The sequence below is a fragment of the Oncorhynchus kisutch genome, unplaced genomic scaffold (assembly GCF_002021735.2).
Source record: "Oncorhynchus kisutch isolate 150728-3 unplaced genomic scaffold, Okis_V2 scaffold4018, whole genome shotgun sequence".
NCBI lineage: Eukaryota > Metazoa > Chordata > Actinopteri > Salmoniformes > Salmonidae > Oncorhynchus > Oncorhynchus kisutch.
This window is the reverse complement of record NW_022265963.1, coordinates 72,283-144,213: the sequence shown is the minus strand read 5'-3', so window position 1 is coordinate 144,213 and position 71,931 is coordinate 72,283. Positions and strand designations below refer to the sequence as shown.

The window sequence follows — 71,931 nt, the reverse complement described above, 5'->3', positions numbered from 1 at the left end:
CATTAGTATTCAGACCCTTATTTCCGTCAGTATTCAGACCCTTATTTCCGTCAGTATTCAGACCCTTATTTCCATTAGTATTCAGACCCTTATTTCCATTAGTATTCAGACCCTTATTTCCATTAGTATTCAGACCCTTATTTCCGTCAGTATTCAGACCCTTATTTCCATTAGTATTCAGACCCTTATTTCCATTAGTATTCAGACCCTTATTTCCATTAGTATTCAGACCCTTATTTCCGTCAGTATTCAGACCCTTATTTCCGTCAGTATGCAGACCCTTATTTCCATTAGTATTCAGACCCTTATTTCCATTAGTATTCAGACCCTTATTTCCGTCAGTATTCAGACCCTTATTTCCGTCAGTATTCAGACCCTTATTGCCATTAGTATTCAGACCCTTATTTCCATTAGTATTCAGACCCTTATTTCCGTAAGTATTCAGACCCTTATTTCCGTCAGTATTCAGACCCTTATTTCCATTAGTATTCAGACCCTTATTTCCATTAGTATTCAGACCCTTATTTCCATTAGTATTCAGACCCTTATTTCCATTAGTATTCAGACCCTTATTTCCATTAGTATTCAGACCCTTATTTCCATTAGTATTCAGACCCTTATTTCCATTAGTATTCAGACCCTTATTTCCATTAGTATTCAGACCCTTATTTCCATTAGTATTCAGACCCTTATTTCCGTAAGTATTCAGACCCTTATTTCCGTCAGTATTCAGACCCTTATTTCCATTAGTATTCAGACCCTTATTTCCATTAGTATTCAGACCCTTATTTCCATTAGTATTCAGACCCTTATTTCCGTAAGTATTCAGACCCTTATTTCCGTCAGTATTCAGACCCTTATTTCCATTAGTATTCAGACCCTTATTTCCGTAAGTATTCAGACCCTTATTTCCGTCAGTATTCAGACCCTTATTTCCATTAGTATTCAGACCCTTATTTCCGTCAGTATTCAGACCCTTATTTCCATTAGTATTCAGACCCTTATTTCCATCAGTATTCAGACCCTTATTTCCATTAGTATTCAGACCCTTATTTCCGTCAGTATTCAGACCCTTATTTCCATTAGTATTCAGACCCTTATTTCCGTAAGTATTCAGACCCTTATTTCCGTCAGTATTCAGACCCTTATTTCCGTCAGTATTCAGACCCTTATTTCCGTAAGTATTCAGACCCTTATTTCCGTAAGTATTCAGACCCTTATTTCCGTAAGTATTCAGACCCTTATTTCCGTAAGTATTCAGACCCTTATTTCCGTAAGTATTCAGACCCTTATTTCCGTAAGTATTCAGACCCTTATTTCCGTCAGTATTCAGACCCTTATTTCCGTCAGTATTCAGACCCTTATTTCCGTCAGTATTCAGACCCTTATTTCCGTCAGTATTCAGACCCTTATTTCCGTCAGTATTCAGACCCTTATTTCCGTAAGTATTCAGACCCTTATTTCCATTAGTATTCAGACCCTTATTTCCATTAGTATTCAGTACCTTATTTCCGTAAGTATTCAGACCCTTATTTCCGTCAGTATTCAGACCCTTATTTCCATTAGTATTCAGACCCTTATTTCCGTAAGTATTCAGACCCTTATTTCCGTCAGTATTCAGACCCTTATTTCCGTCAGTATTCAGACCCTTATTTCCGTAAGTATTCAGACCCTTATTTCCGTAAGTATTCAGACCCTTATTTCCGTAAGTATTCAGACCCTTATTTCCGTAAGTATTCAGACCCTTATTTCCGTAAGTATTCAGACCTTTATTTCCGTCAGTATTCAGACCCTTATTTCCGTCAGTATTCAGACCCTTATTTCCGTCAGTATTCAGACCCTTATTTCCGTCAGTATTCAGACCCTTATTTCCGTCAGTATTCAGACCCTTATTTCCGTCAGTATTCAGACCCTTATTTCCGTCAGTATTCAGACCCTTATTTCCGTAAGTATTCAGACCCTTATTTCCGTCAGTATTCAGACCCTTATTTCCGTCAGTATTCAGACCCTTATTTCCGTCAGTATTCAGACCCTTATTTCCGTCAGTATTCAGACCCTTATTTCCGTAAGTATTCAGACCCTTATTTCCGTCAGTATTCAGACCCTTATTTCCGTCAGTATTCAGACCCTTATTTCCGTCAGTATTCAGACCCTTATTTCCGTCAGTATTCAGACCCTTATTTCCGTCAGTATTCAGACCCTTATTTCCGTCAGTATTCAGACCCTTATTTCCGTCAGTATTCAGACCCTTATTTCCATTAGTATTCAGACCCTTATTTCCGTAAGTATTCAGACCCTTATTTCCGTAAGTATTCAGACCCTTATTTACATAAGTATTCAGACCCTTATTTACATTAGTATTCAGACCCTTATTTCCATTAGTATTCAGACCCTTATTTCCGTAAGTATTCAGACCCTTATTTCCGTAAGTATTCAGACCCTTATTTACATAAGTATTCAGACCCTTATTTCCATTAGTATTCAGACCCTTATTTCCGTCAGTATTCAGACCCTTATTTCCGTCAGTATTCAGACCCTTATTTCCATTAGTATTCAGACCCTTATTTCCGTCAGTATTCAGACCCTTATTTCCGTAAGTATTCAGACCCTTATTTCCGTAAGTATTCAGACCCTTATTTACATAAGTATTCAGACCCTTATTTCCATTAGTATTCAGACCCTTATTTCCGTCAGTATTCAGACCCTTATTTCCGTCAGTATTCAGACCCTTATTTCCATTAGTATTCAGACCCTTATTTCCGTCAGTATTCAGACCCTTATTTCCGTAAGTATTCAGACCCTTATTTCCGTAAGTATTCAGACCCTTATTTCCGTAAGTATTCAGACCCTTTGCTGTGAGACTCAAAATTGAGCTCAGGTGCATCCTATTTCCGTTGGTCATCCTTGAGATGTTTCGACAACTTGATTGGCGGAAACCTGGCACCATCCCTACGGTTACAGATGGTGGTGGCAGGATCAAGGGAAATATGAACGGAGCAAAGTACAGAGAGATCCTTGATGAAAACCTGCTCCAGAGTGCTCAGGACCTCAGACTGAGGTGAAGGTTCACCTTTCAACAGGACAATGACCTTAAGCACACAGCCAAGCCAACACAGGAGTGGCTTTGGGACAAGTCTCGAAATGTCCTTTAGTGGCCCAGCCAGAGCCCGGACTTGAATCAGATCAAGTGACCTGAAAATAGCTGTGCAGCAACACTCCCCATCCAAACTGACAGAGCTTGAGAGGATCTGCAGAGAAGAAAGGGGGAAACTCCCCAAATCCAGGTGTACCAAGCTTGTAGCGTCATACCCAAGACGACTTGAGGCTGTATTCGCTGCTTCAACAAAGTACTGAGTAAAGGGTCTGAATACTTATGTAAATGTGATGTTACCATTTTTTTTCTTCTAAAAACTCATTTCTGCTTTGTCATTATGGGGTATTGTGTGTAGATTGGAAAAAGTCAAGGGGTCTGAAACTTTCCGAATGCAATGTGTATATATAGTGTATATGGACACCCCTTCAAATGAGTGAATTTGGCTATTTCAGCCACACCCGTTGCTGACAGGTGTATAAAATCGAGCACACAGTCCTGCGATCCCCATAGACAGACATTGGCAGTAGAATGTCCTTACTGAAGAGCTCAGTCACTTTCAATGTGGCACTGTCATATGATGCCACCTTTCCAACATGTCCGTTCGTCAAATTTCTGCCCTTTTGGAGCTGCCCCGGTCAACTGTAAGGGAAGTGGAAACGTCCAGGAGCAACGGCTCAGCCACAAACTGGTAGGCCACACAAGCTCACAGAACGGGGCCACCGAGTGCTGAAGCACTTAACGAGTAAAAAATCACCTGTCCTCGGTTGCAACACTCACTACTGAATTCCAAACCGCCTCTGGAAGCAAAGTCAGCACAATAACTGTTCGTCAGGGAACTTCATGAAATGGTTTTTGCCGCCATTGGACTCTGGAGCAGTGGAAACGCATGAATAATATGCCCCTGTGAACAAAGCGAGATCCATACAGAAATGGTTTGTCGAGGTCGGTGTGGAAGAACTTAACTGACATGCACAGAGCCCTGACCTCAACCCCATCGAACACCTTTGGGATGAATTGGAACGCCGACTGCGAACCAGGCCTAATCGCCCAACATCAGTTACCGACCTCACCAATGCTCTTATGGTTGAATGGAAGCAAATCCCAGCAGCAATGTTCCAACATCTAGTGGGAAGCCTTCCCAGAAGAGTGGAGGCTGATATAGCAGCAGAGGACAGACCAACTCCATATTAATGCCCATGATTTTGGAATGAGGTGTTCGACGAGCAGGCGTCCACATACTTTTTGTCATGTAGTGTATGTCCTACGCAAATATGGCAAATATTCACTAGCTAGCGAACCAACAACTGTAACTGAAGGTATCAACTCTCCATTTGGGCTGATCTGTGATCTGCTAGCACCTCCCCCGGTCAGAGGGGAATGTGGCAATCTCGCAGAGTTTATAAAGTGAAAAATCGGAGTTGCAGCATTATTCTGTCACCGTGGAATTTCCCCATATACACAAACAACAGACAGGGAATAAACGTGGGAAGGATTTGGTTCTGTAATACAGGAGATAAACAGTCATGAATAGGCTGTACACAATTAGCATTACATGAGCAAGCATCCAATGCAGTAGCAATGCAAGAGCAATGATACCATTTGTAAGGACTGTAGAAATATAAATGGCTGCATTAAGACTGTATAGATCAAGGCTAGATAAGATAACAATTATCAGTAACTGCTACCAGCAGTAAATTGTAAACGGACACAAGTTACAAAAACAATATTAACTCACTTTTGTACGCACTCCATCTCAGAAGTCCACTCAGAGGAGGAGTGAGGAGACAGAGGCCTGCACAGTCAGAGGGGCTGCCCTGCCCCCTAACAACGTGACTAGCAACCAATCAGGGGCAGGTCACACGGGTCAGAGAAAGTTTGAGTGACCAGTTCATGGTACTTCATTCAACCCCTCAAATTCTGGACCTCAAAACCAGTTTCACTGCATTATCACGCTGAAAAAATAGGTGATGGTGTCGGATGAATGGCACGTCAATTGCCATCACTTTGTTTTTTGTCCGTAGATTATGCCTGCTCATACCATAACCCCACCACTTCCATGGGGCACTCTGTTCACAACGTTGACATCAGCAAAACAAGCATGCCAATTGCACACTCCCTCAAAACTTGAGACATCTGTGGTGTTGTGTTGTGGGACAAAACTGCACATTCTAGAGTGGCCTTAAATTGTCCCCAGCACAAGGTGCACCTATGTAATGATCATCCTGTTTAATCAGCTTCTTGATATGCCACACCTGTCAGGTGGATGGATTATCTTGTCAAAGGATAAATGCTCACTAACAGGTATGTAAACAAATTTGTGGACAATATTTGAGAGAAATAAGCTTTTGTGCATGTGTAACATTTCTGGGATCTTTTATTTCAGCTCATGAAACATGGGACCAACACTTTACATGTTGTGTTTATATTTTTGTTAAGTGTATGTTTTTAAGAAACATTTGGAGAGGAAATATATTAAACCAAAGCTGTCTGTTTTGCCCCAAGTTGCGCACGCCTTGCATCGGTTTGCTGCAACAACAAAAAACACCCGTCTATATAGCCAATTATCTATTATCTATGTAGGCCTACTGTTTGAGGCTTGTTGTGAGTTGTCATCGCTGAGGCCAGAAAGAGCTAGCTGCATGTTGTGCTCATTCCCTCAACTACTACAGTAAACATTAGAATACCCTACTGCTACAGTAAATGCATCGTAAACATCAGATTACCCTACTGCCATTCCCCTTTACCTCCCGCTTTCCTCCTTTTTGGAAGTGGGGAAACCTCTCACCTCATCCGTAAACAGGGAGGAGTGAAGTGAACGACCCCGTGCCGCCGGGGGGCATTCGGGATATGGACACACTTGTCAGAGAGAATTCACACCTCTACTTCACTGTGTGGGTATTAGGTTGGAGATGGGCGAATGGGATTAGAACTAACATTTTTCTAAAGTGGAAAGGGTGGAGGGGATGGAAGAGGTTGGACAGGGTGGAGGGGTGGAAGGGGTTGGACAGGGTGGAGGGGTGGAAGGGGTGGAAGGGGTTGGACAGGGTGGAGGGGTGGAGGGGATGGAAGGGGTTGGACAGGGTGGAAGGGATGAAGGGGTTGGACAGGGTGGAAGGGATGAAGGGGTTGGACAGGGTGGAAGGGATGAAGGGGTTGGGCAGGGTGGAAGGGATGAAGAGGTTGGACAGGGTGGAGGGGTGGAGGGGATGGAGGGGATGGAAGGGGTTGGACAGGGTGGAGGGGTGGAAGGGGTTGGACAGGGTGGAGGGGTGGAAGGGGGTGAAGGGGATGGACAGGGTGGAGGGGATGAAGGGGTTGGACAGGGTGGAGGGGTGGAAGGGGGTGGAGGGCTGGAAGGGGTTGGACAGGGTGGAGGGGTGGAAGGGGGTGGAGGGGATGGAAGGGGTTGGACAGGGTGGAAGGGATGAAGGGGTTGGACAGGGTGGAAGGGGTTGGACAGGGTGGAGGGGTGAAAGGGGTGGAGGGGTGGAAGGGGTTGGACAGGGTGGAGGGGTGGAAGGGGGTGAAGGGGATGGAAGGGGTTGGACAGGGTGGAGGGGTGGAAGGGGGTGGACGGGGTTGGACAGGGTGGAGGGGTGGAAGGGGATGGAAGGGGTTGGACAGGGTGGAAGGGATGAAGGGTTCAGCACTCGGAGCTCAGTGATCCTGCCGATTTTTATACGGCCGCTTAGCAAAATAAAGGTACACACACACAGACACACACATACATACAGGCCCTCTATAGAGGGGACTGGAGCTACTGGATACTGGGGTTAAAGGGAGTTAGAGACCTGCGTCACTATGATGTCACGCAATCTGGTGATGTATGACATAACACCCTGAATGGAGTTTTTGTGGCTTTTATGTTGTTGAATTGGGTTAGGGTTTATTATTATGTTGCTAATTTGATTGTTGTGAGTAAAGAAAAGCTACAGTTTGTTAAATACTCACACTTAACAAAACCTCCTCCGTTGATGTTGGTTAGTATGAAGTTATTCTCGCAGTCTACCTCTATGTTGTGTGTGGATCATGTGAATTGAACCATGTTTGTAAGTTGCTGGAATCGGCCTGTACCACAATGACTTAAATACATCCTCCAATGATTTTTGAACTTTTCCTGTTGAAAAGCAATATCTCAAGTATAAATGCATTAAAGGACACACACTTAAGGGTAAGACAACTGCAATCTCCAAGGAGGCCATTGCAAAGAGTTGATCTGTGAGGGACAATTCCTTGAGCCAGCGAGGCAGGGGGTTAGGGTGTCTCTAGAAGTGCTACTTGGCCTCAGAGGTGCTGTCGCCTCCGAAGCTGACAGCTCTCAGAGGCCATCAGTGGAAGTTCACACAATCACCCAGAGTATTTAGACACACACACACACACTTCCCCAACGTCAGCCCCCCCCTGAGCCAATACACAACTGACCGATCAGTGCATCCCCTCTAACAACATGTCACCTACTGTCCCCTCCTCCCTCCCTCTCTTCCATCCCTCCCTCCAGTTATCTTAAAAGACCAGGGAGAGTCGTTAGTGTGTATCTCGCATGGCCTAATTGCTTAAGTCACAGTAAGGGGTGTAAAGGAGCTGGGGGGGTGGGGGGGGGTTAAGTTAAGATTAAACTAGGAGGAGGAAAGAGGGCGGGGACTTCAGATAATCCTGAACTGCAGTTCCTTTGGTTATCTAGCATTCTGAGCCAAGTAGAGTTTTAATTGTAATTTATATTTTTGATTTAACTTTTATTTAAATTTAAATTTAAATTTTATTTAAATTTTATTTAAATCAAAACAAGTCAGTTAAGAACAAATTCTTATTTACAATGACGGCCTACCCAGAGTTTAATCTTATTGAGCTATTTTGCAGCTATATTTCTGATCTTTCCCTAGCAATGTTGATCAATGTTGATCAAATGAACCTAGGCTACTTTTCCATTTTGAGTATGTTTTCATCAAGAAATTGGCTAGTGGCCATTCTTGTTTTGTTGTTGTTTTTCCACCTTTTGTCTTCGTCTATCTACACCACCTTGCTGTCTGCGATGTGTGTCATCTAATAATTGACAGAGTTCCCTATTGGGCACAGCAGGGTTGGGATGAGGCCGATCAGGAATGAGCACTGTTCCCGTGGCAACCTGCTGCTTCCAAATAGGGATTTCGAGCCGGTTCCCACGTTGATTCCTCCATACATCCCACTCAAACCCTTCACAACAGCCCCAAGCCAAATTATCCAGAAGCAGGCTGTTATTCAGGGTTTAGGAGCACCACATTCAGGTAGCGGTTGAGCAAGCCCCCTATGGTCTCGCGTAGCTCAGTTGGTAGAGAATGGCACCAGGGTTGTGGGTTCGATTCGCACGGGTATGAAATAATATTTAAATGTATGCTCTCACTATTGTAAGTCACTCTGGATAAGAGCATCTGGTTAATGACTAAAATGTGGTTCTCATACCTGGGTCTTGGAGGGAGAGTTGGTTGTAGGCTGGTTGCCTGGCTGGTTGCCTGGCTGTGTGGACCTCTTCTGGGATTCCTTGCAGGGCATGGGCATGGGGGGATCCATTCCTTAGCTTCTAGCCCCGATCCCATCCAAATGCACCTGCAAGCTGGGTAGAGTGAGAGGGGTTTAGTCAGTCAATACTGGGTATAAGTGGGTCCCTAGTGGGCACCTGCAGTCAGTTAGCTCATTAGTCCAGCCGCACTGTTTCTACTCCTAATATGGCTGAAATTACAGTGTGAGGGGCACTTCCTGGTCCCACTGCCCAGATGCCACACTACTGGTATGCTGATTATAATTTAATGTTATTTGTCTTTGTATAATCAATACGTCAAATAATGTGCATGTTGTTCAACTCTAGTCTAAAATATCAGGGAAGCTAGCTAGGTATACAAGTAGCCAATCAATTTAGGCTTGGACAGCTCTGCCCTGAAGAGAAACCTGATACTGTCTTTCTTTTTTCAGAATACTGCAGATAATTCCCAGAATGCTCTTCAGCATAGCTTGTTACCATGGGAATTTCCAAGGGTCCCAGGAGTTAATGAGGACCATATGTTGACATGTCATGTCAAACAGCACTATGGGAACGGTATCCATGCCAATCACTGGGGACAAGATGGTCATGTGAAATGGAGGGATGGACGCCCCCTACTGGCCGAACAAGTTAATGAAAGCCTTCAGTCCATCAAAGTGAAATGCCTGAGCTGTGGTTTATAATCTACGAAATGGTGAAACAATCGTGAAACCGTTTAGATTCCCAGGCTGTGGTTTCTGCATGGTTTCCTAGCGTAATATTCATTATATCAAGCAATCCACTATCCAAGATGTTCCTTCCCACTATGCATGTCAACATAGTGGACTTGTGATTCTATTAAACAGTTATATTCACCAATACTTTCAACTCAGACCTACTGTTTCCAGATGACCATAAATAACAATAACAATGACCTGACAAATGTTTGTGTGTTCGAGGTCGATTGAGGTAATAGAGTCATGTTATGTTTTTGTTTCTGAGAGATTTTCCTGGAAAAACTGTTTCTTTTGAAAAAGTTCATTCCAAAAAGCTATATTTATAGTTATCCATCCAATTTCACACAGGAAATGTAAAAATAGACATTTCCCCACGGCTGTCGGACAAATTTCCCATTTAGATCCTTGAAATTCAAGAATCTGTACCTCAAATACAACATTATTGTTTGATGTGAATGGAAAATATTTAGTTTTATTGTCTGATGGTATTCCCAACCCTCCTGACATGCACATGAGGGAGACTACGGGTTCAACCAAATAGACTGAAAACAGAGACAGATTTAGTCACTGTCAGGGTATTGCTCCAATGGCTGTGCTGTGTATAATAGTAATAATAATATTAATAATAATTAGGGGTGCTTATATAGTCCTGTTTCACTATATGTACAAGTTGGTAACCTGTACAGGTGTGAAGTGTGAAATGGAAATGTGTTTTTGCATATCTCACTCCCCCTGAGATACCTTCGGAGAGTGGGATCACGGCCAGGGGATCAGCCACTAATGACGATGACCCTTGAGAAAGTAGGGCTAAGTGGCTTGCTCAAGAACAGAACGCCAGATCTTTTGAGTCTCTCTATAGCAGGGATCATCAACTAGATTCAGCCGCGGGCCGATTTTTTTCTTGTGCCGATGGTCAGGGGGCCGGGAACATAATTACAAGAAATGTGTAGACTGCAAATTGACCTCTAGACCCAAACAGATATAATATTTGACAAAAAAAATTCAGACCTACCTCACATTTGCATACGATCACATATATTTGGTATTGTATTAGGATCCCCATTAGCTGTTGTGAACTCTTCCTGGGGTCCACACATCATGAAATATGAAATACTACAGAACATTCATTGACAAGAACAGCTCAATGACAGAACTACATACATGTAAAACTTCACACGTACGGTACATACACACAAAATATCTAGGTCAAATATCTCTTTAATACGGGTGGGAATACTTTGGAACACATTTACAAAAATTAATATCACTAAGAGCTGATTTGCTGGTGTTTTTACAATCTTTTATGTTCAACAATTAAATAATTAAAAAATTACATTTTAAAGGGCCAAATAAAATCCTCTGCAGGCCAAATTCAGCCCGCGGGCCGGCAGGTGGGGATTCCTGCTCTACAGTATCTGTGAGTGTAAATCTCAACCGACTAGAGAGAGGGAAACAGTGTGTCCCTGTGCTGCAGTAGTCAGACAGCTGGCCCTGGACATCTGTCCGTGCCTCAACACTAATTCAACATCTCCTCACGGCAGCCCTGTGTAGCCTACATGGTCCCCATACCGACCAAACAACAACCTAATTCAACATTACCATCCAGGTGATCAGGGGAGGGAGGCTGCGCGAACACACACACACACACACACACACACACACACACACACACACACACACACACACACACACACACACACACCACTAACAAACACACACACACACACCAACACACACACGCCAACAACTGTCCCTACAGCAGGCAGTCCTAAACCCACCACTGTCACACCCATCACCACAGTTGTTTTTCAATTGCTAACATACATTAGTCAAAACTGAAGTCACTTTGTCAAAACTCTTCACACAGTCAGCAAAACAGAAGTGTATGTGGACCAAACTGGGAATCATTTTTCATTGCTTTCACACAAAATGCATCAATGACCACATTCTCCGAAATCCATGATGATAACTCCGATAAGTGGACCTCAGCTCTTTTGAGGAACCTTCAAATATTGAGAAACCTTTCCAATGTTCCCAGCTCAGACAGAGACACAATAGAGACCCTCTCTGTTTGAGCGAGAACAATGATTGGGCTAGTGTTGCTCATCACGTTGGTCCGTCTGGAATGTTTGCCGCAACAGCCTGCAACAGAGCTGCTGGCCGGTTACAGCAGATGTCTTATAGCTTGTATAGCCTGGTGTGTGTGTATGTGTGTCTGTGTCAATATTGGTGTGTGTGTGTGTGTATGTGTGTGTGTGTCGGGTTGTGTGTGTGTGTGTGTGTGTGTGTCCGTGTTGGTGTGTGTGTGTGTGTGTGTGTGTGTGTGTGTGTGTGTCGGGTTGTGTGTGTGTGTGTGTATGTATGTATGTGTGTGTGTGTGTGTGTGTGTGTGTGTGTGTGTGTGTGTGTGTGTGTGTGTGTGTGTGTGTGTGTGTGTGTGTGTGTCGGGTTGTGTGTGTGTGTATGTATGTGTGTGTGTGTCGGGTTGTGTGTGTGTGTGTGTGTGTGTGTGTGTGTGTGTGTGAGTGTCGGGTTGTGTGTGTGTGTCCGTGTTGGTGTGTGTGTGTGTGTGTGTGTGTGTGTGTGTGTGTGTGTGTGTGTGTGTGTGTGTGTGTGTGTGTGTGTGTGTGTGTGTGTGTGTGTGTGTGTCCGTGTTGGTGTGTGTGTGTGTGTGTGTGTGTGTTTGTCCGTGTTGGTGTGTGTGTGTGTGTGTGTGTGTCAGTGTTGGTGTGTGTGTGTGTATGTCGGGTTGTGTGTGTGTGTGTGTGTGTGTGTGCGAGCATTAGCGGTGTAACAGACCGTAGTTGATCTGCGATCCCCACGGTTCGACACGCATGTGAACCGCGGATCAATTGCAAAGTTTAATCATAGTGTGAAATGCCGTTCTACTGCCACATTTACTTTTAAAAGTAACAATTCCCTAAATCTGGATGCAGAGTTGCAGTGAAAAGATAAAGACAAACAAATGTCAGCAGTTGTGTGTACTGTTCACGTGAACGGGGCATGTTGAATCCCAACGAATCAATCCAGGATGCTCGCGTAGCAAAAAGCAAAGAAGACTAAAGAGCAGTGACAGACATGGAGCTAGCAGAGGAGCTGAAGAACTGGAAAAGCCTCCCTCTTCATTTAAGTCTCTTGTATGGGAGCATGTTGGCTTCCCTGTCAAATATGATGATGGAAGAAGGGTGGTGGACAACAGTATTACGGTGTGTAGGGTATGATCATGGAAATACATCGAACATGGCCACACATTTAAAGCCTCATCACCCTGGTGTGTCAGTGACGGGAGCCAACTCAGCCAAGAGACAACTTCTCACCACTGCATTTAAGCCCTTTGCTGCAGAATCAGACTGGGCTAAAGCCATCACCAAATCTATTGGGATGTTTATCACTGCAGACATGAGGTCGTACTCTGTTGTGGAAAACAAAGGGTTAAAAATATGGTGAAATTGCTTGAGCCACGCTACGAAATCCCCTCGCGCACCCACTTCAGTATGGGGTGAAAACAAGGATTCAAGGATTCTACAATCCATGGCCCCAAGTGAGGAAGACAGCACCATCACTAGAGATGTCAAGGCCGCCATTAGAGAGGACCTGAACCCCCAGATACCACCCTAATGCACAGGACTACCTTCATAGATCTACTGCACTGGATCCAAGGTTCAAGTCCCTGTCTCACCTAGACCTTTTCGAGCAAGGACACAGGCAAGCCGTTTGCCAACACCATCAAAGAGGAGGTGTCATCCTACAAGGCAGCAAGCGGCGTTCCAGTGGATGGCGATCCACTGGCATGGTGGAAAAACAATGAGTGTAAATACCCTCACATTGCCATGATGACAAGACGCTACCTGGCTGTGCCTGGCACCTCAGTTCCAAGCGAGAGGGTGTTCTCCACGGCAGGAGACATAGTGACTGCAAAGAGGTCGACCCTCTCCCCAGACAATGTAGACATCGTCATCTTTTTGAAGTTTCAAGCTCAGGTCTGCTTTGCTTTCTTTTCTTTACGTTTGATGACGTTGGACACAGGCTATTTTTTCATTCACTATTGTTCAAAGGAAGAAGGTATCACGCCGCATATTGCACTTTAATTTAACAATTGAGTATTGAATATTTTATTTAAAGATGTTATTTAAACATTGAAAGTTCCTTGCTTTACGTGTTCTTTACGTAATAAATGGAAGGCAAAGTTATATTTGTCTCTTTTTTGTTTTGCTGATCTGAAAAATGATCCAATCCGTGACTCAAAACCGTGATCCGAACCGTGAGTTTGTGATCCGTTGCACCACTAGGGAGTGAGTGTGTGACAGCTGAGGCAGTCTTACCAGATAGCACTGACATGAAATCATCCCGTCACCTGATACAGGCCTGGCCCAGCATGACACACACGACACACGCTCCAAGGCATGTTGTTTTCACCAGTCAACAACCCCCCCCGAACTGACTGCTGAACCAACATGGGCCACGGCACTTAACCCTGTCAGGCAGAAGCAAGCAGGGCACAACTGGAAGGTTTCACTTGGCCCCCTATTGGAATCATCTTGGAGACTAGAGGATAGATATGAGCTATCAGATCAGCCTTCTGCTAGCCTTGTTAAACCAGATGATCTAGTTTAAGGCTAGGATTAATCAGGACAGGAGATAGACGTGTACAGTGTTAAAGGTACAATCTGGAATTCTGATAATGTCCCTGATTGTAGCTTTAAGTAATTAAGGTCACATGCCACTTTAGGAGGTGAAGAAGTATGTTGGTTGGTCATTCAGTGTGTGTAGCTACAGGAAGCTGAGTGTTGATGTCAAAAGCCCTCTCCAAACCCCAGCGCTGATGGTGGTGTGACCTTGGATGTGACCTTGCTCCTGCTGCCCACGCTGGCTACATGTTGTGAGAAAAGTAGTTGATGATCAATTTCAGGTGTGTGTGCACCGCAGGGGAGAATGGTATGTGGTTAGGCATGATTTAGGCACTTACACACACTCACTCATGCAACCTCCCCCTCCCCTCATTTATCCTCAAACACACAAATGATCATTTACATACAGTACCAGTCAAACATTTTAGAACACCAACTCATTCAAGGGTTTTTCTTCATTTGAACTATTTTCTACATTGTAGAATAATAGTGAAGACATCAAAACTATGAAATAACACACATGTCAGTGCAAATCTGTCATCAAGGCAAAGGGTGGCTATTTGAAGAATCTCAATTATAAAATACATTTTGATTTATTTAACACTTTTGGTTACTACATGATTCCATATATGTTATTTCATAGTTTGATGTCTTCACTATTATTCTACAATGTAGAAAATAGTAAAAATTAATAAAAACCCTTGAAAATTATGATGATTTGTGTTCGCAGACATTCATAATATAGCAATGCCTAATACACTGACTTTAACCACACAACATGAATATGTGACATGAGAAGTCTCAAAATGAACATACATGTTGATTGTTTACTTCCTGACTCAGTGAATGCATCTGAGAGCTCAAAACACAGAACGAGATTGTGGGCAAAGAGGGAACGTTTTAGCCTAATGTCTTTATGCCAAGGGAGGCAAGGGCATGTGATGTGAACGCTGTCACTGCCTGGCTTAACGAACAAATCACCCATCTAATGTTGGGCTTTTTTACGAGAGAGAGAGAGAGATCGACCGGGGAGAGAGAGAGAGAGAGACAGAGACAGAGACAGAGATAGTTGGAGAGAGAGACAGAGGGAGAAAGAGAGAGAGAGAGAGAGAGATCGACCGGGGAGAGAGAGCGAGACCAACCGAGAGAGAGAGAGAGAGACAGATCTCCAACATAAGGATATTTTATTCAGTGAGACATGGCCTAAGTGATTTCATGTGTAAATGTGATGGGCCTGGACCTGCCACACTCCCCTGGGGTCTAGCAGCACCCGTCTCATTAGAAGCTCTAATTGGCAGAGTCCTGAGAAAGGCAAAGCACTGAATGGGGCCATTAAACCCACCATCAAAGAGGTGTGGCTCTCATCCATCATTTTTTTCTCTCCTTCTTTTATTTTTTGTTTTGTTTAATGCTCAACAAAATGTACCTGGGGTTCGTATTAAGAAGGGGGAAATTCTATGAAATATGGTGTAACACTCAAATATTACTTGTGTTGTAATGTGTTGACAGTTATTCTTTTAGGAATTACATTTTAGTAGCCATATGTCTGAGTTCGGTCTTTGCTGAGTCATGTGTTACTGGTTTTGTGGTAACAGATAGGTCCCAATTAAAATGTGAATTGTATTTGTTGCTAATAACAGCTTGGATTGACTTGGAACAGACTTTCCATTTCTAATGGCAACATTTCTACTTTCGCCAAATGTCCACCTGAAGTGAGTTTGTGTTTATACTGTGTGAAACAATATGTCCTCTATATGAAATGAATTACTGTGGGAAGTTCATTACAATGAACTTGAATGCTTCCGCTCAGTGTTTGAGATCAATTGACACCCTTTACCATGGCACTATGAGATTTATTTTAAACTGCAAAACTCTTACGCACCACTGCACTTGGTCTACCAGGGTTGGCTGGCCTTCTCTAGTCACTCGTAGGCTCAGGCACTGGTATACTTTTATTTACAAAGCCATTTTTATTGTTCAGAAATGTGGTGGGTACTCTCTTCATTCGCTGGACTTTATCCTGCTAACTGTTCCAAATGTCCCAACTAAATTTGGTAAAAGGGCTTTTATGTCCTCTGCGCCATCGTCTTGGAACGCTTTACAAAATATTATTAAACTGGAAGAACTTGTCCCGATTGGTGTTTTTAAATCACTGATGAATGATCTTGAGACTGATTCCCTGACATGTCGATGTTTTTAAATCACTGATGAATGATCCTGAGACTGATTCCCTGACATGTCGGTGTTTTTAAATCACTGATGAATGATCCTGAGACTGATTCCCTGACATGTCGATGTTTTTAAATCACTGATGAATGATCTTGAGACTGATTCCCTGACATGTCGATGTTTTTAAATCACTGATGAATGATCCTGAGACTGATTCCCTGACATGTCGATGTTTTTAAATCACTGATGAATGATCTTGAGACTGATTCCCTGACATGTCGATGTTTTTAAATCACTGATGAATGATCTTGAGACTGATTCCCTGACATGTCGATGTTTTTAAATCACTGATGAATGATCTTGAGACTGATTCCCTGACATGTCGATGTTTTTAAATCACTGATGAATGATCTTGAGACTGATTCCCTGACATGTCGGTGTTTTTAAATCACTGATGAATGATCTTGAGACTGATTCCCTGACATGTCGATGTTTTTAAATCACTGATGAATGATCTTGAGACTGATTCCCTGACATGTCGATGTTTTTAAATCACTGATGAATGATCTTGAGACTGATTCCCTGACATGTCGATGTTTTTAAATCACTGATGAATGATCTTGAGACTGATTCCCTGACATGTCGGTGTTTTTAAATCACTGATGAATGATCTTGAGACTGATTCCCTGACATGTCGATGTTTTTAAATCACTGATGAATGATCCTGAGACTGATTCCCTGACATGTCGATGTTTTTAAATCACTGATGAATGATCTTGAGACTGATTCCCTGACATGTCGATGTTTTTAAATCACTGATGAATGATCCTGAGACTGATTCCCTGACATGTCGATGTTTTTAAATCACTGATGAATGATCCTGAGACTGATTCCCTGACATGTCGATGTTTTTAAATCACTGATGAAGGATCCTGAGACTGATTCCCTGACATGTCGATGTTTTTAAATCACTGATGAATGATCCTGAGACTGATTCCCTGACATGTCGATGTTTTTAAATCACTGATGAATGATCTTGAGACTGATTCCCTGACATGTCGATGTTTTTAAATCACTGATGAATGATCCTGAGACTGATTCCCTGACATGTCGATGTTTTTAAATCACTGATGAATGATCCTGAGACTGATTCCCTGACATGTCGATGTTTTTAAATCACTGATGAATGATCCTGAGACTGATTCCCTGACATGTCGATGTTTTTAAATCACTGATGAAGGATCCTGAGACTGATTCCCTGACATGTCGATGTTTTTAAATCACTGATGAAGGATCCTGAGACTGATTCCCTGACATGTCGATGTTTTTAAATCACTGATGAAGGATCCTGAGACTGATTCCCTGACATGTCGATGTTTTTAAATCACTGATGAATGATCCTGAGACTGATTCCCTGACATGTCGATGTTTTTAAATCACTGATGAAGGATCCTGAGACTGATTCCCTGACATGTCGATGTTTTTAAATCACTGATGAATGATCCTGAGACTGATTCCCTGACATGTCGATGTTTTTAAATCACTGATGAATGATCCTGAGACTGATTCCCTGACATGTCGATGTTTTTAAATCACTGATGAAGGATCCTGAGACTGATTCCCTGACATGTCGATGTTTTTAAATCACTGATGAATGATCTTGAGACTGATTCCCTGACATGTCGATGTTTTTAAATCACTGATGAATGATCTTGAGACTGATTCCCTGACATGTCGATGTTTTTAAATCACTGATGAATGATCTTGAGACTGATTCCCTGACATGTCGATGTTTTTAAATCACTGATGAATGATCCTGAGACTGATTCCCTGACATGTCGATGTTTTTAAATCACTGATGAATGATCCTGAGACTGATTCCCTGACATGTCGATGTTTTTAATTTGCTGTTTTTGATTTTGTTATAGTCTTGTGAATTTTATTAGATTACTTGTAGTTTTTCATGTTGTTTGTCTGTAATGTTTGTAACGACTTGGTGCTGCCCATCTTGGCCAGGATGTTTGTAATGACTTGGTGCTGCCCATCTTGGCCAGGATGTTTGTAATGACTTGGTGCTGCCCATCTTGGCCAGGATGTTTGTAACGACTTGGTGCTGCCCATCTTGGCCAGGATGTTTGTAATGACTTGGTGCTGCCCATCTTGGCCAGGATGTTTGTAACGACTTGGTGCTGCCCATCTTGGCCAGGATGTTTGTAATGACTTGGTGCTGCCCATCTTGGCCAGGATGTTTGTAATGACTTGGTGCTGCCCATCTTGGCCAGGATGTTTGTAATGACTTGGTGCTGCCCATCTTGGCCAGGATGTTTGTAATGACTTGGTGCTGCCTCTCTTGGCCAGGATGTTTGTAACGACTTGGTGCTGCCCATCTTGGCCAGGATGTTTGTAATGACTTGGTGCTGCCCATCTTGGCCAGGATGTTTGTAATGACTTGGTGCTGCCTCTCTTGGCCAGGATGTTTGTAATGACTTGGTGCTGCCTATCTTGGCCAGGATGTTTGTAATGACTTGGTGCTGCCTATCTTGGCCAGGATGTTTGTAATGACTTGGTGCTGCCTATCTTGGCCAGGATGTTTGTAATGACTTGGTGCTGCCTATCTTGGCCAGGATGTTTGTAATGACTTGGTGCTGCCTATCTTGGCCAGGATGTCTGTAACGACTTGGTGCTGCCTATCTTGGCCAGGATGTTTGTAACGACTTGGTGCTGCCCATCTTGGCCAGGATGTTTGTAATGACTTGGTGCTGCCTATCTTGGCCAGGATGTTTGTAATGACTTGGTGCTGCCTATCTTGGCCAGGATGTTTGTAATGACTTGGTGCTGCCTATCTTGGCCAGGATGTTTGTAATGACTTGGTGCTGCCTATCTTGGCCAGGATGCTCTTGAAAAAGAGATTTTAAATCTCAATGAAATAAAAACAATACTGTATAGTGTAAGGATTATATCATGTACATTATTACATGTCTTATTAATTTGCCACAATACACAAGTCGCCACCGGGAATGTATCACATTAGAGTAGACCCTTTATTTTATATCTACAAAATCAGTAGCAATTTAGAAGAAATTGATCTCATACTTGTAAGTAGTAACACTGGTATTACACTAGTAACAACATGCTGTATGTAGTAACACTGGTATTACACTAGTAACAACATGCTGTATGTAGTAACACTGGTATTACATTAGTAACACCATGCTGTATGTAGTAACACTGGTATTACACTAGTAACAACATGCTGTATGTAGTAACACTGGTATTACACTAGTAACAACATGCTGTATGTAGTAACACTGGTATTACACTAGTAACAACATGCTGTATGTAGTAACACTGGTATTACACTAGTAACACCATGCTGTATGTAGTAACACTGGTATTACACTAGTAACAACATGCTGTATATAGTAACACTGGTATTACACTAGTAACAACATGCTGCATTGTATGAGTCAATTGCATTTCCATTAGTTGGGAATAGAGTTGAGTGCTTTTTGCAGTTACACAAGGAATAGGAACTGCTCCCTAATCCTGTTGTGTAGGAATTAGTAATGTGTCAAAACGCCACCAGAGGGCAATGTGTCCAATGTATTCAACCTGATGTCACGTACCGAGAGGCTTTTTAAGGGTCGTCCATGAAACTCAACCACGCAGGAAAAATGTGTGCGTGTGTGTTCCTTAATAGCGTATTACATCTCCATTACAGTGTTCAAATCCAATATCCAGCCTCATATCCACCGTCATCTAATAGTCTGTTCCTGTAGTTTCATAAGCAGCCCAGAACCACTAATACACAACCACCAGGTCCTTCTCTCCATGTCCAAAGGAGAGTATAATGACAGGGTGTCCTAATGTCTTATACTGTATCTCTAGGACCTTCTCTCCATGTCCAAAGGAGAGTATAATGACAGGGTGTCCTAATGTCTTATACTGTATCTCTAGGACCTTCTCTCCATGTCCAAAGGAGAGTATAATGGTTTAACTATTCACTTCTTCATTTCAACATTGAAGAAGTTTAGCATCCATTTACCCTCACATAGAGGAGAGAGCTTACCTCCTCGTCTCGCTCTCTCTATCTACACTGAACAAAAATATAAACGCAACATGTAAAGTGTTGGTCCCATGTTTCATGAGATGATATAAAATATCGAATACATTTTCCATATGCACAAAAATAGCGTATTTATCTCAAGTGATGTGCACAAATATGCTTAAATCCCTGTTAGTGAGCATGACTCCCTTGCCAGGACAACTCATCCACCTGACATGTGTGGTATATCAAGAAGCTGACTAAACAGCATGATCATGACAAAGGTGCACCTTGTGCTGGGAAAAATACAATAAAAGGTGATTCTAAAATGTGCAGTTTTGTCCCACAACACAATGCCACAGATGTCTCAAGTTTTGAGGGGGTGTGCAATATGCATGCATGCAATATGCTGCATGAATGTCCATGAGAGCTATTGCCAGATAATTTAATTTTAATTTCTCTACCATAAGCTGTTTTAGAGAATTTGTCAGTACGTCCAACCGGCCTCACAACCACAGACCACATGTAACCACAGCCCCAGGACCTCCACATCCGGCTTCTTCACCTGCGGGATCATCTGAGACCAGCCACTCGGACAGCTGATGAAACTGTGGGTTTGCACAACCAAATCATTTCTGCACAAAACAAACTGTCAGAAAAGTCTCAGGGAAGCTCATCTGCGTTTTTGTCGTCCTCACCAGGGTCTTCACCTGACTGCAGTTCGGCGTTGTAACCGACTTCAGTTGGTAAATGCTCACCTTCGATGGCCACTGGCACGCTGTGTGCTCTTCACGGATGAATCCCGGTTTCAACTGTACCTGACAGATGTCAGACAGCGTGTATGGTCTCGTGTGGGCAAGTGGTTTTCTGATGTCAATGTTGTGAACAGTGCCCAATGGTTGCGGTGGGGTTATGGTATGGACAAGCTTAAGCTATGGACAATGAACATAATTGCATCTCATTGATGGTAATTTGAATGCACAGAGATACTGTGACGAGATCCTGAGGCCCATTGTAGTGCCATACATCCGCTGCCATCACCTCATGTTTCAGCATGATAATGCATGGCCCCATGTCGCAAGGATCTGTACACAAAGCTGAAAATGTCCCAGTTCTTCCATGGCCTGCATACTCACCCATTGAGCATGTTTGGGATGCTCTTGATCGACGTACGACAGTGTATTCCAGTTCCCACCAAAATATCCGGCAACTTCGCACAGCCGCTGAAGGGGAGTGAGACAACATTCCACGGGCCACAATCAACAGCCTGATCAACTCTATGTGAAGGAGATGTGTCGTGCTGCATGAGGCTAATGGTGGTCACACCTGATACTGACTGGTGATCCACGCCCCTTCCTTTTCTTAAAGGTATCTGTGACCATCAAACGCATATCTGTATTCCCAGTCATCTGAAATCCGTAGATTAGGGCCTCATTTTTTTATTTCAATTGACTGATTTCCTTACATGAATTGTAACTCAGAAAAACCTTTCAAATTGTTGTGTGTTGCTTTTATATTCTTGTTCAGTATATTTCTCTCTCTGTTTCCCTTCCCCCTTCTCCCCCCCCCCCCCCTCACTCTCCCCCTATCCTATCCCTCCTGTAGGATCATGGGAATTGTGCGCTCTGCCCGCGGCGCTCCGGTAGGAGGCGTGTGGTAATGATCTGCTCCTCGCTTGCCAGCATAGCCCCTCACAATTAATTCCCAGTTCGCCTCGCACCTCTCTCGGCACTCTCCAAAGAGGGGAAAGGGAGGCCCTCTCATTAGAGAACTGTGACATGCGGCAGTGTGCGTGAGCAGCAAGCAAGTCTCTCCTCCATTTTGCCCATGTTTGTTTTATGGGCTGCCGACATTTCTGCTTCAGAGATGCTTCATCCATCCATGAGTTTTAGGGGAGAACTGTGTGTGCATGTACTATGACAGGCTGGTGTGTGTGTGTGTGTATCATCAACTCTCACCAATGCAGATGGACTGACTGACACCTCAGAGCCAGAGGTGCAGTTTCCACCCAGCTGGCCTAGTTGAGATGTTTCTACTTAGCTTGTGTTTTTGAACTTTTTGATGCGTGGAGATGATTACTTATTCACTGTTGATAGCTACCTGTTTGATGTTGTTCTTTACTGCTAGCCCCAGGCCAAAACCCCCAATACACACACCCACACACACACTGGTGTTTTTACAATTAGACTAGGCTTCTACACTTTTGCTACAAACTCCATCCAACAATTAGTGCAAAAAAAACTGATAAGAAATTGTTCTCTTTTAAATAATTTTGACGCTGTCCTCTCTAGTTCTACATGGGATTCTCCATCAACCACAAACCATGAGGAAATGATGTTTGGCTGTACTCTGGTGTGGAGGCCTACCTGCATTCACTTCCTAAGTAAAAAATGGGACAATATCACAAAGTCTCCAACCTCAAACTCCCAGATGCATCTGAATCCAAATAAAACGGAAGCTGACAACGTGCAGAGATAAACTGCATCTCAGAGAACACTGCTGCTCAGACATGCTATGGAGGTTACAGCGGTGGCAGTAAACTGCATCTCAGAGAACACTGCTGCTCAGACATGCTATGGAGGTTACAGCGGTGGCAGTAAACTGCATCTCAGAGAACACTGCTGCTCAGACATGCTATGGAGGTTACAGCGGTGGCAGTAAACTGCATCTCAGAGAACACTGCTGCTCAGACATGTTATGGAGGTTACAGCGGTGGCAGTAAACTGCATCTCAGAGAACACTGCTGCTCAGACATGCTATGGAGGTTACAGCGGTGGCAGTAAACTGCATCTCAGAGAACACTGCTGCTCAGACATGCTATGGAGGTTACAGCGGTGGCAGTAAACTGCATCTCAGAGAACACTGCTGCTCAGACATGCTATGGAGGTTACAGCGGTGGCAGTAAACTGCATCTCAGAGAACACTGCTGCTCAGACATGCTATGGAGGTTACAGCGGTGGCAGTAAACTGCATCTCAGAGAACACTGCTGCTCAGACATGTTATGGAGGTTACAGCGGTGGCAGTAAACTGCATCTCAGAGAACACTGCTGCTCAGACATGCTATGGAGGTTACAGCGGTGGCAGTAAACTGCATCTCAGAGAACACTGCTGCTCAGACATGTTATGGAGGTTACAGCGGTGGCAGTAAACTGCATCTCAGAGAACACTGCTGCTCAGACATGCTATGGAGGTTACAGCGGTGGCAGTAAACTGCATCTCAGAGAACACTGCTGCTCAGACATGCTATGGAGGTTACAGCGGTGGCAGTAAACTGCGTCTCACGGAGTCCACTCTTTGTAGGAGCAGTGCTTTTAGACTGTTTTCCTCTATTACATCGATTTTCTTTTCTCTCGCCATTGTGCTCGGTACCGATTTATACTGAGTCTGCCATTGTCGACTCTGTCTGTCCGAGTCTTCAATGCCGGGATCCAGTCAGATAAATAGAAGCTAGTTATGGTTGAACGTTCTGACGGAGAGGAATCAAAAGTTGTGTTCATGTTGCTTGATGTTGATGTAAGATGAGGATTCATTGTATTTGTGTGTGTGTGTGTGTGTGTGTGTGTGTGTGTGTGTGTGTGTGTGTGTGTGTGTGTGTGTGTGTGTGTGTGTGTGTGTGTGTGTGTGTGTGTGTGTTTGGGCGTGCAGGTATGCACGTGTCTGTGAAAGTGTGTGTGTGTGTGTGTGTGTGTGTGTGTGTGTGTGTGTGTGTGTGTGTGTGTGTGTGTGTGTGTGTGTTTGGGCGTGCAGGTATGCACGTGTCTGTGAAAGTGTGTGTGTTCGTGTGCTACATTTTTCAACTGATCCAGAATGTTTGTGGCTCAGCTCCTGCAGCCCGTAGAGCACTCATGACGTTTTATGTGTACATTTCCAACCTTCTCTTTGAACCTCTTCCTGATCTAGCTGGCAGGCTTTTTATGATGATCTGTTTTCTCCATTTTATGGAGGACACCGTTGACCCTCCGTCTAGTGGGGGACAGCATGATGGAATATTGCTAGCCTGTCCATCTCTATGACATAAAAGGAGGCACAGACACAGATGTACATCAAATGTGTTGACAGTACTGTCTTTTTACCTATGATCAGGTTCAAAACATTGCCAGGTTTTGGACAGAATGAGATGACCTGCTCTTTTCACTGAACATGTATTTCCCTTTACAGATAGGCCAGTGTTTAGGTAGTGCCTTTCCTGTCTTAAACTACCTATAGCAGACCTTCAGGTTAAATCATCAGATATTACACTACACCACAGCCTCTCCATCACTCCACATCTCTGACAGAGCACAGAAAGCCGGTTCTGTACGGATGTGAAACATAACATAGTGGTGGATAGTAAGAAAATACCTTCTAAGAGCAAAAGCACTGTGTGTAAAGACTTCCTGCGAGCAGAAGGTGTGTAAAATATACACGTTTGAAGCTTTGTCCTCCTGAGCCACATTCTGAGTGTGACTGGTTGGCTTAGCATCGCGTCTCCAATGTCTTTGTATTTGCCAAGGCTGCTTTCTCACCTGCTTCCTCAGATGAGCACGACGCCTCAGTGTTTGCTGATATTGGCACGGAGGCAAAGCGAGAGCACTCTCCCATTCTCCTGTGGTGTGTTCACTAGGAACCAAACAGAACCAAATGGAACGAAACGGGGAGGGACCTAGATGAATTTGTCAAATAGAAACTCTCATTTCCATTGCAAAATGTTTCTGACTAATGATTACGCCATTACACGTGGCAGTCACTTATTTAATGGTCCGTGCTAGCCGGGATCCTTGGGAGGTCCCTACCCCATTGAAGTTGAAATGTAAAATGGTACGGTAAGGGTTATGTTTAGGGTAAGGGTAAGGAGGTCCCAAAGAACCCAGATAGCACTGATCCTTGTTTAATGAAGTCAGACGTTGTTGTTTGAGAGAGCGTCTTGGTTTGAGGTGGATGTCTATACAACGCCAAATGCCAACAGCTGGCACTTGGAAGGAAATGATTAGGTAAAATGATAACTCAACTCCAAGAATGATGACATTTTAGTTTAGTTTAGTGATAATTATGACATCTCTTGTGAATGTTAAATCATGGTCAGGTTGTATACTGGTTGTAAAAGGATGTTTTTAGATTCATATTTCACTGATTGTAAGACCAGAAAACAACTAAAATATGACTTTCAACGCTGTCTTTATGACATCATCAAGAAATAGGAAGTCTTCACCTGGTTGTAATATGGTTCACGTCTTTACAATCCCAAACCAGTTTTGAACCTCATTATGACGTCTCATGCCAAATTCTGCCCGCTGTGTAATGTGCCGTGTAGTTTCCAAACCTGGCATTGGTCTGGACTCTCTCACCCTTCTTCATACAAACACATCCAACCCTTTCTACCACAATAAGCTTCCTGTTTGTTATCTTTGGTCAGGTTAATCACCTTCTGGCGTCTAAGGAAGCTCTTCGTTGTTGCATTGTCCTATTGTTTACATCTGTGTGGCTGGTCATGTTTTGTTCTTTGTTTACACACTAGCCCTCCAACAACGTACTTTCCAACCACTGGCTGCCTTGAGGTTAGATGGAGTCATCGTTTCCATGCAGACTACAGCTGTGTCTCAATACACAAGGATGTTGTCTTTTGAGGCTGTTAACATAGCCCTTTTAAAGTGCCATTTCCAAGGTATCTTAACATGCTGCTTATGGATTGAGACACAGCCTACGTGCCAGGAGTCATAGTTGGTCAGGTCACGGTGTCACTGTCAGCAAAGCTGCATGTTAGATAATTAAGGGTGCTGTACACACTCCAATTAAGCTGGGAAATGGTAGAGCGGTGTCTGTGTGTGTGTGTGTGTGTGTGTGTGCACTCACTCGTGCTTGTGTGCCCCAGTATATCAGAGAGAGATAGCCAGGGTGAATACAGGTGATCTGCATCATGTTGCCACAGATGGAAGGAGAATGTGCGTGAGGTGAGACAGCACCATATATTACCTCAGAGGGGAGGGGGAAATGAGGCAGGTTTCTAAATAAACACCAGCCAAGGTCGCTGGCGTGCTGAGGAGGCGCATCACTGTCGACGCCACTGCCGTGCAGTAATCTCCTCACACTGTTTGTTCCCTTCCCTGCCTGCAGTCAATCACTCTCTCTCTCTCACATTCTCTCTCTCACTCTCTCTCTCTCTCTATCACTCTCTCTCTCTCTCTCTCACTCTCTCTCTCTCTATCACTCTCTCTCTCTCTCTCTCTCTCTCTCTCTCTCTCTCTCTATCACTCTCTCTCTCTCGCTCTCTCTCTCTCTCTCTCTCTCTCTCTCTCTCTCTCTCTATCACTCTCTCTCTCTCTCTCTCTCTCTCTCTCTCTCTCAATCACTCTCTCTCTCTCTCTATCCCTCTCTCTCTCTCTCTCTCTCTCTATCACTCTCTCTCTCTCTCTCTCTCTCTCTATCACTCTCTCTATCACTCTCTCTCTCTCTCTCAATCACTCTCTCTCTCTCACATTCTCTCTCTCTCTCTCTCTATCACTCTCTCTCTCTCACATTCTCTCTCTCTCTCTCAATCACTCTCTCTCTCTCTCTCTCTCTATCACTCTCTCTCTCTCACACATTCTCTCTCTCTCTCTATCATTCTCTCTCTCTCACACATTCTCTCTCTCTCTCTCTCTCTATCACTCTCTCTCTCTCACACATTCTCTCTCTCTCTCTCTCTCTCACATTCTCTTTCTCTCTCACATTCTCTCTCTCTCTCTCTCTCTCACACATTCTCTCTCTCTCTCTCATTCTCTCTTTCTCTCTCACATTCTCTCTTTCTCTCTCACATTCTCTCTCTCTTTCTCTCTCTCACACATTCTCTCTCTCTCTCTCTATCACTCTCTCTCTCTCTCACATTCTCTCTTTCTCTCTCTCTATCACTCTCTCTCTCACACATTCTCTCTCTCTCTCACATTCTCTCTTTCTCTCTCCCATTCTCTCTTTCTCTCTCACATTCTCTCTTTCTCTCACATTCTCTCTCACATTCCCTCTCTCTATCACTCTCTCTTTTTATTCTATACTTTCTCTCTCTCCCGTCTTTCTTTCTTTTTCCCTTTTCTATCTCCCCCCTTTCTCTCTCGCTCTACCTCTCTCTCCTCATGCTCTAGGGGGCTCAGGGGGATGCTAGTCTCCATAACAGGCAAACTGGATGAGCTCATCAGATGCACCTCCAGGATGAATAGCACTATAACGTTGCTCCTCCTCCCACTTTCCATCTCTTTTTTTCATCATTCCATTGAGAAACAGCTCCAATGATAAGACTGTGCCATTCTATTTTTATAGAATTCATTAACCAATATTAGGAATCATTTCACATGTCTTGTTTAACCTGGAGTGTAATTTATGCCCATACTTTGATGATTTTGTTGAATTGCCATTTATATACTCAGTAATTTAATTCATTTAAAGGGGCTCTGACAACAGATATGAGGACTTGGAGAACAAGAAAGATTATGCTCTTTCTCTCTCTCTCACACACACACACACACACTCCCAGCCCGCATTGCCAATCCTCCCATGTCCAACCACCACACGCCCAGGCCGCCTGGCCCAGCCGCCCGTGTCTCACATACCATGACCTTACTCCTCCTGGATCCCATTTCCATCGACTAAACGCTGGCTACACTTAAATCCGGCATCGTCATTATTAATTACTCCTTGGAGTTCACTTAAAATCCAGAGGAGGAGGAGGGTGTGGGGGGATTCTGGGGCACACGGCCAGGAACAAAGGCCTGCCACGTGGAGCCCATTCCTCCCACAACTATCCTAGAGACACAGCCGCCCCAGTCGAGACCCTGCTTCCTAATGCCCTCTGTGGCTTAGCGAGACAGAGGTTAGGACCACCTAGGCAGATTTCCCCAGGGGGGTGTGGATGCTGGTAAGATGAAATGATTTTCAGTCGGTGATGGTTAGGCTACGTAGACACAGATGTGATGTGTAAATGTGCAGTGGCTGATACTGATGGTTTACATGTAATAGAAGGGTTAACCGAGAAACACTCCCAAAGGACTAAGGGCTCTATTCAATCCGTAGCACTGAAGATCCGCTTTATAGTGCGATTGACAATTAAATGGCAACGTTTCCGCGGCCGCGGAGACTCAATTCGCTCACGGTAAACGTTGCATATGTCGGCTCAATCGGAAATGACCTTTTAATTTGACCTCTTATCTTCCACGATACTTCGGCAATATGGATTGAATCCAGCCCTAATTAGAGGCAGAAATAAGAGCATACGAGTAATGTTGAGTTATAGCTAACCACCACATGGTTCCCTGTATCCAACGACAAGGACTGCTGTTGTTTCTATTAGTAATTGTTCATGAGGGGGATCTCTGTGTAATGTAAGCTCGTAGTAGGATGCATGACTTGGCAATATTAATGTATGTATCATCTAAAGATTATTTTGGGAATAGGTTGCATGGTTTTCTGTATAGGCTAAAGGCAACGGCTACACTGCCATCAATACACTGTTGTCGGTATAGTGTAATTACAGCATTAGCCTACTACACAAATATAATCAACTTTCTACATATAACTACAGAGGTAGGCCGTGTTGAATGAAATGCCAATGTTCCTTACACTGGCGAGTGCCAACACTATAAATTAAAATTATGGCAAACCATTAGTACCCGTCTCCTTTTATAGAATAGGCCACACTGGCATCCCACTGACTCAGGCAGACAACTTATTCAGGAGTGCGGATCTAGGATCAGATCCACCCTGTGCATACACTCTTATTCATTATGATCTAAAAGGGAAAACTGATCTTAGATCAGCACTCCTCCTCGGAGACATTTCATTAATATGGGCCAATGTATTTGACCGTTTTTAGGTGCACTACTTGACCAAAAGTATATTTTTAATTTGTTTTAACCTTTATTTAACTAGGCAAGTCAGTTAAGAACAAATTCAGATTTACAAGGACGGCCTACACCGGACAAACCCGGATGACGCTGGGACAATTGTGCGCTGCCCTATGGGACTCCCAATCATAGCCGGTAGTGATACAGCCTGGAATCGAACCAGGGTGTCTGTAGTGACACCTCAAGCACTGAGATGCAGTGCCTTAGACCGCTGCGCCACTCGGGAGCCCCAATATGGACACCTGCTCATTGAACATCTCATTCCAAGATCATGGGCATTTATATGGAGTTGGTTCCCCCTTTGCTATAACAGCCTCCACTCTTCTGGGTAGGCTTTCTAGATGTTGGAACATTGCTGCGGCAACTTGCTTCCATTCAGCCACAAGATCATTAGCGAGGTCAGGCACTGATGTTGGGCAATTAGGCTTGGCTCGCAGTCAGCATTCCAATTCATCCCAAAGGTGTTTGATGGTATTTGAGGTCGGGGCTCTGCAGGCTAGTCAAGTTCTTCCACACCAATCTCGATGAACCATTTCTGTATGGACCTCGCTTTGTGCAAGGGGGCATTGTCATGCTGAAACAGGAAAGGGCCTTCCCCTAACTCTTGCCACAAAGTTGGAAGCACATAATCGTCTAGAATGCCATTGTATGCTTTGGCGTTAAGATTTTCCTTCACTGGATATAAGGGGCCTTAGCCGAACCATGAAAAACTGCCGAGGCCATTATTCCTCATCCACCAAACTTTACAGTTGGCACTATGCATTAGGGCAGGTAGCGTTCAACTGGCATCCGCCAAACCCAGATCCAATGGCGGCGAGCTTTACACCACTCCAGCCGACGCTTGGCATGGCGCATGGTGATCTTAGGCTTGCGTGTGGCTGCTCAGCCATGGAAACCCACCTCATGGAGCTCCCGATGAACAGTTATTGTGCTGATGTTGCTTCCAGAGGCGGTTTGTAACTCGGTGTTGATTGTTGCAACCGAGGACAGACGATATTTATGAGCTATGCACTTCAGCACTTGGCGGTCCGCGGTCCGAAATGTGAAGAACTGGTGTGGCTGAAATAGCTGAATCCACTAATTTGAAGGGGTGTCCACAAACGTTTGTATATATAGTGTATAACTGTGAAGGGTAGTCCTTCACAATGGAATATTTTTTTTTTTGTATTTAAACTTGTTTTACTTTTTAAACTATAGATTTATGAAGCATATGTGTATACAATTATGTAATTTACCCATTCAATCATTCTCCATAATCAGTGCTTAACTATTGCCACAATCTCTGGGAACTCCGGAAAAAAAATTGCTCTGACTGGGGAAAATCGATTTGAATGGTCATCCAACTCGGAATTCCAGCACCGGAACTCGAGCCTCTTTTTAGAGCTCCGACTTTCCGACCTGAAGATCACTGACGTCATTATTTGACCTCGTATTTTTCGAGTTCCCAGTTGTTTTGAATGTGGCAGATAACTCCAGACGTTCTATTAATTGCTCCGCTCATTGTCTTGGCTGATTTGTGGGAGTGGCTAATTGCCGCACAGGTGCCTGACATTTGTAATCAGGGGTGTGTGTTGCTGTCTGTTTGGGAGAGCCATTGTTTTAGCCGCAAGCAATTTTTACTTTAAAGTTTACCGTTTTAAAATAGGCTACTTATTTAAGTTTATTTTCAAGACATTTTAAAGTTGACAAGTGATCTGACAGCTTTGTCACTAATTATAACTAAAGGTAGATTTCGGTCAAATTGGGATCAACTTCTATTTGGGCAAATAGCCCAGATCTATTGAAATCGCATTGTCTTGGCACTTTTCATGCATAGTCTATTCATGAAATTAATTATCTTGAGTTTGAGGGATGTTTAATCATTTCAAGCTAGCCTACACCACCAACTGCACATCTATAGGCCTAATTTGTGTTGGTTGAATGATTGGCTCGGTAATTGATTGGCGCCATAATTTCATTATTCCTTACATTACCATATTTCACGTGCATTAGCGAGAAATTATATTCCATAATATTGTGAATGGAGTGCATCTCACATGGGCACATAGAATAAATGTGCAGTGCATCCATGTGTTTCTACGCGGGAGCCATGCATTTGTGGCTATCGGGGAGGATTTATAGCCTAATCGTGATGAATCCCCGTGGTGGCACGCGCAGGTCTTCGTAATTTTTTTCTTTTGGAAAAGTTTTATTGGCACAATTCCTTTAAAAACAGCTCATACATTTTTTACATCATTTACACACATAAAAACGGCAACAAGGCATAAAACACAGCATTTGAGAGTTACATTTGAATTTGTTAAAAAGTACATGTTGTTAAAATCAATTAGTTAAAACAACCATGAGTAAAAGTACTTTCCTTGTAAAAATATCAAATCTGTAGAAGCCATTTAAAATGTGTACTAATGATCTAAAAAGGTAAAACATTTTTAAGACATGAAAAACATGTTAAAAAGCCACTTTGTTAAAAAGCTGTCTTCAGTCCTTTGTACAGGAGCGGGGTGAGTCTTTATCAAGCTCACCTCATCCTGCTCCTCTGAATAGACCATCGTCCCATCCTTTGGGGCCCAGAGGAGATCCCTCCCCTAGGCGCATCGCCCTAGGCGCCGCAGCGCTGTCAGGCCGTGGCCGCCGGGACCTAGGGTGTTGTGGGGGACCCTTCACCTGGGGTCGAGGCCCCCTTCCTTTCGTACCACCCCAGGGCTTCCGTGGCTACCATGGCCACTGCCTGGGGGGTGGTCTCTACGTTTTTCGCTACCAGCAGGTTGCGGGAGGACCACAGTGCTTCCTTCAGGCACGTGAGGGTGGGCCAGAGCTTGGTGAAGGTCTTCGATGAAATGGGCCTTCGGCCCACCCCATATAGCACGAGCTGAGGTGTTAGGTCCTCCCCTGCTGGCAGACACGAGGTAATCAGGGGGCCTGCTTCCTTCCACAGGTCCCTGGCGGCTCTGCACTCCCAGAGCATGTGCCTCACCGATTCTTCTTGGCCGCAGCCTGTTCGGGGGCACGCGGATGTCCTCGCCATGCCCCGTGAGTGCATAACGGCCCTGACCGGGAGGATCTCGTGGGCGACCATCCAGGACAGGTCCCGATGCCGATTCAGTAGAGCAGGATGGGCCACGTTGCGCCAAACTGTTGTGGGCTCACCTATAGCGAGCCCGCGCACTGGACATACTGGTTCCCGCTCCTGCACAAGAGAGAGAAGAGAGCGGTGTTTTGTTAAGACCGTGACTGTTTCTTTTTCCAGTTTAAAATGTCTTAAAAACTTCTGGAGCTGGACGTAGGGCGGGGGTAGCAGGAAAGAGACTGGGGCTCGCAGGTCGACTGGGATCAGCCTCAGAGTCCTGAGGTATGATCCCAGCCAGAACCGTGCGAGGGCCTGAGTCTTGTTGTTGACCGGGGAGGTGGCAAGAGTCAGATGTAACGCTGTGTAGCGGCTGCCCAGGAACAAGTAGAGGTCAGGCAAGCCTTTCCCCCCCTTGGACCTGGGCCTCTTGACCACCTCCCTCCTCAGCCTCTCCCACTTGCCTCCCCACAGGAAGTAGAAAAGCATTCGCTCCAGGTCTAAAATACTCCTTCGAGGGGGGATAAAAACAGAACTGATTAATAAAAGCACAGGTAAAATCACAGCTTTAATGATTAAAACCTTGCCCTCAAGAGTCAGCTGTCGTAGTCCCCAAAAACCCAGTCTCTGTCTTACGGTCCCCAGGATTCCACTCCAGTTACCACTCCCTCCTCCCCCCCGGTCAAACTTTACCCCCAGTACCCTTATGTCCGTTAGTTTAACTGTCAGAGGTAGTCTGGTCAAGTCTGGGTCTGCCCACGGTCCGAAGAATTGGGCCTCTGTCTTGTCTCTGTTCAGTCTCGCCCCAGAGGCTCGACCGTACCAGTCAGTCCTGTCCAGAGTCCTGTCGACAGATAAAAGGTCGGTACATAAAATGTTGACGTCGTCCATATAAAAGACGCACTTGGCGGTCATCCCCCCACTCCCCGGGATACCCACCCCACTGATCCCTTGGTCCCTTCTCAAGACCTGTGCCAGTGGTTCAATACAGGCTATGAACAGAAGAGGAGATAACGGACAGCCCTGACGGACGCCGCAGTGTACTCCCACTGCTTTTGACAGATGCCCATTTACAAGGATTTTGCTGGTGATGTCCCCATACAGCAGTCCCACCCAAGCTAAGAACCTGTCCGGGAAACCCATTTTTTGCAGTACCTTAAAGAGGTACTGGTGCGAGACCCGATCAAAGGCTTTTTCAAAATCTAAATTTAGGACTACAAGCCGCATGTTTCTGTCTCTCGCATAACAGATGGCATCTCGGATCAGTATCAGGCTGTCCGTGATCTTCCTTCCGGGCACGGCACAGGTTTGGTCCGGGTGGATCACCTCCCCTAAAACAGAAGACATTCTGAGTGTTAAAACCTTGGTAAAAAGTTTACAATCAAAGTTTAAAAGGGTTATCGGTCTCCAGTTCTTCAAGTCAGTCCTGTCGTTTTTCTTATATAAAAGAGTCACGATCCCCACTCTAAAACTGTCAGGTAATCTGTCAAGATGTTCAAAGTCGGTAAAAACAGTCAGAAGTTCGTCGGCTAAAACATCCCAAAAGGTCAAATAAAACTCCAAAGGGAGGCCGTCCTCCCCCGGTGATTTACCCCTCTTAAAATGTTTCAGTCCTTGTTCGATTTCGGTCCTCGTCAGGTCTTTTGTCAGGTCGTCTGTCTTGGGTAGGGTCTTGTCGATGTATGTTAAAAGGTCCCCCATTGTTTCTTCGCACACATCTTTTACCCCAAACAGTTCCCCATAAAAATCCTCAACTACTTCCTTTATTCCTTCTGTATCTGTTTTTAAAACCCCATCTTTATTTTTTTAAGCGAGTCATTAACCTACCCTTACTAACTATTTTCTTAAAAAAGTACCTAGTGCACTTCTCCCCCTCTTCTAATTCCCTTTCCTTACTTCTTAAAATAACCCCCTTGCTTCTCTGTTCAGCTAAAAATGCCATTTCCTTTTTTACTTCTTTAATTTCTTGGTTAAAATCAAGGCCCTGTTGGCATAGGTTAAAATACCTTTCCAGTCGCTTTTGCAGTCCCACCATGCATCTATCTTTTTCTTTACTTTTTTTCTTTCCTATCTCTCTAAAGAAGGTCCTCGTCCTTCCCTTCACCATTTCCCACCACTGTGCTCGCGTGTCAAAGAAGTCCTGTAGCGTCTGCCACTGGCTGAACTGCTCCCTGTACTGGCTAACTACTTTATCATCTTCTAAAAGGGAACAGTTCAATTTCCAAGGCCCTCTTCCCACAGTCACACCCGAAGATAGTGAAAGGGTGCACGTCAGCATTACGTGATCTGAGAAGAAAGCAGGGGTTATTCTAGCATCAGTTGGGGGACAGTCCCGGGTAAACAGATAATCGATGCGAGAGGCTCTGGTGCCGTCACCACTGGTCCAGGTGAAGCCCTCCTCTCTTGGATGCAGGGTTTTAAAACAGTCAGTCAGTTTAAAATCCCTGCACAGCCCTTGCAATAAAACACTTGACCTGTCTACCTTAAAATCCCCTCCTGCCCCTCTCCTGTCTGCTCTACTTAAAACACAGTTAAAATCCCCACCCACCACTAGAGGATCCCTCCCTAGCATGTGGGACTGCAGGTCTTCTAAAAGTGTGCACCGGTCGTGTTTGTCATTAAAACCATACACATTTAGCACGTTAAAATCCCTCCCCATAAAAGTACAATTGGCTAAAAGAGCACGCCCACCTACCACCACCGTGCTCCCCTTCACCACCACCTGTGGGGTCTTGATTAAAATGGCAACACCGTCGTTCTTGTTAAAATTGGAACCACTCCAAATGGAGGGCCCGTGCTGCCACTTATCCTCCCATTTCCTGTAAGAGGATAAAAAGGGTAGACCACACTCCTGTAGTAAAAACACATCCGAGTTAAACCTTTCTAAAAAGGATAAAACCGACTGTGCTCTTGTTACCGTTCTTACGCTCCTCACATTTATAGTGGTGATTTTAAAAGCCATAAAAGGGGTGAGTAAAAACAGTGCTAAAAGAAGAGGCATTGAGCAGTTAAAAGGGGGTTAGTTTTCAGGGACTTTCTCTCTCTCCCTCCGGGGTAAGGGAGTTTGGAGGGGAGAGGAGGTTAAAATAGGGCTTAAAAAGGAGACTTGATTGGGGGAGTTGGAGGGGAAGGTTCTGGGTTCTTCCTCCCCCTGGGAGCTCTCCCACTCCACCTTTCCTTTTTTCTCCTCACCCTGTTCGGGGTCAGAGAGCTCCTCAGCGTTTCTTTTACGTAGGGGGAGGTGTTCCTTCAGAATCTCCCCCTCCTCTCCCGTACCTTCTGACACAGTCTCCATGGTGCTTTCCGACACTGACCCTATAATATCTGACCCACTTGGGGAGCTTTTGCTGAACATCTCACCGGAGCCGTCTTTCTCGGCCCTTTCTCCTTCAGGGGTCACATTAGTCTGGGGCAGGGGGATTGGGGTGGGGAGGGTTTTGTCCTCTCCTCCCACTTCTTCCACCACTACACCTTCCGCGCCCTCCACTACAGCCACCACCACCACCGGCTCCACAACTATCTCCTCCACCACCACTACTGCCTCCTCCACCACCACCGGCTCCTCCACTACCACCTCGGCAACTGCCGTTCCAGCCCTCTGGCGCTCGGAAGTCCGGTCCGCGGCCGCCCACTCCCTCCTTCCCGCCTTGGCCCTGTTGGCCCAGGAGGAGGGGCAGTCGCGGATGAGGTGGGACCGTTCGCCACAGAGGTTGCACGACCTTCCGTTCGTGCACTCCTCGTAGCGGTGGCCCACCTCCCGGCACTTCATGCAGACGACCTTCTGACAGGCGTCTGCAAGGTGGCCATGTTCACCACACTTACGGCACAGCTTGGGCTGGTCCTGGTAGTGAACATGGCCCCTGTTCTCTCCGAGGACTATGGTGGATGGGATGGCTTTCAACCCACCATAGCCCCCAGGGTCCTCCCTTTGCTGGACAGTGACCCTCCAGGCCCCTGTCCAGATCCCATCGAGGTCTTTTACCTGGATCAGGGGGCCCTTCACGTTGCAGTACCTGTCCAGCCATACTGCAACGTCCTCCGGCTGTACGGTTTCATTGTACATGCGGATAATAACGGTTTTAATGCTATTATCCGTCAGCTTGGTCACCTCAAACATTGCTGTGAGGGACCCCTGGGTGTTCAGGGCGTTCTGGAGTTTCCCCCAGAACTCCCTCAGGAAGCTGGCGTTGGCAAAACTGACATCGAAGCCCTTCCTATAGGGGAGGGCTAAGATGCAGTTTACCTGCGCGGGATGAAAGCCGAGCTCTTTCTGGAGGAATTTTCTGGAGAAATCCAATCGGGATAACTCCATTATTTTTCCTCCCTTCTCCTTTAGAAGGAGGCGCACTGCATGGTGCCTCCTCATGCCAGCCTGTGCTGCTGACATGATGGAGGCCCACTCCCTTTACAGCCCAACACCGGTGAAAGGGGGAAGAGGGGGGGAGGGAGAAGAAAGAGGGGGGTGTAAAACAGCCGAGGAACTAGCAGGCTCAGCCAGGCTGTGCTGAACAGGTCCTACCAGTAGCACGGGACACACAACAAACTATCTAGCACAGCACCAAACTAATCTTATCAACAATGGGAAGGGACACAAGGATATTTTTTGAATATTATTATTTTTTTTTTTTAATAATTAAAGACACGAAGGGGAAGGACAAAAATAGACAAAAACCAAACAAGGAGCGGGGGAGGGGCGAACTAACAAACAAATTTAGGTGAGGGGAAAATAAGGAGAAAACAAAAAGGGGCACTGACCAACACAAAACCTTGCCAAGCTTGAGGGCCGAGAGAGCTAGCCAGCCTCACCAGCAGACCAGGCCAAGCCAACCAGCTAGCGAGCCTCACCAGCAGACCAGGCCAAGCCAACCAGCTAGCAAGCCTCGCCAGCAGACCAGGCCAAACCAGCTAGCAAGCCTCACCAGCAGACCAGGCCCACCAGCCAGCGAGCCCCACCAGCAGACCAGGCCAAGCTAGCCAGCTAGCGAGCCCCGCCAGCAGACCAGGCAAAGCCAACCAGCCAGCAAGCCGGCCAGCAAAGGTCCCCCAGTTGGCGACACACAACAAGAAACAGAAACAAAAGGCAGTTTTTAGGGGGTGAACTAACAAATACAAGGTGGATAGGGACAAGGAAAATACAGTCAGACAAACACGCGACAATGCAATGCCTGCCGCGCCTCAAGGGCTAGCCGGCAATGCAACACTCAAAAACAGTAGGAGTAATTGAAGGGGGGGGAGGGTAGGATACAAAGGGGAGGAGAGGTACAAAACAGGACAAACGAGGGGAAAACTGAAATGTAAATAAAATAAGAAATAAAAAGGACCAGAGGGCCTTTAAACTCACCCTACAGGTGCTGATGCACCTGTAGTCCACCACCAGAACCACCACCTAACCCAGGACAAAAACGACAGTGAAACAATACAACAATAATGATTTTAAACAAAAATAATTAGCACAACTCCGGCGCCCTCCGGCCTGCGATCGCTTCTCTGATCAAGTGCAGCACTGTTGAGGTCACTACACGTGATCTTAGCCAAAAGGCCGAGAAGCGATCTTCGTAATTATGGCAGTCGTTCTAACCGAGAGGGGAGAGAGAAAAAAAACACCCTGATAGGAGGCATTTTATCTTCATCACTGGACCGCTCAATTCCAATTAATTTGACAAGATTTCCCTCACGCGAAGCGCAAATCCCTATTAAAAGACGCATACTGTAAATGACAACCCTCTAAACGCTTCGCGTGTCCGAATGAAATGGAAGAGGAGAGAAAGGGAACGACAAAAGGTTAAGACGCAGCTTCCCGGAGTTATTTCCCGGCAGAGCGCCCTAAGCCACAGTCATTGGCCCTAAGCCAGCCCCCTCCCGAGTGCTCCTAGTGTTTCTATAGTAATTTCTAACCAATGATCAGTAGGTGTCCACATCCTAGCTTCCTCACCTCAGCACCAATCAGCCACACACAGCGACAGGAGACAGCACGGAGCTAACACTAGGCAGCCACACACAATACACCTCGGACCAAGCAGAGGAAACACCTACAACGCACCGTTATTTCCCCCCTACAGCGCCGTGGTTTTATAATAATAAACCGTTTTTTTTCTTCTAAAAAGCTCGATAAGCTATCGCTTTAAGTTTGCTATTTTTTTGTACTTTTTTTCTCAAGCCAGGAAAATAAGTCTGTAAACATGCTCCTTTTGTTTTGAGCGCTCTTTTTCAGTGTGGCTGTGCTCTTCCCACATCCTCGCGTTATTTTATATCTCCATCGCGCCTTGCGGTAATGTGCCGCTCTGTGTTGGCAGCCGACTGCTAGGCGTCTGGAATCTCTTCTCGCCAGGAACCTGGTAGGTAGGTGATGCTCTTCCATTTTACCCAGTACAGGCAGCGTCATATGATATTTTGCATGCTTTTCTGATACTGCTGCCCCCCCCCCCCTCCGATTTACGTCGGCTAAAGCTGGCGGTAAAGTGATCCAGTCGCTGTCGGATTGATTGTAACGGTTTATTTGTACTGTCCAGAGCCTTCTATGGATTGTTTCTGCATGACCTTTGGTCTCCGAGTGTCTCCGACAGACCAGACTAGCGATAATTAATGGAAGCCACAGCAGTCACACAAGGGCTCGTCAGTCGTCATCGGACGTACACTACTGTGGTCCTGTCTCTGTCTCCCTCTCTCGCCCTCCCTCTCTTTCTCTAAGTATCGAACATTTCTGTCTTTCCAAAGTTTGTTTACAGGCTGAGAATCGATAGTCGTGACTTGATTGCCTTTGGGCTGCCTATTTTGCTCCTGGGGTGAATTGATTAAGTAATAATGACTGCGAGCAGGGCCGATCATTGAGGCATGGACGGTTTTGTTTACTGGTGGCGGTGGGGTGCTTTTGGGATGGCACTATCTGTCTTATCTATCTATCTATATCTATATTATGCATTTGTATGGATATTTGCTTCATATTATCAGGTTGTCTGTCATTGTGTTCAAACCGTTACTAATTACATTTGTTTAATATTGTGATTTTAGAAAAATGATCTATTTTAGCTTTGTCCTCAAGTTGAATATTAATAAAACAAAAACGGGTAATCCATTATTTGGCCTGGATTTCATCATTCAGGAATTTCATTTTGTGGTAGAGGAGATGTAAGCACAAATACTGCTTGCTGGGCAGTTGTATATATGTTCTCTCTCAGTGGTTCCACTGTTCCTGTGTGGATATTTATCATTCATTTTGGGAGCTAGCTGTTGGGTTGTACCATGGAAGAGACTCAAAATGCTTCAGTGTTTACCCGCAATGGATTGGCTTTGGCAATTAAACAAAGAATGAAAGAGCCTGCAAAAGTTAATGGAGGGAGGGGGGGAGAGAAGTGTCTAATGGGGCTTTTATCAGTGGAAACCAATTCCAGACAGACTGGGGGGGAGAGAGGGGGAGAGGGAAGAGAGGAAATGGACTCTTCCCCCCTAAGGCACTTGACACTACAGTTGTCTGTGGAGGTCTGTCTGTGGCTTCACGGGTTGGATTGAAATGCACCAGTGGTGGTCTCTCTCCGCTGTCAGTGTAATAGAACCCGGGATCCATGAATGAATAGCAGGTGCTATTAAGAGGCCGAACGGGAGTGGGTTTACATGGGAGAGACCTTATGGCGTTAGAAGAGCATCAGTGGTGGTGAAGATAATATAAAATGTTGTCCCTCGTGAGGTGTTCAATGTGCACATTGTTTTGGAGACTGTAGAGCATCAGGATAATGTCAGGGATTTTGTGTTGACGTTCCAGAGTAGTTAGTTTCAGTGTGCATGGATGATGCTTTTTGGTTGGATATTGTGCTTATATTGTTAAAGTGACTGGTGTCGTTTATATCCCATCCATATGTATTTGTTTATCCTCTGCCAGAATATACCATCAAATACATCATTGACAAGACTTATTTCAATATATCCAGGAATCCTTTGACAACCATATAAAAAAAATCTCTTGATATTCTCTCTGACACGAAGCTAGTGCTGTCTTCTCGAGCATGCTAATTCCTGTATCCCGTTATGACATGTTGGTGTGTCACAGCTATTATATTATTGTCACCAGATAAGGATCTGCTCGCAATAGTTTGAGATGCGTTTCATTCTAAAATAGTCCGAAAGAAGAAAATGAATGACATGCCAGCTGATTCGTCAAACGTCTTTTATCAGCTTTTTATCTCATGGAAAAACTTGGAGAGAAAATGGAAATGGATTAGGCTGAGGATGTTGTTTTCCTGTTGTGTCTGTAATTGTTTGTTCTTTGTGTTCTAGTGCTGGAGGAGACAGAAGCAGGATGGTAACATATTGTTGGTGGTAACCAGCAGCTTCTAGTTTGACGAAGGCCACCGTTGACGGCGACCCCGGACTCTTTCCCCAGTGAACCCTGCTCAACCGTCCCCCAGCCATGTCTAATATAAACAATGCTCTCTGCATTGAGAACGGACAGAACGCAGACGTGTCTCTCTTACAAAAGGATAACCTTCAGAACCTGCAGAACCTGCAGAACTTGCAGAACCTCCAGGATGGTGGATTAAGCCAACTTTTGGATTATAACGCTGAGATGGAACGGTACCGCTCTTTCGCAAACTTTTACAAAACCAACGGCGCGTTCGGCCAGACGGCCAAGATCGCCCGCATCACGACCCCCATTTTCCCCAGTGCCCGGATAGGCATGTCCCCGTGGAACTGCGATAACGCCATGCTCTGGGGGAGGAAATCGGCCACAATAAACCCTAATAGGACCAGCATGCACAGGAATGACTCCCAGAGGCCGGGGAAGCATGGCGTGCCGCCAGAAACGCTACAGCAAATGGCAAATAATAATTTCCTCTCTACCTTATCCCCCGAACACTGCAGACCTTTAGCGGGAGAATGCATGAACAAGCTGAAATGCGGCGCCGGCGAAGCAGAGATAATGAATCTCCAGGAACGTGTCGGAACTTTTTCCGCCATTCCGGCTTTAGGGGGCATCTCATTACCTCCCGGGGTCATCGTCATGACAGCCCTTCACTCCCCCGCAGCCTCGGCAGCCGTTACAGACAGTGCGTTTCAAATTGCCAATCTGGCAGACTGCCCACAGAATAATTCCTCTGCGTCCGGCGGGAACCCGGCGAAGAAGAAAAGGAAGCGGTGCGGGGTGTGCGCGCCCTGCCGGCGGCTAATCAACTGCGGCGTGTGCAGCAGTTGTCGGAACCGTAAGACGGGCCACCAGATCTGCAAGTTCAGGAAATGTGAGGAGCTGAAAAAGAAACCGGGCTCGTCGCTGGAGGTGAGAAAATAGAACCAGGAAACCGGGGGGGGGGGGGGCATTCACTCCCTCCCCCTTTTCCTTTCTTTTGTTATTATCCTTCTCTCCCCTCCTTCACCGTCCTCCCTCCCTCCCCGCACTCCAAAGTATTAACCTTTTCATCCAGTCACGTTTTCTAAGCCCTTGAAAATAGTTTCCATGCCCACCCATGCCTGAACATCCCCCCGGCTTCTCCAATCTGCCTACCCGCCTAGCCTAATTGGCAGTAATTAGGGGTGTTTGTGCGGAGCGCAAGCTGAGCTTGGCTCAGACACCCCGTAATTGCTGCCAGTCAGGCTGGGGCTGGAACGCATCCGAACAACCCCGGGCTTGGCTCGGCTCCAAGCCAGAGCTGGGAAATGGTTTTCAGCAGAGAGAGCGAGAGAGGGGGTGAGAGAGTCATCCCTCTCTGCACCCCGGTCATTTTAACCAATTATGGAGACCGTCTCTGGACGGTGAAGATCGATTACCCACAAAGCACCAGGGCCGACCACCGTGAGAGTGATGGCAGGGCCCGCTGATGGCGTCCGTCTCATAACACTCCCCTAGTTTAATACGGAGGGAGGGGTGTAATGAAATAAAATCCCCCCCAGACACATTCTGTTCGCCTGATCCTATAGGAATTGATTGAGGATAGCGGGTTTTTGAGGTGAAATCATTTTCTATTGTATTTGAGGCCATTATGACCGAATGTGGATCAATATTTTAGGGGTGATACTTTTCACATACTTGAATACAGTAATGATGGGCCCTAGAAAACAATTGTAATGCAAAGACGTCTGGAAGTTTTTGGGGTGATGCACTTACAGTAATGGGATAGTGCTGGAAAAACTAGTATGGGTGTGTTTTTGGTTTTTAGACCAAGGAAGGAAAGAGAGAAAATGGACAAACAGAATTGACAGCTAGCGAGAGCATTTAGTTTCAGTGCCCTCTACATTCAGAGGGCAGGGCTGTTTTTTTTTAATTGCTGATTTTAATTGATTTATTTGGCGCCTGACATTTTGTTTATAAAGGACTGTGGTGGAATACAGATAGTTGTAAGATTGTGTTCATGGTAATGACTTCCTCTGACACAACACAGGTTTCTATTGTGGTACACCACCACAACACACTATGGCGCGGTAGGCCAGCACGGGCCAGCGATTGGTTCAATAGTTAAGTGGCAGGTAGAGCCGAGTTTTTAAAAAGGGGTCCTAATATATTATCACTTGGTCTACTGTCTACTGTACAGTACGTCTCTCTTCAACGTGTAATAGTCCTCGTCTACCCCCCCCCCCCCCCCCGTACATTTTTTCAGAACTTGGTCGTGGTTTATGAATGTGTTGAAAGCTCATTGTTCCTTTGGAGATACAGACATACACTGAGTGTACGAAACATTAGGAACACCTGCTCTTACCATGACGTAGGCTGACCTGGTGAGTCCAGGTGACAAGCTATGATCCCTTATTGATGTCACTTGTTAAATCCACTTCAATCCGTGTAGATGAAAGGGAGGAGACGGCTTAAAGAAAGCATGTTGTTCCTTGTTAGGCGGTTTTCTTATTGCTTCCCTTGATGTTTCTTGCCTACCTTATAGAAAACAATGGAAACATTGATTCATAACTCCTAAATAATGCACAGGATCTGAGTGAATATGCAGATGGATGCATGTTGTTTACCTTTATTTAACCAGGCAAGTCAGTTAAGAACAAATTCTTATTTTCACTGACGGCCTAGGAACAGTGGGTTAACTGCCTGTTCAGGGGCAGAATGACATTTTAAACCTTGTCAGCTCGGTGATTTGCAACCTTTCGGTTACTAGTCCAACACTCTAACCACTAGGCTACCCTGCCGCCCCATGTTGTGGATCTAGTGAAGTAATGACCCAGGACATCTTATTATTTATTCATCATACCGCCAATTTGTTCAGGATTTTGTTTGGTTCCAACAGACTGTGTATAAGAAAGTGAGATTGTTGGCTGGTTCCATCTTTAGACTGAATGTTATGATGGAATTAGTAATGATACTGTCCTGAACTGTCTTCTAGGTCCGTCTGAAGGATTGTGAGTTAATGGTTTCTGTGTTAACAGGACACTATGGAGGTTTAGTTTGTTTACCTCAAATTTTGGATTCAGTTTAGACTGTATGGTACACGCGTATACTACCCTGTGTATTTATTTGGACAGAGAAGCTAAACATTTGGCTCTACACTCTAGTATTTTGAATTTGAGATCAAATATTTTACGAGGGGATAGTACAAAATTTCACTTTTTATTTGAGGGTATTTTCATGCACGTCTGTTTAACCATTTAGAAATGAAAGCACTTTATGTATCTCATCCCCCATTTGAAGGTGTCACGTTTGGAAGAATTTATAGTGCATTCACTTTAGTCAAGTTAATGATTTGGTCCCATATTTCTAGCGTGCGATGACTACATCAGGCTTGCCTTCAGTGTTGACTGTATGGTGCATGTGGTAAAATATTGATCACTTTGCTGCCTCCATTAAACCACACAATCCTTGTTACCCGTGTTACAGGTAGGTCCGTGTTTTCCTAGACTGGTCCCTGATCTGTTGACAAAGACCTTAGGCGTTGGCTATACAGCCTGGGACCAGGTTAGTGTTATTGATACTTGGCTTGATTACCAGTACATCAACATCAGCTTTACGCCATATAACTCCTTTAACCACAAGAGACATATTCCCTCTGCACCTCCCTCTGAAACCTGCTTGTTGTGGGTTTTAAAGTCCTACTCCAGTCTCCTTTTCACCTCATTTAACACCCAGTTCACTTAACAAAAGGCAGATCTCAGTAGGTGGTCCTGGGGGGGGGGCTTTCCTTTTTTGTTCTCTATTGTTCCTCAAGCAAGGGGGGTCTGATGACATCAAAGTCACTATCAGACCAAGTCTTTGAATGTCCTAGTCCTTGGAAGTTTGAAGTCTAAAATACACTCTTTTGCGCATTAATTTTCTTTGGTATCCTTTAGCATGTGTGTTTACTTCGTTTTTCAACAGGAAAAGTGAAAAAAATGACTACAGGATGTCGTTAAATGCTGCCGGTTGCAGGTGTCCAATAGAGGCTCATTTGATGTTGACTCCACATCCCAGGTCCTAACAGGTGTTCTCAAACGAGGTGTTCAGGAAGACGCCCTTTCATGCCTGATGGATGGTTTGGCTGGGTTTGGGAAAAACATCCATTTGCCAACTAAGACCGTTGGAATTACCATGGAAGGAAGGGAGGGTGTGAAAAACAAAAACAAATCCAAACTTGCCTTTAAAAGAGAGAGAGGTACTTGAATTGTGAGTTCTGTCATTCAGATTATGGGGTTCCTCTTCTACCGGTAACGGTAATTATTATTTTTGTCTCGGTACCTGTAATTATAGAATCAGGTTGTGCCGAGGAGGCTGTGTGTGTGTGTTGGGGTTCAAAGGCATTGTAGAAGGTGTGAAGTTAGTTACATACCCACTTGGGTTGGATGTATTTTTGATATGTTCAGATTCAGTCCTTTTTCACCACATCTCAGTGCTGTAAACAATCCTGCATGGTTCCATGTCGAGTCGCAAACGTGGTGAAAATAAGCACTGGAGCGAGTTTGTATAGACTTCAGGACAGGTGCACGGGGTTGCACGCAGTCGCACACAGTCATGCTGTCGCACGCACGCAGTCACACACAGTCACACACAGTCATGCTGTCGCACGCACGCAGTCGCACACAGTCATGCTGTCGCACGCACGCAGTCACACACAGTCACACACAGTCATGCTGTCGCACGCACGCAGTCGCACACAGTCATGCTGTCGCACGCACGCAGTCACACACAGTCGCACACAGTCATGCTGTCGCACGCACGCAGTCACACACAGTCACACACAGTCATGCTGTCGCACGCACGCAGTCACACACAGTCGCACACAGTCATGCTGTCGCACGCACGCAGTCACACACACACACACAGTCATGCTGTCGCACGCACGCAGTCACACACAGTCACACACAGTCATGCTGTCGCACGCAGTCACACACAGTCACACACAGTCATGCTGTCGCACGCAGTCACACACAGTCACACACAGTCATGCTGTCGCACGCACGCAGTCACATACAGTCATGCTGTCGCACACACGCAGTCACACGCACACAGTCACGGGGTTGCACGCCCGCAAACAGTCGCACGCACACAGTCGCACACACGCAGTCGCACGCACGCAGGCACACTCACACAGTCTCACTCACACAGTCACACTCACACAGTCACAGTCCCCCACTCCACACACACACACACACACGTAAACATTAGCAGCTTGTACCTCTCACCTAGGAAGGGAGGAAGAGACTATAAGCTAGCGGCAGAAGCCAGTTAGATTTGGTTGTCAGTGTTTTCCACATGGGAATCACCCTGAACTAATTATATCTTAAGTAGCGCTGGATAAATGCAAATCAGAATTTTACTCACACCCCTGAAATCGGAGAGCCAATTTAATCTAATACCCCCTTTAATTTAGCGCACTAATGCAGGACCCTGGAGGATTGCCCCGTGTCACCGCTGTTCTGTTCTGCAGCAGTCTGTCTGCTTCTCTCGCTCACTCAATCTGTCATTCCCTCATTCTCTCTTTGTGTCTCCATATCTCTTTCCCTCTCTCTTACTCCCTCCCTCTCTCAATCAATCAATCAATCAATCAATCAATCAAATGTATCTATGAAGCCCTTTTTACATCAGCCGATGTCAAAGTGCTATACAGACACCCAGCAAGCAATGCAATCTCTCATTCTCTCTCACCCCTTCCATGTCTCTCTCTCTCTCTCTCTCTCTCCATCCCTTTCATCTCTGTCTCACTCTCCATCCTTTCCATCTCTCTCTCTCTCTGTGTCTCTCTCTCTCTCTCTCTCTCTCTGTGTCTCTCTCTGTCTGACCCCATAATGGATTAGTGTGGTGTAGAGGAGGCATCTCACCCAACCTAACATTTCCCCAGCAGCTAACTCTGCCTGGTGTGGCTCCAGGGTTCTAGGTGCAGTCGGTGTTCGTGTGTCTGAGAGAACCTATACTCACTCTTTATTTCAACAGGGAGTCCCATTGAGACCAAAGTCTCCTCCGCAAGGGAGCCCTGCGTCCTACAGTTAAACACAATGTCATTGTAACCCTGGTACGGTAGGCCAGGTCTCACCAGGGCTGTGACTCAGACAGCTTCTGAGTATATCCCAAATGCTTATGTCCTGCTTCCGAAGGCACCTTCCAACTGAAGTGTTTTACTGAACCCACATGTTATTTCTCATCTCTACTCTTCTTTTACTTCAGTCTTACCACTTAGTGTGTGGAGCGCTATCACACTGTTACACTGTAGTTGATTTTAGGGAAGGACTCATGTTCCAGGACTAATGTGTATCCATTTCTCTACCAGCCCCATTCTGAGGTTGTGTTCATAAACAGTTTAAAAGTGTGAGAGAGATGCAGCTTAAATGCACCATGAATTATTGAAAGATCGCTAGGGGCTGTCAGAGGGAATGAGATACTCCGTTTCCCCCACGTGCTAAAGCTACTATTGCTCATTGAGCGATCTTCACAAATTCATACGAATTTGACGACGACAAACTGTGATTGTGGACGGTTGGCTAGCTCGTTTTTAAAGATGGCTGCTGTGTTGTGCGCTGAGAAGTAAGGCATTGTGCAGGACTCTTTCGTCCCCTGAGTGTGTTGATGTATCATAGTGCTTTGTGATGTCACAGACCAGAGAAATGTTCAACAGCATCTTTTTCTATTCAGTACAGGGTGAGGCCCTAAGACTCCCCATTCAGATTGTAGTACTTGGTACAGATCTACAGCGTATCCTTTTCAGTCAAACAAATTCGGAGGCCGACGGTCTGCTACATTTTCCTTTATTCCCAGTCTCTCTGCTAGTTCTTCACTTTACTTGACAAATGGGTGCTCTATTGTACAATCTAACCTCCTTACCATCTGGCCAATAAATAAATATTATCCCATTTAGAATGATTCAATACATCTGAGATTTGTACACAAGATGTTATAAGGCTCACGTTTACTGCAAGATGTCAACAGCAAGAGTATGTCTTCCTAGCCTGCTTGAGAGACAAGGGGATAATTCCTCAGACATTTCAAGTAATATTTTATTGATTGAGTTTCTGAGACTTCCAATGTATCCTTGTATCTTGTAAACAGAGCCACTGTTCACCGTGACACTATATACTAAAAGGAGATGATTAGCTAGCCTTGGAAAGGTGTTTACAGGCTATCTCTGATACCATGGGTTGTCTTAACATGCAGGAGAGAGAGAGAGAAATGGAGCACAATCCCATTGAACAGAAAACCGCTTCTCAATTAGCGAATCTGAAAGGCCACCGCCATGGCATCGGCCCCAGGAAAAACAGAGTGCCACGGAAAATGGCGTGCATGCAGCGCTCTCTCTCGTCCTCCTCTCTCTTTGTGGCGTGTTGTGAAATACATGAAATGGCGAGATGAAACGGTGGCGGTTAGCAGCGGCACAACATCCTCTGGCATAAAAAAAACAACATTTTTATATTGTGATAAGGCACCCTAAAATGGTGGGAGGCAGGACCTTGAAGAAAATAGAGCCAGGGATCCATCTCAAGCCTCTTAATGAGAGAGAGGCCGCGCCAAATAATCGCCGGATGCGTCGGCGGGACTGCGCCCCAAGTCTAATTTGTTTTAGGTGTGCTCAGAATAGATAAGGACCAATCTGTGGCCTTTTCTTCCCTCTCCCTCTCCCCCAACCTTTGCCTCCCTGGAGATAACGCAGAGTCGCCCCCCCCTCCCCTCCCAGCCAATCTCTTCAGGCAGAGAGTAGCGAGGTAGAGTGGAGGGTGGCGAGAATAAAATAAAATAACCCTGAGGGACAGACGGCCTTTTAGATCGGCGAATCTTCTATCTTGTTGGATTTATTTGAGTTTTAAAACCACCGATTTAATTTGACGGAGGTCTGAGTGAGGGAATAAAAGACGGGGGGGGGGGGGGGGGGGGGGGATGAGGCCCCTCACACCTCCTCACACGCGCGTGGTCTCAACCTGAAGGGCAACCTTAAGCTTCTGTCAAGACAATAGGATTTTGCCAACCGAGCTGTCACGCAGACCGCTTAATTATACATACCTAGCCTCTCTTCTCCTCCCTGCTGCATTCCTGCATGCTACCCTCTACCCTGGGCTACTCATGAGAAGCCAGGGTCTCTCGGTCTTTGTTCCCTTCTTGTCTTTTTAACATTTATTTATTTGATTAAGATTTGTCTTGCTGCAGCGGTGGCTCTGTCAGGTTTCATTTGCGACACCGCTAGGCTATACTCCCAGTCCCGCCAGCAGCTAGCACAAAAGCTCTTAAAGAATTGATAGTTTTGCCACTGCCACCAATTAAGTCTGGGGTGTAATCGGAGGTGCCCTTACAGCCCCGCGGCCCGTCTCCCCCCTCTGCCCCCGTTTTGATTTAACATCACACGGCTCGGTGGAGAGAGGGAACTCGTTGTCATTGGCCTGAATAATAGGAGAGGTGGGGTGAGGGAGCGGGGGAAGACTGTGGGATGAGGGAGCGGGGGAAGATGGTGGGATGAGGGAGCGGGGGAAGACGGTGGGATGAGGGAGCGGGGGAAGACGGTGGGATGAGGGAGCGCAACGGAGCGTGGCGGGTGGACAGCGTGAAAGTGCAGGTGCTGAGGACGTTAATGTGTGGCACCTTTAAATTTTAAACAGATGGTAAATTATGGATGGTCGGCTCTGGCAGAGAACTTAAAGGTATCTCGTCATTACTGGGAACCCGTGTGAAGGGAGAAGAGCGGATGTTAGTAAGTGCAACGAGGCCACTGCGTCAACCATGGCAGTTTAGGTCTTAGCACATGGCTTGACAGAAGGATATTCATCTAATTGTAATATAGTGTTTCTCAGCTATCATTGCAGATAGCTAATCATTTAGAATATGGTAGGTGAATGATGAGGTGTCTATTGTTTTCAGGAAGAATCAGGAGAAAACAACCTGTTTCTCTGGGTCTGAAATGGCTTCCTATTCTCTATGTAGTGCACTATATTTGACCCCTATTCCTTATTTACCAGTAGGGCACTATATACTGTAGAGGATAGGGGGTCATTTCAAACACAGCCATTGACAAAACCCTTTCCAATATCCCTCTGCCTCTCTTTCTCTCATCTAAGGGAATTGACAAGGAAGTGAGTTTCTGACATCTATTTGTGGTGGATATAGAGATCGGTCAGTGCGGTTAAAGCGTCTCAGTTTCTGCAAGTCAGATCCACGCCTATCACCACCACCTCCCTTTACTCCGGGTCTGCTTTCAAATATGAATATTTCATGCCAAGCATCTGATACCGTGTGCAGCGAGACATTTTAAGGCTTTTTCTTGTTGTTGTTGTTGTGATTGAACCCCTCGGGGTTAGAGAATGTCACTAGAAGAGTGAAGTCAATCGCTGCCCCCCCCAAGCAAAGAGGATAGAATGGATGGTGCCTCTGTTGATGACATCAGGAGGCGTATTTTCCATTCACAAACCAGGAAGGACGTTGTCCATTGAAATATAGAGCCTTTGTCACTTGCTGTTTACGTTCAATGAAAAATGTATTATATAGCTATGTTTGTAGAACTAGAATCCACCATAGAACTATAGAATGTTGTTCATATTCTAAAAGGAAGTAGTTTTTGTCACCATAGAACTATATCATTAATTATTCTATGGTTGTCACACTGAGAGAGATGGTTGGAGTAGTTCCACTGTGAAGAGCAGTGGGAGGATCTGGAAAGGAGCTGGTTAATTTTACTTTCTGTGTCTGATCAGTGTGGAGCTGGATGACCGAGCAGGGGGTCGTCTGCTTAGATTAGTTCAGTTTGAAACGCTTTGCCTTCAGCGTATCACGTTGCACCGTTGGCTGGCTGTTTTCTGGCTACGCTGTGACTGGGTGTCGGTTTTCTGTTTTAGTAGTTTGTCTATCTTGGTGTCAATCAAATCTGTGTCCGTTTGAACCTCTTCTCCTATAGCATGACGTTAGTGTGTCACCTTGTTGTGTTGGTTGGTTACACTGTGAATGTGTTGGCTGGTTACACTGTGAATGTGTTGGCTGGTTACACTGTGAATGTGTTGGCTGGTTACACTGTGAATGTGTATCTCTATTAGAGGTCGACCGATTATGATTTTTCAACGCCGATACCGATTATTGGAGGACCAAAAAAAGACGATGCCGATGTAAAAAAAAAAAAATTTGTAATAATGACAATTACAACAATACTGAATGAACACTTATTTTTACCTTAATATAATACATCAATAAAATCAATTTAGCCTCAAATAAATAATGAAACATGTTCAATTTGGTTTAAATAATGCAAAAACAAAGTGTTGGAGAAGAAAGTAAAAGTGCAATATGTGCCATGTAAAAAAAGCTAACATTTAAGTTCCTTGCTCAGAACATGAGAACATATGAAAGCTGGTGGTTCCTTTTAACATGAGTCTTCAATATTCCCAGGTAAGAAGTTTTAGGTTGTAGTTATTATAGGAATTATAGGACTATTTCTCTCTATTATACCATTTGTATTTCATATACCTTTGACTGTTGGATGTTCTTATAGGCACTTTAGTATTGCCAGTGTAACAGTATAGCTTCCGTCCCTCTCCTCCCTACCTGGGCTCGAACCAGGAACACATCGACAACAACCACCCTCGAAGCATCGTTACCCATCGCTCCACAAAAGCAGAGCAAGGTGAACAACTACTCCAAGTCTCAGAGCAAGTGACGTCACCGATTGAAATGCTATTAGCGCGCACCCGGTTACACCAGCCTAATCTCGGGAGTTGATAGGCTTGAAGTCATAAACAGCTCAATGCTTGAAGCACAGCGAAGAGCTACTGGCAAAACGCACTAAAGTGCTGTTTGAATGAATGGTTACAAGCCTGCTGCTGCCTACCATCGCTCAGTCAGACTGCTCTATCAAATATCAAATCATAGACTTAATTATAACATAATAACACACAGAAATACGAGCCTTTGGTCATTCATATGGTCGAATCCGGAAACTATAATTTAGAAAACAAAACGTTTATTCTTTCAGTGAAATACGGAACTGTTCCCTATTTTATCTAACGGATGGCATCCCTAAGTCTAAATATTGCTGTTACATTGTACAACCTTCAGTGTTATGTCATAATTATGTACAATTCTGGCAAATTAATTACGGCCTTTGTTAGGAATAAATGGACTTCACACAGTTCACAACGAGCCAGGCGACCCAACCTGCTGCATATACCCTGACTGCTTGCACAGAACGCAAGAGAAGTGACACAATTTCCCTAATTATAAGAAATTCATGTTAGCAGGCAATATTAACTAAATATGCAGGTTTAAAAATATATACTTGTGTATTGATTTTAAAGAAAGGCATTGATGTTTATGGTTCGGTTTGGTGCAACGACAGTGTTAAATCATCACCCGTTTGGTGAAGTAGGCTGTGATTCGATAAGAAATGAACAGGCAGCGCATCAACTATATGCAACACAGGACATGCAAGATAAACTAGTAATATCATCAATCATGTGTAGTTAACTAGTGATTATGTTAAGATTGATTGTTTTTTATAAGATAAGTTTAATGCTAGCTAGCAACTTACCTTGGCTTCTTGCTTGCTGTAACAGGTAGTCAGCCTGCCATACTGGCTCCTCGTGGAGTGCAATGTACGGCAGGTGGGTAGAGCGTTGGACTAGTAACCGGAAGGTTGCAAAAACGAATCCCCGAGCTGACGAGGTAAAAATCTGTCATTCTGCCCCTGAACAGACAGTTAACCCACCGTTCCTAGGCCGTCATTGAAAATAAGAATGTGTTCTTAACTGACTTGCCCAGTTAAATAAAGATTAAATATATATATATATTTTTTTTTTTACAGATTTCCGATTGTTATGAAAACTTGAAAATCGGCCTAAATGAATCGGCCATTCCGATTAAATCGGTCGACCTCTAATCTATATAGTTCAATGTTTTTTTTATACTTTTAGTCTCTAGTCTCAACTCTGGACCTCGAAGCCAGTTCCACTAAGTTTTTTTAATTGTTCCTCTATGATCAGGGACTGATTTAGACCTGGGATGCCAGGTGGGTGCAATTAATTATCAGGTAGAACAGAGAACCTGCAGGTTCAGGATCTCGTAGGGTCAGAATTGAGTAACCCTGTTCTATACTGTAATCTACTGTCTAAATGTCTTCTGGTTTCAGTCTTACATTTGATCATGTATCAATACTATTACTATACTATTAAATAATGAAACATACTGAATAATTGTGTGTTAATTAGCCATGGGCTATACTAATAGTGGCTTAGCGTGTGTTAGACACCTGTTGGGTTACACATGCATGTGAAAGGGAAAGGGGGATACCTAGTCGGTTGTCCAACTGCATGTATTCAACTAAAATGTGTCTTCCGCATTTAACCCAACCCCTCTGAATCAGAGAGGTACAGGGGGCTGCCATAATCAACATCCACGTCTTTGGCCCCCAGGAATGTGTTAATGCTTGTTAGGTCAAATGTTGTTGCCGCTTTTGTATGGTCATAGTGTCTGCTAACTAGTGGTAATAGTTCATTGAGAGGTAATTGCTATACATTTTTTGGGCTTTTTTAAAATGGTGTAATTTTAATGGTCTAATTTTAATTGGTTAATTTTCCCAGAATATTACTCATCTCTGTGTGGTGCTACAGTACCTGTACAGTATAATTCCCATCTCAACTACAGTGAAGAGGCTATTCAGCAGTCCTTTATTGATGACTGTCTGCCCATAGCCTTCATCAGGGTTTTCACAACTAAAACTGTACTGTTTGTATGCTTTATATGTAGATTTCTCCATAAATATCCCTGCCTCCTAATTTAGCCCCCCCCCCCCTAGTACAGACCTGTATGTTGGCGCCAGTCCTCCTCTTCTGGATGCTGTGGAGAATCTGTGGAGAGCTGCTCTCACTCAACACACACACACACACTCAGCTCTCCTACTTTGCATTTTGATTTAACATTTCAGAGGAGCTGGCAATATGTTGCCTCCCTTAGGCCCTCTTTCCACCAGCCACACATGGCTTCTTCTGGCCGCCACGCCAACAGGCGCTCACTGACATCGCTCGTTCAAAGGGCTGAAAGTTTCCTATACTCCAGATCCCTCAGGTACCCTGCGCCTGCACACTTGACGTGTGTCCCGTAGTTTGGTTTTCGGTTTCCGTCCCATCTAACCTCCCCCTGTTTGCTTTCTCTCTCTCTCTGTCTGTTTTTCCCATTTTAGAACGCCACTGACCTCACCCTCTCTCTCTGTTTGTTTTTCCCATTTTAGAACGCCACTGACCTCACCCTCTCTCTCTGTCTGTTTTTCCCATTTTAGAACGCCACTGACCTCACCCTCTCTCTCTGTCTGTTTTTCCCATTTTAGAACGCCACTGACCTCACCCTCTCTCTCTGTCTGTTTTTCCCATTTTAGAAGGCCACTGACCTCACCCACTCTCTCTGTCTGTTTTTCCCATTTTAGAACGCCACTGACCTCACCCTCTCTCTCTGTCTGTTTTTCCCATTTTAGAACGCCACTGACCTCACCCTCTCTCTCTGTCTGTTTTTCCCATTTTAGAACGCCACTGACCTCACCCTCTCTCTCTGTCTGTTTTTCCCATTTTAGAACGCCACTGACCTCACCCTCTCTCTCTGTCTTCGTTTTGTTTTCTGGAAACCTCTGTCGCTCCAAAGTACCCCAGATAGGGTTTTCTCCCAGTGGAGTGTTGGCTAGCTCTCTGCGGGAAGGCTTGGCCGGGCTGCTAGTTTCACAATGGGAATTAGGTGAGGCTAATTTAAATGGAGTCCTGTAGGGTACAAAGTATTAGAAATGTTTTGGTCTGTGAAACAAACATATTGAGTTTCTTATTGGAGAATTCCAGGCTAGCACCTCCCCACTTCCAAATGTTTTCTCCCTACTGAACACAACCAATGTGATCTTATCTGCTGTGGAGCTGCAGACGTAAAGGTCTGACTGACCCAGGGGCCAACCCCCCCACCCCCTCTGTAGTAGGTCAGCCCCCTCTGACTCTATGTGTTGGGATTTACCAGCCGTGATAAATTGGGGTGGTTGTCTGAGCAGCGTTCGAGAGCAACAAGGAATTGTTTAATTTGAACCTAAATATCTTTCTAATATATCACAGACGGTGAGTGCCTTTTTTAAACAGTGGGAGCAGTTTGATCCGTTCGTTCCTTGTCAGAGAGGCTGAATAGCGAGTACTTTTTATATTGAAATAGTTTCTTTACAGGGCTCAAAACAATACATTCTTCAGACTAAAAAAGGAATCAAATATGTACAAATCCTGCTTTCAAAGGTTTCTGTCCCTTCGTTGTATTGGATTTTGATGACGAGTGGTGTTTCTAGGTTGATACAGCTCAATACATTGGTCATCAATGTTGGACTGTGGGTGTTTTATTTTACACTAGGCTATTTTCATTAGAAATAATACCTACTTTGATATTACGGACGTTAACACACATTATGGCAGTGAAGTGTGACTGACTATAGCATTGACAGTAGAGCTGTGAAATATATAGCACAAACAATAGGACTACCTTTCCATGTTTAGACCAGGTTTTACTCTTACTGGGTCACTTGATAGAAATAGAATCCCTAGAATGGTAAAAACCCCTTTAGACCTTGTCAATTTGACTGGTACACTCATGGGAATGTCTGTTCTTGTCATTCTAACGCAGTGGTTCCACCTCCATCCCATTGCCAGCCCAATGCTAAACTGGATAAAACTGTACATTTCCACTCCACTCGTCCCCCAAGATGAAATTAGTCCCAATGGCTATCTCAGTGTAAATCTGCTGCTATAGTGACGCCGTAAAGTACAGCTCCTATAGGAATACTGTAGTGTAATTACGTTCCCCCACATTAGCATACGGTGGCCCAGGAGAGTCAAACTGAGCAGGGCCTCCGGCGGCACTTTGCCATATGGTTGTCTGGGTCTCTCAGGGCGATATTTGGCAAGGCTCTCGCAGAAGGTCAAATATCAAGTCGGAGGACCGCGCCAGTATTGCATCTATGCTAATTGCCCTCCTCCTCTCTCTCTCTCTCTCCCCCGCTCTGTCTCCCCCTTCTGTTTCTCATAGTCTCTTCCTTCTCACAATCTCTTTTTATCTGTTCTCTCGCTATCTCTCAATCCCTCTCCTGTGACCACTCCCCCCCCCCCCCCCCCCCCGAGCACCAGCTCTCTTAAGCATGCCAACATACACCCCCGCCCCTCCACTCCGTATCGAGCAGTCAGCAAAAACCTCCCAAATTCCTCATTACTCACGAAACATCCGCAACACACTTAGCTTGATTTGCTCCGAGGATGCATGATGAGTTGGAACGTGGGACGTGCACGCTCGCCCGGTGCACGCTCGCCCGGTGCACGCTCGCCCGGTGCACGCTCGCCCGGTGCACGCTCGCCCGGTGCACGCTCGCCCGGTGCACGCTCGCCCGGTGCACGCTCGCCCGGTGCACGCTCGCCCGGTGCACGCTCGCCCGGTGCACGCTCGCCCGGTGCACGCTCGCCCGGTGCACGCTCGCCCGGTGCACGCTCGCCCGGTGCACGCTTTAACCCACTGTTATACTATCAGAGGAGTGACTTGGGTAACTAAGGTTCTCTGTCTGCTCGTATTAGTGCAGTGTTGCAGATTGAGATGAGGTTTGGTTGGTTGGTTGATGTCTTTTTGAGGTGGTCTGTCGTGCGTTCTCTTTGGAAGACAGATGGTGTGGAAGAAAGATCTGGCTCAGGTGAAAATAACAGCTTTATTCCAACATTCTGCTTCCTGTACCTGCTGCTTTGGGAAAGGCCTATTCAAGGGCCAATGGAATAGTTTGACACTTTGCATTCCTGTCATTTATTAATATACTATTTAATATGTCTCGCTTTGCATTGAAAAAAAACATGTAATCGTCTTTATCAGCTGCTTAATAAGAGGCTAAAGTCATTTCAAGGACATTTATGAGACACTTCTCTCATAAAGCTTGTTAAAGGTGTCCTATAGCGGTTTGGTTATAGCACTTACAGGATCATTATAGAAGTACAACGTTACTTAACAGTGTGTGTGTTCAACACCTGTACTGTCTGCAGCCATTTTAAGACCTGGCTGGAGGATTTAAATCTCAACTGCTTCAAGTTCAAGAGCTCTTAATTGTTTAAATATTCATGACCTGTTAATATTTATTTACCATTTTATGAGTCTTTTTATTTGAAATAAAGATCTTAAAAGTATTTTGTTACTCGGGTGATACAGTATATCGATCTGATTGATCTTTACAGTTGTATTGCTACACTTAGTCATCATGGGTGTTGAGGAAATGTGGGGGTTGATATCCTGATGGTATCTGTACTGATAGGACTCATGGCTACTGAAAAGAGAAGGGTTCATCTGTAGGATTGGCCCGACTTTTTCATTCCCATAGCTGGGCTGCACTCGACAAGGCTTTTACTGCCATTATGCCCTTACTAGTAGATGGGTTAGCAGAAACATGCAACTCTTACAATTAAGACTGTTATTTAAGCAATAAGGCCCAAGGGGGTGTGGTATATGGCCAATTTACCCCGGCTAAGGACTGTTCTTATGCACGACACAACGCTGAGTGCCTGGATACAGACCTTAGCCGTGGTATATTGGTCATGCACCAACAAACCCCCATGGTGACTTATTGCTATTATAAACTGATCACTAACATAATTAGAGCAGTAAAAATAAATGTTTTGTCATAACCGTGATATACCATGGCTGTCAGCCAATCAGCATTCAGGGCTCGAACTGCCCAGTTTATAATATAGGATTAGTCATTGTGGTTTTGTTAAATTACATGTTAGAGCATTATTTTGGTATGATTCATAGATTTATGCGTAAAAGCCTAACTGTGTTTGATAAACATGCCAGAATATTGCTGTTGCACTGTGACTATTGCTGCTGCACAGCCGTCCATGCTAACACTAGTTCATCTGCTGCACTGTGACTATTGCTGCACAGCCATTCTGGCTAAAACGAATTCATCTGTTGCACTGTGACTATTGCTGCTGCACAGCCATTCTGGCTAAAACTAGTTCATCTGTTGCACTGTGGCTATTGCTGCTGCACAGCCATTCTGGCTAACACTAGTTCATCTGTTGCACTGTGACTATTGCTGCACAGCCGTTCTGCCTAACACTAGTTCATCTGCTGCACTGTGACTATTGCTGCTGCACAGCCGTTCTGGCTAACACTAGTTGCACTGTGACTATTGCTGCTGCACAGCCGTCCTGGCTAAAACTAGTTGCACTGTGACTATTGCTGCTGCACAGCCGTCCTGGCTAACACTAGTTGCACTGTGACTATTGCTGCTGCACAGCCGTCCTGGCTAAAACTAGTTGCACTGTGACTATTGCTGCTGCACAGCCGTCCTGGCTAAAACTAGTTGCACTGTGACTATTGCTGCTGCACAGCCGTCCTGGCTAAAACTAGTTGCACTGTGACTATTGCTGCTGCACAGCCGTCCTGGCTAAAACTAGTTGCACTGTGACTATTGCTGCTGCACAGCCGTCCTGGCTAAAACTAGTTGCACTGTGACTGCTGCTGCACAGCCGTCCTGGCTAAAACTAGTTGCACTGTGACTATTGCTGCTGCACAGCCGTCCTGGCTAAAACTAGTTGCACTGTGACTGCTGCTGCACAGCCGTCCTGGCTAAAACTAGTTGCACTGTGACTGCTGCTGCACAGCCGTCCTGGCTAAAACTAGTTGCACTGTGACTGCTGCTGCACAGCCGTCCTGGCTAAAACTAGTTGCACTGTGACTATTGCTGCTGCACAGCCGTCCTGGCTAAAACTAGTTGCACTGTGACTGCTGCTGCACAGCCGTCCTGGCTAAAACTAGTTGCACTGTGACTGCTGCTGCACAGCCGTCCTGGCTAAAACTAGTTGCACTGTGACTATTGCTGCTGCACAGCCGTCCTGGCTAAAACTAGTTGCACTGTGACTGCTGCTGCACAGCCGTCCTGGCTAAAACTAGTTGCACTGTGACTGCTGCTGCACAGCCGTCCTGGCTAAAACTAGTTGCACTGTGACTATTGCTGCTGCACAGCCGTTCTGGCTAAAACTAGTTCATCTGTTGCACTGTGACTATTGCTGCTGTACAGCCGTTCTGGCTAAAACTAGTTCATCTGTTGCACTGTGACTATTGCTGCACAGCCGTTCTGGCTAAAACTAGTTCATCTGTTGCACTGTGAACGTGTGCATCTAGTGTAGTGGAGCAAACGGGCTCGGCCACAAACCATACTGCTAATCCACGAGGAAGAGTGATGCATCTGATACTGGAGAGGAAGAGGAGGATTTAATCTCAGCACAAATGGTTTATTCCCTTTGCTACGTCTCAGCTCCCCCCCATTTAACTTATCTCCAGCAGTGCCAACAGACCAACCCAACACTTTTTGATGGTTATCGTTGCGTAGGTAATATTCTCTCTGGTTGAAGATGGATGTAGAAGGGGGGTGTTTGCGTTATGGCTGACGTTTGATGCAGGGAAGGCGGCCGAGGTTGTGTGTGTGTGTGTGTTGGGAGTGGAGCAATGGCGTGTAGGTGAGTGATCTGTCCGTGATGGCGGCCTTGGATGGATGAGGAGTAGGGTTATAAGCAGGCGTTGGGTGGCTGGTATATTGGCTAGAAGCGTCGATGAGATCTGAAGCACGCAAGTAAACACACACACACACACACCTCTCAGAGTGCAGGTGGTGATGGATTGCCGTACCTTCCAGGTGTGAGTCTCTGCAACGCCCCAATATTCCCTCAGAAGGACGTGACAGGCAGTATATAACCCATCAGTTAAGGCTGACTGCACCACTGCTGAAACGTCTTCCAGGCAGGGAGAACTGGGCTGTGTCCCAAATGCACCTTATTCCCTACTTGGTGCGTTACTTTTGACTGGAGGCCAATTGGCCCTGTTCAAAAGCGTTGTACTGTATAGAGAATAGGTTGCCATTTGGAACACAGCCGTGGAGAGCGGCCCAGAATCTGTGACTGGCTCTCTCTCCTACCTAGGCTACACTTTGGTTGGTTCTGACAGCTTGAGTTTCTTTTTCCCCCACATCCTTCCTCTTTACCTTTGTCTGCCTCCACTTAAGAGTGTAAAGAAATTCATCAAGGTGATTTCTTTTCTCCTCTTAACCGTTTAATTTCAAGAAGTTCCGACATGATGAAGGGGCCTATCTAGACAGTAGCAGCCTGCTTTGCCTTGATGTGGCGTTGCTGGGTTTCGTGGCAGCGGGAACCTTGGGGCGGAAAAAAAGAACCAAATTGTTTGACCTTCGCTTGTACTTGAGTTTCAGTTTGGGTTGCAGTTGTTACGGCGTGTGGAATGTGTTTTTAATTACAGTTGAGGGGCAGCGCGTTGGGAGAGACTGCTATCCTAGTGTCAACGAGCGGGTGCGTGTGTGTGTGTCCCCACGTGTGTATCTATAGCTTTGTGTGTGTGTGTTGTATTTTATTAGCAGAACACCAGGGCTGTCAGGATTGACTCCTCCAAAGGATTGCAGCAGTTGTTGGAAGGTGGCCTGGTTCCCAGTCAGTCTAGCCGTTAATAAATAATGGCTGTGTCAGGGTAACGTATGGATGGGGGCTGTGTGTTATAATGAGGCGTTCTGGAGCAGAGCACATCAGGCAGTCGAGAAGAACACCACTCTCCCCAGACTGCTATTCACTTCAGTTCAGCCTCCCCTGGTGAGAGTGTGGAGGGGAAGGAGGTCTGCCCAGTGACAATGAACTATGTGTGTCTCCTGAGAAGCTTCTGTCTGTCTCTCTGTGTGTGTCTCTGTCTCTATGTCTGTCTGTGTCTGTCTGTCTCTCTGTGTCTGTCTCTCTGTGTGTGTGTGTGTGTGTGTGTGTGTGTCTGTCTCTGTGTGTGTCTATCTGTGTGACTCTCTCTATGTGTGTCTGTCTCTCTGTGTCTGTCTGTCTCTCTCCCTCTGCTCTGATTTTTCAGACACTTCACACATTTTTCCCAGACTCTTTTTTTTCATCCCCAGCACAGTTTCTTTTCCTTTGAGTGAGACGGAGGGAGAGAAAGTAGTAAAGTTCCTTCCAGAAGCATAAAGAGAGAGTGTGTGGCCGAGCAGGGAGTTAGTACTGCTCAGAAATGGTCTGGCGTAATTACGGCTGAATTAAGTTTCATGACCGTAGCGGTGGGGAAGAGTGTGTGTGTGTGTGTGTGTGTTTGGGGAAGGGAAGGGGAGATTGTAAGAGAAGGTTAGTGCCAGACATGTCTCAAGGGAACCAGGGCACATTTGCAATCACCCCAAGTTCAAAAGGGTAATTTATTCACCGTCTGTGGTTAAAGTAGGGCTGCTCTGAATGCCAGTGGGACTCTTCCTCCTGGAAGCAGCCGCCGCTGCTGAGCCGTGTAGAGAGAGCGGGAGGGCGGGAGAGACGGAAGAGACAGTATTTTCATTTTCTCTCTCCTTTTTCCCCCTCTGTTGGTCTCTCCTAGATGTTGTTGTTTCAAGCCCGGCCCTGGGTGGTGTCTTTTAGCGCACGCCGGCGAGCACATTTCACTTTTATGCTCATTCGCATTGACGTGCGGGCGTTGATTGAATTTGAGGTGCTGCGGCGTGGCCCATTATCGTCCTCATCGTCTTGAGTGGTTTATCTCTGGACCCTACCAATGCTACACTCTGCTCTGTGTGACGCCTGCCTGCCGGGGGTGTGTGTGTGTGTGTGTGTGTGCATTAGACTGTGAATGTGAGAAAGAGAACGGGAGGAGGGATGTGTTTGGGTGCTATCTTGTGTGTGTTATCACAACAGCCCTGACAGACTATCAGATCAGGGGGGTTGATTATGAGTCAGCAGCCCTCTCCTCCTCATCATCCCACCTCCCCCCCCCCCCCCCCCCCCCCCCCCCCCTCTACCTCTCACCCCCCCTCCTCCCCTCCCTTTTTCAACCCTCCTCCTCTCACCCCTCCTCCCCTCCTCCTCAATCAGGACACGCCAGACTCCCACCATTAACTACACTGCCATGGCCAATCAGCATCAGCTGTCGTCAGGACCTCACTGTATCCTTCTAGGAGAGGAAGGCCAGACTAGTGCAAATCTATTTTTTTGGGTCGCATATGTATATTTAGCTAATTTAATTGCAGGTTGAGCGAAATGTTTGTGTTCCTAGCTCCAACAGTGCAATAATATCTAACAATACACACATTAAAAAGTAAAATAATGGAATTTAGAAATAAAGAAATATTAGGAAGAGTTCGGAGTATACATATATTTATACCACAGCATTGTTGAATACTTGTTTCTGATTGGCTAGAAGGGTATTCTAGTATGGACATTAAAACCAGATAACAGGACACCTTGAAATCAAGATACAATATGCGCTTACACATTCAGACCATACTCTCTACAGTCACAGAAAGCTAAACCAACAACTACACAAAACTACATTGTAAACGCAGGTCCAACGAGGACAAAAGTTAGCTAGTATTGATTTGTTTTTAGAGACACATTTTCTTTGAGCATCTGATGCCCTAACGTGGTGAGTGATGAACATTAATTCATTTCTCCGGTTCTCTCCGCCACTAAAACTGTCAAATCCTCCCACATGTTGCTATTTTCACCAGCTGTTTTCAGCAACTGATATTTTAGAATTCGATTGTCATATTGGCAAGTTTGCTACCAACAAATATTTAGCTAGCTTTTAGCGTAGTCTTTGATATCCAATACGGTCTCCTCGTAATTAACAGAGTTGACGAGTGTTCTGACGAGAAGGCAAGCTTTTCTAGCTATACCCGGCAAAATCAGGCATTATCAGCTCATTGTTATGGATGTATCCTAATGAAATAGAAAACAGCTACTTTGCTGTTATTCTGGCTGCAGATGTCGTGACTGTGTAGCTGGTTAGCAGCAAGCAGGGGATAAGAACGTTGCCACGGAGCAAAGAAAGAACAACTTGGTCGCGGGTATTGTACAGGGTAATGTACTGGGCGGAGGCCGGCTAGTGTTGACAATTTAACAGTCTGATGGCCTTGAGATGGAAGCTGTTTTTTCCAGTCTCTTTGTCCCAGCTTTAATGAACCTGTATTGACCTTGCCTTCTGGATGGTAGCGGGGTAAACAGGTCGTGACTGGGGTGGCGGAGTTCCTTGATGATCATCTTGGCCTTCCTGTGACACACCGGGTGCTGTAGATGTCCTGGAGGGCAGGCAGTGTGCCCCCGGTGATGCGTTGGGCTGACAACACCGCTCTCTGTAGAGCCCTGTGGTTGCGGACGGTGCCGTTGCTCTACCACGTGGTGATACAGCCCGACAGAGTGCTCTCAGTGGTGCATCTGTAAAAGTTTGAGGGTCTTAGGGGCCAAGCCAAATTTATTTAGCCTCATGAAGTCTATGATCAGCTCCTTCGTTTTGTTGAGGGGGAGGCCCTCACCTCCTCCCTGTAGGCTGTCTCGTTGTTGTTGTTAGTAGTCAGGCCTACCACTGTTGTATCCTCTGCAAACTTGATGATTGAGTTGGAGACATGCATGGCCACGCAGTCATGTGTAAACTAGGAGGAAAGGAGGGGGCTGAGCATGCACCCTGGGGGTCCCCTGTGTTGAGGATCAGTGGAGTTGTTGTTTACCTTCACCACCTGGGGACGGCCTGTCAGGAAGTCCAGGACCCAGTTGCACAGGGCGGGGTTCAGACCCAGGGCCCAAAACGCAATGATGAGCTTGGACGTTACTATGGTGTTGAAGGTTGAGCTGTAGTCAATGAACAGCATTCTTCCATAGGTATTCCTCTTGTCCAGATGGGATAGGGCAGTGTGCAGTGCGATGGTGATTGTGTCATCCATGGATCTATTGGTGCGGTATGCAAATTGCAGTGGGTCTAGGGTGTCAGGTAAGGTTGAGGTGAAATGATCCTTAACTAGTCTCTCAAAGCACTTCAGGATGACAGAAGTGAGTGCTACGGGGCAATAGACATTTAGTTCAGTTACCTTCACTTTCTTGGGTACAGGAACAATAGTGGACATCCTGAAGCAAGTGGGAACAACCGACTGGGATAGGGAGAGATTGAATATGTTCGTGAACACTCCAGCCAGCTGGTCTGCGCATGCTCTGAGGACGCGGCTAGGGATGCCATTTGGGACGGCAGCCTTGCGAGGGTTAACACGCTTAAATGTCTTACATCAGCCATTGAGATGGAGAGCTCACAATCCTCGGGAGTGGCCGTGACCCGCGTCAGTGGCACTGTTTTCCTTGAAGCGGGTGAAGGTTTTTAGCTTGTCTGGGAGAAAGACGTCGGTGTCCGCGACGTGGCTGGTTCTCTTTATAATCCGTGATTGTCTGGAGTCCCTGCCACATACGTCTTGTGTCTGTGCCGTTGAATTGCGACTTCACTTTGTCTCTTTGTCTCACTTTGAGACAGTTTTCCTGTGGTTTTGCTTGTCTGATTGCCTTATGGAGGGCATAACTGGACTGTTTGTACTTGGCCATCGTCCCAGTCACCTTGACGGGGTTAAATGTGGTGGTTCACAGCTTTGCACGAATCTGTCCACGGTTTCTGGTTAGGGTAGGTTTTAATAGTCACTATGGGAACACTTCCTCGTGAACTCAATGTTATTCTGGGGCAACCCGGAACACATCCCAGTCCGTGTGAACTCTGACTTCCTGTCTCCCCCATGTCCCTTTTTAAAGATATTTACATGAACTCTGTTGCTCTGCTTTAAATGTCAGGGCCTTTCCAGTTTGGGGGTTTGGAGTCATTTGTATTTTTCAGGGGAGTTGTGAATCTCTTCACTCGGTTAAAGTCCAACCCAGTAGTGGCTCACATTGTGTTCCTTACCTGTGTGTTATTGTAGCTGGGTAGTTATGCTGCTCTGGCGGCGTCAGAGTTCCAGTGGTGTTGACGTGAGGCTGAGCTGCTGCGTTACTCTGGCTTGATATGAGGTGAAACCTCAGTGTTACGCCGAGGACAGGGGAGCAACACTATCAGCCCTCCTTACCCTCCTTTTCCCTTTCTCTCTACTCTGCTCTCTCTCTCTGCTCTCACACGTTGTGTCATTCTGTTTCGTTTCTCCATCTCTTTCTCTCCCTCCCTCATCTTATTTCTCTTCTCCATTTATCTACTCTCCCCCCCCTCTCTCTCTCTGCCTCCTTTCTCTCTGGCGGTGGGTTGATGTAGTGATTTCGATGGGATGCTGTGGAGGCAGGCGGGGGAGCGAGGAGACGTGGAGCTGTGCTAATTGAGCTGCCTTTGTGCCTGGTCACTGCAGTGAGCCAAGGCAAGGGACCTGGGAGAACGAGGGAATCTGAGAACACACACACATACTCTGTCTCAGACACACAATGCAAGCAGCACTCAAGAGTCCCCACCGCCAAATAGATCGATAGCGCAGGACTTAACAAAACGGAGACATGGCGAACGCCCACATCAGGGTCATTATTGTGGAGAGTGGAGCATCACACTTCCATCCAGGGACTGATCAATGACCGAATGTATGGATCAACATAAACATCCTCCCCTTTACCCTCCTTTCTCTCACTGCCTCAGTCTTCTACCTAACAAACTGTCATGTTTCTGGACTAGGGAAGCTTATACCTTTTGCACACTATCGTGCCGACCCAAAGCAAACTGTGTTGGCTCCATCATGCCGACCCAAAGCAAACTGTGTTGGCTCCATCATTTATTTTAGCAGTGTCCTTTTTTTTAGCATGGTTCAAGCGACTTTGGTGGATGTGTAACCCGGCTAGCTCAGTACAGCATGGTTTGGCATGGCTCTGTCATGTCAAATGCCCTCTGGTAAAGTATCATGTTCTAGGAGTGTGGTGGTGGAGTGAGCTTCAGCACAGGGTTCCATGTTGCTTATTGTTTTTTTCTTGCTCTTAGAATGTAGATCCTGGTTATTGGACTAATACATTGCGGCACTCCCATCTATTTCTTTCACATTCTTATTTTGGGGTTTAATTTCAAGGATCTGCTCCTGGTGGAGGTTCTTTCCCATGGCTGGGTCGCTTCTTAATTACGTGTGAACATGGAAATGCGTCTCGTACTGCGGATTACTTTTAGGCTCCTCTCCCACTTCTCTCTCTCTCTCTCTCTCTCACACACACTCTAGCTGTCTGCTTCAGCTCTGTAGCTCTCTCTGTTGCCAAGAATCTCTGTCTCCCTTTCTCCACGTTTCACTCCAAATTTCACACACACTTTCACTCTTTCAGTTTGTATTAGCCGACATTATTCTGACACTCGCCTTCATTCATAGATAGTTTGAGACGTTTGTGGGAACCATGTGTTCATAACCTTCACAGCCTTGCTATATTCTCTTTCAGTATGTGACTTCAGCATTTGTTATAGCATGTCACGTTCTGATGTTGGCTAACTCTCTGTTACCTGCGTCTGGACCGGTTCCATTCTCCTGGATTCTGCTGTGTCCCGTCTTCCATTCCCACCTCTGTTCCAACCAGAGGAGAAGCTTTGAGGACATTCACTCATTTCCATGTTGTGATCTCCAGTATTTCATTGAGCCTTTTTGTATCGCCAACAGGCGACAGTAGCGTTAGCCTGCCAGTACAGGTGGGAAGTAGATGTGGGGGAATAGGTTCCTGTAAGTGTGGGGTTATCCTGCCTTTTAGCCCACTTGAAATAATGGTAAACAGAGCACTCAACCAAAGAGCAGAGAAAAAAACACCTAAAAAAGGTGTGTTAATTGAATAAATGAATACATGGTTGTGTTGAACCTTACTAATTGAATAATGTTGCCATAAGATGTACTTGAAATGCTTTCCTGGTTGGCTGACGGTTACACTGGGGGGCGAGGTAGTCTGTAAATTCCATTAACTGGGCCTGTAAATTAACCTACATTACTAAAGTGGTAAAGTGGAATTTTTTCAATTAGCCAGCTAAATACTGTAGGAATTTGTAGGAATGAAAAATGTATTTTCTAATTGTACAACTGCTTACTTTCTCTGTATACTGTAGGAATTCATACTGTAGGAAAGTGGTGTCTCGCGATTTAATGTATGAATCCTTCCCGTCTAATTAGTTGAGACATTACTGTGCCTGTGTGGGTTTTGTAAAGTGGAAAGGGGCAGGTGACATAACGGACCAGAGAGGTTATGATGAAACCATTGTGCGTCGTAACCCATTCTGATTGCCTCGGTTGCTCTAGTATTATTGTTTACACGACGTCAACCCTCCTGTTGCTGTGGCCTCTAAGACAACGTACTGTATTAGTGAGCTTCTCTCAGAATATATTAGAAGCTGTTCTACGATGTAGGCGATCGGGGGGGGGGGGGGGGGGGGTGTTGTAATTCCATATTTGGATGAGTAGGCCTGTATTCAGTGATGTTAGTGTTTGGCCGTATTGATAGAATTATAGCCTCCCTGCCTCTGCGTCATTGGTTCACTGACTGACTCGCTGGTACATCAATTAGTTGGTTGTTGTTACACAAGTGCTTAGCAGTATGCTTGGCCGCTAACCCATCACCTGGTTCACTAACACAGTGCTGGATCTCTACCCATATTCCCTCTTGAGGTCCGATCTGTGTGACTTTCTAGTGAAACACCTGTTTTGTGGTGGGAAAATGTGCATTTGCATCCTTGTTTATTGTTGCAATATGTTGCATTGTTACAATATAATGTTGTAATATAAAGTTGTGTACCTGGTATATCTCACATGGCAGTTTTGTTGACAAAATACAGAAGGAAAGTTGAATAAATTGTATGTTGCTGGATCTTTTGTTATATGCATCAACGGGTGATTGAATGAATACATAATTTGCGTACCAATATTTAAGCTCATCCCACGTAGGATTATATGACATACTGTATCATAGCACCAGAATTGGCGAGCTACTTGTTGTTAATGCAGCCCACATCTTGGTTATATCAGAGTACCTAGCCCTAAGACACTCATCCACCTCCTCTGTGAAGAGTCAGTGATTATACTCATATTGAAATATCACATTTCCTCTCCTCTCTTCCACTCCTCTCTGCTCAGAGTAAAGTGATTTTTTGTTTCAATCAGACACTACCGTTTCCATCGAGCTGGAGGGGGGGAAAACACACAAAAAACAGCTAATTGGTTATGGGGATTTCCGGGGACTCTTTTTCATGTTGTGAATTAAAAATGGTAGTTGGTTTCCAAAAAGGAAGTGGCTGTCACTCCAGTGTAGTGGGGCTGGCGCGGCCCCAAATTGAAATGACGCGCTGGTTCCCCCTCACTGCGGCTGGAGCTTCCCGTAATTAAACGCCTCATTGTTGCATCATGGGAATTTTGTGGTGAATATTTCATCATGGTGTAGTGATTATTTGGGTGTGGGTGTTTTTTTAGGGAGGTGGGTGGTAGGTACTGGAGGTGTCTTTAACCTTGAGACGCTCTTAGAGGAAATTAGACGTGGGGATAACTCTGGGTTGAAGAAGTGAGTGGTTTGACTGCTCAGCTGTTGTGGTCTTTCTACAAACAAAGTGTTCTTTGTGAGAGAAAATAAAGATTCTAAGGTGAAACCCGGGCCACCTCAGACAACATACAGTAGGCCTCCTGGTGCCTGGGCCTTGTATACTGTACTCACATTTTTTCTCCTTGGTTTTAAAATGCTCAAAAGAAGAAAGATACACTTTTCCTTTCGCCTTGGTAACTGTTGCTAACCGTTTGCCTTTGCTCTTTTCGTTTCTCCTACAGAGGACACCAGTCAACAATGGCGAGGCATTCCGGTGGTTCTTTTAGAGCGCCCGACCTTAGTGACATCAACACGCGGTCAGAGGTCCAGTTAGAACTCTGACATCACTGCAGGAAGCACTGGGGGTTCAGAGAACCCAAACAACCTCCCAGTTTTTAAACCAGGAGGCAGAAACTCTAAAAAGATGAAACGATAAACATTATGGTGTTGGTTTAACTCTGTCATTTCCTTTCCTGTGTAATTATTGTACCTTTTGACAGTATCATAATGTCTATTTTCGGTGTATATGAATGTGTTTCAGTGTCGTTTGGCTGTAAAGTTTACAGTCAATCTTATGTAAAGGACTCAATGGACAATCATCACCAATACGTCAACAACAAAGATGGCCGCTGCTGGGATTGATCATGTGATCGTCACACACAACCTTGGAGCAATAATCTTTAAAGTTGATTATTCTGCTTGTGTTTTCCCTTTATTTCCGTTTTCAAATTATTATATCGAAGCTGAATTATTTTTTATAAAATGTGTCATTTTTGTTTAATGCTTGCATTCCCTGTTTGTGTGTGTGCGCGCGCCTCTGACTGAGGGAAACTATAAGGTCCTCCTTGGTAAATGTGATGTATCATATAAGTGACGCACCATGCCAGAGAGAACGGCATTATTATTTAGATGCTTTCATTGGGGGTTTCTTTCAGTTTTTGTCCAGCGCGTTACGAAACAGGGCACATTGTCTTGTGTAGCGAGTTGTACTTTATTGGAAAACAAAAAGGAGCATCGTTGTGTTACAGTTACTGCACAAAGGGGTGGTTGTGAGTCAGACTGTTTCTCTTTGGTTTTGATACGCTTTAAAGATGCTGTTATGATTCGCTATTTCATGTAACTGTCTTGCCACCTCCTGACCATCCTCTGGTTTTTGTTTGAAATACAAAGGTCATCTTATAGGTAACACTATACTTAAATCCTGCAGGTATAATGCTTCATTACTTGTTTATTAGCAGGTATAATGCTTTATTGCTTGTTTATAAGCAGGTATAATGCTTCATTACTTGTTTATAAGCAGGTATAATGCTTCATTACTTGTTATTAGCAGGTATAATGCTTTATTGCTTGTTTATAAGCAGGTATAATGCTTCATTACTTGTTTATAAGCAGGTATAATGCTTCATTACTTGTTATTAGCAGGTATAATGCTTTATTGCTTGTTTATAAGCAGGTATAATGCTTCATTACTTGTTATTAGCAGGTATAATGCTTCATTACTTGTTTATAAGCAGGTATAATGCTTCATTACTTGTTATAAGCATGTAATGTCCGTTACAATGTCTTATGAGGTTTATGATATATACTTGCAGACTAAGTAAAGTGTTACCGGTTATTACACCCAAGCTGTCTAAAAGGGAGGTATTAATAATACTAGTAAAGGAATTCTGAGGTTAAATTAACATGATTCAAATGGAATATTAAGTCAACAGTACAGTTTACATATCTGACAACAGTTATATACATTATAACTGATATGTTCACTGTGAGTATCTGTCTGACTACAGTTATTCTGGAAGTACGGGACTTTCCATACCTTTCTCCTGCAGAGACCACAATAACAACAAATGTCTGTTGAGCTGAAGCAAGAAGTGAACACATTCCAAAAACGACAAAAATTATTCAATAAATGACTCATCGTCTTCAAAACCCTATTGTTGCATGTGTAAATGTGTTTTGGTTTTAAAGATTAACAAGAATTTGTATATTGTTGTTGTGATGCTTTTATGTGTTAAAATAAAAAAAAAGGACTAAAAACAAATATTTTGAATGTCAACGAATAACGCAACATTTTTATCCTCACATTGTACAATTAAATATTGGATTATGATTCACCTGCAATGTTTTTCCTCTGTCATTTGCTGCTGCTGCGAAGCATCACTCAAACAACAACGAGGAGAGGATATATAAACGGCATTGGTTGCATCCCTAGTCACGTCTCCCCCGGAATACTAAAATGTCGCATGGTGGAAGAGAGTCATTCCCAGAGGCAGCAGGCTTTAAAGAACTAGTGAAATCCCATGTGGTTTGTCACACTGGTAGAAGGAGGGGCGCCTGAGATGGCTTGTGCAGCCCGAATGATTTCCAGGTCCGGGGGGGGGGGGGTTGGCGAGAGTAGTGAGGGGGACAGTGGAGGAGGGGATAGAGGGGTGCATTCGGGTTTGCTGTGAATTACTGGGGTCGCTGAGGAGACGGTGGAAGATGAAATCATCCGGGACCGACTTTTTCCTCCTCGGTAACGAAACCCACGCAGCCGTAACCTGCGTCTTGAGCTGCTGGCGGCAAAAGGCCTGAGAGAGGAGAGCTACATTGGAAATCGTTCTGCGTGCATTCCGCGGCAGATGCGTCTGTGTGGCAAATCCCCGCCACCGCCGGTGATGGGAAGGTGATAAATAACGTGCATCGGGAGCGCCGGCCGCTGAGATTAAACCATATCAGAGATTGGCTTCCTCTAATCCCCCTCTTCTCCTCCTCCCTCTCCTCTCCTGGATCAGTCTGGAAACTGGGATTTAAAGTCCTCAGGCCCCTGTGGTACCGTTTTCCCCCTCCTGCACTGAGAGTGTGTGTGGGAGGGGCGGGGGGTAGGTAAAGGAGAAAAAAGGTAAAGTAAACGGGATGAAGATGTATGAGCTGAGTATTCTCCCATGAAATGTGTGCAGCGCTCATCTCGATGGAGATGGGAATGGAGCTAGGGTTGGGGACTTGGTGAGACAGGCTGTGCCCCAGGAGGACTCTATACAGCAGGGGTGGGCAATCATTTTGGCTCGAGGGCCACATGTGGATTTTAAAAATCAGCAGAGGGCCACACATTTTCCCGAACCGGTTTGTTTGTCAAAAGCAATTTGTGGGCCAGAAAATGTGCAGGTGTTTAAAAATATGTAGGTTGATCATTTCTAAATACTTCTATCTGGTTTTAGAACGTTCAAAATCATTTCCATCCCCCCTTCATAGGATTTCATTAGGGTGGTTGGGTCATAGAATGGAAACTCCAACGTTTGTTTTCCCGGATCAAAATTAAACCTAGACCTAGGACCCAAAAACATGTCCTTAACCGGGTGAGCATCCCTCCAAAATCATTTCCATCCCCCCTTCATAGGATTTCATTAGGGTGGTTGGGTCATAGAATGGAAACTCCAACGTTTGTTTTCCCGGATCAAAATTAAACCTAGACCTAGGACCCAAAAACATGTCCTTAACCGGGTGAGCATCCCTCCCTCCCCTGCATTCAGAAATTATATTCTCCATTGAGTAGGCAATTTAGTCCAGACTATAAACTTAATTTGTGTCTCGGAAACTAAACAACAAACCTACACCACCTAACTGTACACTGTTATAATTAGTGAGTTGCCCATAGGAATATAAAATGGGCTTCTCCATTGAAATCCATGATGGCATAATGAGTGGACGTTGCAAGCCCTTTCTATGTATTCTATTTCTATGGTGATGCCCTTTTATCTTCCAGGGGGAATACATCCAGGAGATTAGATGCTTACCCCCAACCATGCCCTTCACTGAGATTTGGAGTCCTTGTGGTCCTCCTGGTAATCCCTTTAGGGATTTCTGACTGCAGGGGAGGGATGCTCACACCGTTAAGGAGTTATCCCTGGCACACAGGACTAGCACAGGGAAAACGCACAGTCACTTTCTTAGAATGAATGAGTACTGGAACGCTGCTCAGGGAATGGGAATGTTGTTGATGGGAAATATGGAGTTTCCAGTTGGGCGGAAGTGATGCGTCTGTTTCCTGACGGTGCAGGTTTTTTCCTCCTTTAAACCTGCAATATGTCACTTTTTGGGTGACCTGACCAAATTCACATAGAAATGTGATTTATAGATCATTCATTCTTATTGAAAGCATGTATAAGAAACAGTAGAGCTGTTCTATATGTGTTATTTCTATGCT

The 71,931-nt window shown here is 45.2% G+C and overlaps 2 protein-coding genes across 6 annotated transcripts; one reads left to right on the top strand and one right to left on the bottom strand.

Annotated features, from left to right (window-relative positions):
• Nucleotides 1–32,086: 32,086 nt before the first annotated feature.
• Nucleotides 32,087–37,410, bottom strand: LOC116373089 (uncharacterized). 3 transcript variants are annotated; one of them, XM_031821826.1, is made up of 3 exons: nt 35,268–37,410; nt 34,771–34,894; nt 32,087–32,198 (listed from the first exon to the last, which is right to left on the bottom strand). In XM_031821826.1, the coding sequence occupies exons 1-2, from the start codon at nt 36,460–36,462 to the stop codon at nt 34,812–34,814; spliced, it is 1,278 nt and encodes a 425-aa protein (XP_031677686.1). In that variant the 5' UTR covers nt 36,463–37,410; the 3' UTR covers nt 32,087–32,198; nt 34,771–34,811. The 3 variants fall into 3 exon arrangements, with proteins under 3 accessions (XP_031677686.1, XP_031677687.1, XP_031677685.1); XM_031821827.1 differs by having other exon boundaries at nt 32,146–32,198; nt 34,767–34,894; XM_031821825.1 differs by lacking the exon at nt 32,087–32,198 and having other exon boundaries at nt 34,698–34,894.
• Nucleotides 37,411–37,444: 34 nt separating this feature from the next.
• Nucleotides 37,445–69,845, top strand: LOC109882275 (CXXC-type zinc finger protein 4). Of its 3 annotated transcripts, XR_004209492.1 has the most exons (4): nt 37,445–38,414; nt 40,344–41,340; nt 67,991–68,986; nt 69,079–69,845. XR_004209492.1 is itself a non-coding variant. In XM_031821829.1 (3 exons), the coding sequence occupies exons 2-3, from the start codon at nt 40,477–40,479 to the stop codon at nt 68,033–68,035; spliced, it is 909 nt and encodes a 302-aa protein (XP_031677689.1). In that variant the 5' UTR covers nt 37,445–38,410; nt 40,344–40,476; the 3' UTR covers nt 68,036–69,039. The 3 variants fall into 3 exon arrangements, 2 of the variants coding, with proteins under 2 accessions (XP_031677689.1, XP_031677688.1); XM_031821829.1 differs by lacking the exon at nt 69,079–69,845 and having other exon boundaries at nt 37,445–38,410; nt 67,991–69,039; XM_031821828.1 differs by lacking the exon at nt 69,079–69,845 and having other exon boundaries at nt 67,991–69,039.
• The last annotated feature ends 2,086 nt before the right edge of the window (nt 69,846–71,931 follow it).

What these genes read in the sequence shown, in the direction of transcription:
- LOC116373089 (XM_031821826.1), bottom strand. Translation starts at nt 36,462, where the DNA reads ATGTCAGCAGCACAGGCTGGCATGAGGAGGCACCATGCAGTGCGCCTC. An exon ending in GCTCTCTGACCCCGAACAGG is followed by an intron (nt 34,895 to 35,267) that starts GTGAGGAGAAAA and finishes ATCCTCTTACAG; the next exon opens with GAAATGGGAGGATAAGTGGC.
- LOC109882275 (XM_031821829.1), top strand. Translation starts at nt 40,477, where the DNA reads ATGTCTAATATAAACAATGCTCTCTGCATTGAGAACGGACAGAACGCA. An exon ending in AACCGGGCTCGTCGCTGGAG is followed by an intron (nt 41,341 to 67,990) that starts GTGAGAAAATAG and finishes TTTCTCCTACAG; the next exon opens with AGGACACCAGTCAACAATGG.